The following is a 60,948-nucleotide window of genomic DNA, read 5'->3' on the forward strand; positions in this document are numbered from 1 at the left end:
GATAGCTATCTACCCTTGAGCCTATAGAATAGCGATCTTACTTTTGTATTTAAGATTTCTATCTCAATTCTGTACCATTACCTACACTTGCCGGTGCTATCACATCTTCCCTGCCTTTCTTCCACTAATACTCAACTATCTCTTACTTATCTAGACTGCTGACTAGTTACTCATTCCACCTTTTTTGAAAGAAAGTAGAATGAACCGCCACCCGTCGAGAGATATGAGCACTGCGCTTCACTGGCACACCACGGCAATTCTTTAAAATCCTAGCGTCTTTTTCTGTCTAGTGGTGGCGGTGTACACAATTCGGTGAAAGTGGGGAAGAACTTGTAGTCGAGGATGTTTTGAGACTATGGGAGTTAGTGTCATGCCCTTTATTCGTATGCATCAAAATCTTCTGAGCGCATCAAAAGCTTGACCTGTGCTTGTTGGTTCACTGCTCAAAAGTATGAGTGAGCGGTTAGGCGCAGACTTATTCTAACAACTGTAATAGAACCTATCAAGTTCTATTACCCTGTCTGGCTACGATTCCACAAGCTGTTCAACATTGGATAAACACAATGCATGGGCTGGGTTCACGCCCTCGGGCCTTGAAGGTACCAATAAATAAATAAATAAATAAATAAATAAATAAATAAATAAATAAATAAATAAATAAATAAATAAATGGGCAATTTATGTTTTCCTGGAGCTCTCGTTCGTTCCATCAATTCCATCGATTTATCAACATTTCATATCCACCCACTCTTCAACGTGCGGCGACCACAGCAAAGTGGTCATTTACTTCAACACGGACCTCACATATATGCTCCCTTTGCGGTGCAGCCCCGTGACGAGAACGAATATGAGAAGCGACACCCGAATCGGTGCAGTTCCTGAAGCCGACATAGTTAAGTGGCCAGCTGTATATATAGCCTCGATGTGCACCATGAAGTGGCTCCATCAGCATTCTCTCTCATCCCTGTCTCTCTCTTCAAACCCCCTCATCTGTATAGTGTCTGGCCTGCCACCCACCCGGCCTTTCCTTTTCCCATCTCTTAACCTTTTATTTGCCCTTTTTGTTGAGTACTGTCTAGATATTCTGCAGCAGGCATGCTATACTAGTGCGCCTCGATCCCATGTCATCCCAACTAGCCCAATCTTTAACATTAGTAACTCTGTAAGCGGTTTGATGACGGAAGAGGATAAGACGCAAAATGGCACCCGGACGCGTGTGTGTTTTATTTTGTACCCTAAACCCTGGGCTTCATATATTTTCGCGCCGTTTACTTATGCATCAGACATTATGGGTTAATGTGCTTCAATGTGGGACGGGTGCTTTAATGTACACTGTAAAAAAAAGCTGTTAATTTAAAGAAAATGCACAGAAATTTTCTGTACCGCAAAAGAAACTCTTTGTGAATGCTGTATGACAGAAACTTGCTAAGAGAAAAAAACAGATTGTTTTCGGCTCTTCTTGATCGCTAGCCTATTAATCGAGTCAAAACTAAAATATAACTGTTTTAAATCGTAAATGAATAAAAAAGCATAAAATTATATGTTAAAGTTTTTTTTTTCTTTTCATACGCGCCATTTTTTGCGTTTATTGTGCACCACACGCTGTTTGCTGTACTGATTTGTTGCCCCGTGCCATAATCAAGATGGCTGCTTTTCGAATCAACCCATGTCGGCACTGCTCCGTTTCTGTTTTGGAAAATTGTAAGAGGCGAGTGATTTGTTTTCAAGTACATTACAAACAGTGCACGACGTATTCCTTTACCCAATATTTTTCGCGTGTTCGTGACATAGAGCAAGACTACAACGTAGCTCACAAAGGAAATTCAGGCAGACAGTGAACAAATTTGGCAACTACCTCACCGAGTGTGATGTGTTCATGTTTTCTTGTGCGCGCTGGCACCATGCTCGTTAATTCTGTTAGTAAGCGAATGTTTCCTAGTTTATACTGCCGATGAAACTAGTGTCCTTACTTCGTATAGCTGTCTACTAATTTGCTATCGCAATCGATGCTTCGCCTTTCGGGCGAAAGTGCGACTTTTCTTTTTGGTTCGAAAAATAAAAAAAAACGCGGATGAAGCATATGGCGCAAGTCTGCCTGTTGATATGGATTACACGAACAGGACTTTACTTGAGCGACAGATTGCAATGCTCAGATTGCTAATTAGAACGATTCCCTGAATAACTCCATAAATATTCTATTTGAAGCAAACTACGAAATTGAGGCCGAGAAATAATCAAGTCGTTGCATCAGTTCTCCACTGATCGGCTTCGATTCCGTAATTTAAACATGTGCCCTTAAATGAATAATAAGATTGGAACAGTTACAAAAGAGGAAGTTATGAAAGAATGTGCATATTCGTTTTTGATATCACGTTCTAACCGGCTCCATGGTTGAAAAAATGTTTAAACCATAGTTGCACAAACGGTATGTTAATATTGTCCTGATTAGGTGACACGCATAACATAAAAACCAACAAAATGACCAAGATAGTGGAAGGGTGGTAATTGCACTTGTAGATGAACTGGTGGAGACCAACCTGACGTCTTTTTCTTTCTTTGTCTTCATTGACTGTTGTTTCTTTAAAATGAAGCAATAGTCATTCTGAATGTGTCGCTTTTGTATGCTTAACTGTACTTAAAGAAGAAAACCACGGACGCCTCAATTAACCTGAGGTTTACAGATCCTCTAGCTTAGTGCATATTGGCAATAATAAAATGAAGCTTGTCAGTGCAATGTTCTGTACAGGCTTCAGCATTTTTGAAACAAACAGTGACCACCAACATGGAGTTGTGTGTGCATTGTGTCTGCATTGTGTGTGTCTTGTGTGTACGTGTGTTGAGTGCGTGTGCATGTGTACGTTGCGTAAGTGTTGTGTGCGTGTGCGAGCTCTGTACGTGTTGTGTGCTTGTATGTTGTGTGTCTGTGTGGGGGGGGGAGGGGGAGGGAGCGTAAATTTTGTCCCGTGGTGAGTGCTGTTTGTTTCAAAGTATATACGGTGCCACTGACTGGCTACATACTGATATTCTGCAGTTACCTGAAACGAAATAGTTGTCTGGCTGGAATAAACATTGTTTGGAAGTGGCCTCCCGCACGATGCTCACATACCCACACACTGCAGGGCTACGTTGACCACTGTTACAAAAAGCGAAAGTCTTGTGCTAAAGCGCTTCACTGAGCTCTGCACAATCGTGTTACTGCCAAGTGTATATTAAAGCACCACTGTTGTTTTCATGTCAGCCGCAGCATGACACTCTGAGAGAGGAACCAAGATCCAGCGCCCAAGCAAGCAGTGCGGCCTTGCACGAAAAGTTGTCTCCATAATCAGGTGACTTCACGATTGAGTTTAAAGCAAAAGTCTTCACCATCGCAATGCCGAGGCCTCTTAAGAGTTTTCTTTTTTCAGCACATTTATGGTTTGATATATCAGCTGGCTCTCTTGCAATGTAGTAAGAAGTTCGCTGTTTCTGTTTTGTTTTCGTGTGGGTTATTTAGTCATCAGTTTTTCTTGCTTTAAAATAAAGCACTTTTCTATTTTTGTACGAAACAAAAAGTAGCCTGGCTCTTCTTTGTAGCATCAGTTACCACAGTGTTAGTGCTGCCACCTGCTTTTCGTCACGCATGACTCCATGAAATATCAGGTTCCTTGGTTTACTGTAAAAAAAAAAGACACTAGACGCGATCGCTAAGCGGCTATGGTGTTGCGCTGCTAAGCACGAGGTCGAGGGATCGAATCCCGGCCGCGGCTGCCGCATTTTGATGAGGTCGAAATGCAAAAACGCCCCTGTCCCGTGTATTAGGAGCACGTTAAGGATCCCCTAGTGATCAAAATTAATGCGATGTTCTTCACTACGGCGTGCCTCATAATAAAATCTTGGCTTTGGCACGTGATACACCAACACTCATTCATAGAAAGAAAAACAAGCGTTAGATCGAAATTCGATGAATAAGTTTTCGGGTAAGAACAGTCTTGCTATCTTGCGACTCAGCTACGATGGTTAAACCAATACCTGACTATACACAACAGTTCCTTTTTACATCAAAAAAGCATACGACTGTATTTGCATTTCGAAAATACGCACATCTCTTCAATGTGCACTTCACAATATCTGGACACTGACATGATACCTCATACACACTGCACACCTATCTTGATGCTATTATGTGTCACAAATGTGTGCATGAACACAAGCCGTGACTAACTCAAAACAAATTTACTGACAAGGTCGGGGGAGTTCCGTAACTTGGTCATCAGTGCCTGGTATACACAAATGTGTGCGTATTTATTTACTTCGCTTCCCTTGCTTTGAAAGGTCATGCACTTTTTCGTGTTCTTACTTCTATACGTACGCGTCCGATCCATGGCAAGCGGCAGCTTATCTATAGCCTGCGAAATTGACTGTTAAGCTGTTATAACAATAACACCTGGAGGAAAACCGATGCTGCTTGTTTTGTGAACCTAGTGCACATAAGCAGCTTTATTAATATACCTGTTTTCATATTTATCTGTCCAGTGATGTTTTGATGTAAAATAAAAAAAAATTCATTTTCTTCTACAATGTCCTAAGTTACACAGAGAGAAAGTGGTCACGATAAACGGAGATACACACAAGTGCTACGTGTGACCTTTGTCCTTTTGCGTTGCAGTTGAACATATTAAGCTTTGAGCGCAAAGCCTAATTTTCGTTTTGAAACCAGCTGCATACTTAGGTGATATTTGTTATTTTATAATGATTATGTGACGTGCGGTGGAAAATTCGAACATGAGAGAAGTTTACATGAAAATGGAGGCAAGAAGTGATGAGCAGTGGTCGAACAAGAGATATCGTCTGCAGTCAGCGTTTCTACACAGAAAATTCTCTTCGTGAGTGCGGCAACTGCCCTCACGAAGAGAAATGCCCCTTCAAGGCCTCGGCTTCAGCGACAGTCCTGGTTCGCCCATTATTCATCACGATAGAAAATTGTTTTTACACATCACACTACTGTACAGCGGAAGAGAAAAAAATGTCTCACTTAAACGCCGCTTCGGAATACATCAATGCGCAATATAGGCATGCTACTCATGATGGGCTTGTGGCCCTGGTTTCAATATAATTGTATCCTACAGATAAAACCTTTCGAAGTCTTTCAATACATGACCACAAGAATAAAGCTTGTTATTAATGTTTGCCGCGACATGACCGAGCATCCACGCTTTTCTTGATGATTAAATGGCGTCACCTGTTTTTTCATGATAAACGACACTGCACGTATTACGTACTCATATTCTAGGGTAAAACGGCGTGTATATATATATAGAAAGTCGTCGTAATATTTGCGAATAGGAAGAATACAACGTACACAACACGACAAATCTTTGTACGCTCTTCAAGCAGGCATGGTGCGACTACAGTGGGCTGTATGTGTCCGATTATAGCTTTTTCTGACACGCCATTCGACGGAGACGGCAGAGCGCAGACACAACACAGCGCGGCTACAACAGTGCTTCCGGAAGGAAATGCAGCGGGATTACCCTCGAGCTCGCTTATCTCGCACTGCACGAGTACGATCTCTCCTTTCGAGGCAGACGCTTTGCATCGCCTCGCCAAACGCTCTCTCTCTCCGTGGCCTCTTTACAGACGCCCCGACTGCACGTGCCGTGGCTGCACGCGCCATCCCGTGCGGCACTGCCTCTCTCCTCTGTCATAGTGTTTCGTACTTCAAAATCTGACAGATTCGCCAACTGTTCTGGACACTCGTGCGATTACCCTGTCATCCTGCGCGATGTCCGGCGTATACACCAAGAAGTGTCCCGACGATACGTTCGACGGCTCGGACAACGCACTTCCTGTCGAACTGCAGCGCGTGGCGGAAGCGGAACTGGGCGAGACGCCGGCGAAGAGGCGGGACGCGCTGGCAAAACTCACGCGGCTCCTGCAAGGTGAGGTGACGATGAACAGCAGCACTTTTAGCGCGTTCGTCACTAGCAGAATCGAAAACGTCGCGAGATTCTGCGCGGACGTTGCGCAGGTACGGATGCGGGAGACGATAGCTTCGGCGCTCTTGTCAACGTCGCGGGTGGCTACCGGCGTCTAGGTAGTTGGGCGAGCGTCGTGAAGGCACTCACCGCACAGTACTGTGGACGCACGAAAACTCTCGCCTCTCGGCGCATCACATCATCAAGAAAATGAAGAGATGAGAGCAAGTGAATGCGTTTTAAACTTCACAAACTATGTACTACTGAACGGACTTCGCCAGCTGCGCATCGCCTTTCCGGTTTCAACGCGCACGACGGCCACTGCCAGACCGGACGCACCACTAGCGCCGTGCGTGTGGCCACTCACACGGCCGCAGGATTAGATTACCCCATCTTTCTGCTTTTTTCACCGGATGAACGGGGAGGGATCTCGAAAAAAGAAAGAAACCTAAAGCACGAGTCAAGTCTCGGATGACGTACTGCTTGCATTTAGTGTCGATTTAACGTACTCTTCTCGCGTGCGCGCATCAGTAAAGATAATCGCAGACTGGCCCGTGGTAGCTTCGTTGTCATCGCTATCTCTCTCTCTCTCTCTCTTTCACAGGCGTACTTACCATGGGGGAAAGAAGACTGAGGAGAGGTACTTGCCGACCCCCGCTCCACCCCTTTTTTATGTTTGAAAGAATTATGCCTTAAGGGCAAGTCTTTATCGCAATTAAAAAAAAAGAAAAGAAAGAAAGCGGGCACTGTCGGTTGCACACAGGCAAATCCAACAGTACAACAGCTGAAGCCGTTTGTCCAGAATAGCGGCCACGTAATGCTTTCTTTATCACGTATTGCCCCCTTTTTTTTTTTTTTTTGGGCAGTGAGCACAGTATTTCGGGCTTTGCGACAGCAAACTGTAGCCCTTGACGCGCGGTGGGCCCAAGGAAGTTATAAAAAAATTCCGTTTTTTTTTAAACCTCCTTGGGCTGGCCGCACTAAGCACTTTAACGCCAGTGTACACACCACGAAGCACTCACTTCAACTGTTTATCCTCGGGAAAATTCGTGCCTTTATACACCATGCGCATCCATGTTCCTTCCAAAAAAGGCCATCTCTTGATCAAGTAGCTCAACAGACGCAGTGCTAACACACGTTTCACCGAAGATCACTAGTTGGGGGAAAGCAAGAGTAGTTTTCTCAACACCACATAAACTGAGCAAAGTGTGTCCGTTGACAAACTCTTGCTGTAACACTGCCTGGTTGTTCTAAGTGGCATGAAAACGGTTTTGTTTAGAGGCAGCTGCATATGAACAGTCATTCTCTTGTGGCAGCATATACATAAGTCAAACGGGGCGATGCCTAGCTGACAGCCTTAGAGAACATAGTTTAAACGTAAGGAAGTTAGAGCGATGGTCACCACTATGTTCACTGTCAAGAGTGTGGCTGCGCTCATCTCCGTATTGATTCGGCGGTTTTTATCAGACACAGAAAGATGGGCGTGCGTGAAATTACAGATTGACCACCTATCAGGCGGAGTGGTGACCGGTGTGTCACTGCATCTATCGGCGTACTTGATAAAGAAACGGCCTTTCTGGAAATAGCTGAACTGCCACTGGACAACTCATACAAAAGCAAGCTTCACCTACCGCCGCTTACGTCATCGTGAGTTCCTTAGGGCCGTCTGATCATCTTTGAAACACAAAAGCACCGTCGCTATTTTTACATAAGCGCGGGGTGGTGGCTCCGGTTAAGGCATTACATATTTACCTATACCTAAAGGTTCACCATATGTCTTTGATAATCGTATCTATTAAATATAGTTACAACGGCCATTGATGCATTTTTCAGCGTTTTCTAATGCAATGATAATCCGATATTCTCGCATATGCAGCGTTTTTTTTTCTTCGCACACACATACACAGACACAAGAAAAAAAAAAGAAACCTACGAAATTTACTCGACTCATGTCACTACAGATAAATTATCTGCCCATGCGGGCATTATGTCTAAGTAATCAACTTGCCAAAACTAATTACATCAATTAACCTCCTAATTACTAGCTTTACGGCACATGTCTATATTGTAAAGGTGAGAGGAATAGTCACAAAAGCAGTGCATATGTTGCCCTCTGCTCTCTTGTTTTATGAGGTCAGCATTCCGAAGTTGTTTGTCCAGACGTCGGCCTGTGATCAACGCGAGCTAACGCAGACGTAACAGATAACCTCTGTACACTGTATCGATGACTGTCACGCGCCTCGGAAGCAGCGGTAATGAACTGCTTGTGCACTCTGATGAAGAAAACTACGATAATTTCTCAAGTATGAAAAGTGTTACCTAAGTCAGATACGTTCTGCATTTTTGTCAACGCTTGATGCATGCCGTTTGTGGACGGGGAAGTTTGGGCTTCATTGGTCTCAAGTGGAAGCGGAATCGTAATGGTAATTTCGAGCTCACACTGTACTATTGAGATCGCGGCAGTTTTGTCCCTTACTTGGTCAGATTTATTTACGAACATAGATGCCGTATATAACGGAAATGTTGTTTATATAAGTTTCTGAAGCGTGGCATACGTAACAGTGCTTTCTTTATACGTGAACCACGTACATGCATTGTATATACGTTGTTCTTGTTGCAACTATCGTTATGCCGACGTGTGTGTAGGGTGACCAGGTCTTCTCAAGCTGTTCGATCAGCTTTTCTTTTTCCTGGTCCCCCCGCAACATTTTATTCAAATAAACACATTTCAACTCAATTCAAGACGTATACGTGAAAGGACTTCTGTGCACTCCCTCGCTCCTGTGTAATGAATGACTGTTCCAGCCACTGGACCATGATCACGGTGCGGATTCCCGTATAGGGAGACTATTTTGGGCTTGTGACTTGTGTTTGTGTGTCTAGTGCGTGTTGAGACTTCCTTGTTCTTTCACAGCGAAGCTGCCTATGGCTAGGATCTGGCGGATCGCATCTGTGCGTAGACCAACAATTTTTCATTCGTGGACCGATCCCGAAGTTAGTGTAATACCACGCCGACCCGCGGCGGAGGAGCAGTTTGACATTAAGGGGCACACAAACACACCTTCGCTGGTCATCCTTTTTGTTCCCAGTGTGGAAGGGCACTTTTCTTTTGTCATTGGTTCCTTTTTTTTCATTAGTTCTTTCCGAGTAGTGTACTTGAGACTTTAGAATATCCGGCCCTGAAGAGCCCTGTGTGCTCATTTTTTCAAAACTTAAAGTGAGTCATATGATATACTTGTCGACACCTATACTGTCACTCTGTCACTTGGACTTCATCGCAGTTGAACCGGACCTGAACGCCAACCGAGACGCCGAATTCCTGCTCCGGTTTCTGCGGGTACGGAAGTACAACGTGGAGGCGGCCCTGCAGACCATCAGGAACTACTACAGCAACCGAGCGGCCACCGAGTTTCTCTACCGCGAGTTCCTGCCCTCCACGGCGCCACCGGCGGCTCGCAAGATGGTCATGGTCCTGCCACACAAGGACGTCCACGGGCGGCCAGTGCTGCTCGTGAAACCAGGCGAGGACCTGTGCTTATTGAGCAGTCAATACGTAAATAATAATAATAATAATAATAATAATAATAATAATAATAATAATAATAATAATAATAATAATAATAATAATAATAATAATAATAATAATAATAATAATAATAATTGCCGCGCGACTGGCCGCTCGAGGCACTTTGCGTGTATTCGCGGGCTTCGTTAACGCTCGGGAAAACACTTTTATGCAGCACGTATTCAGCAACAGAAAGCTGTATCGGGAGTTTTTCATGTTGCTCTACGATTTTCTCATTGACACTTATTTTCTAATTATAATATTCGAGAAATCGTATAACTAATTGAGACTGATTATGTAACTATGCGTAACGCAGAAAAAAGTAGTCTGAGTATCTCCAAGCAACGGCAAGCAACGTTACCTTGGTTCTGTCTAGTTATGTGGCATCTTCATATTTTTAAATCTTGGCGTATGATAGTTTGGACACCCTTTATAAGCCATCGGCCATACCATGTTCAATGTGCCAGTTCTCGTCCGTGTAATCGCTATCACGATATGATGCTGACAGACTGAGAATGCAGGCTTACAGGCACACGGAGGGCACTACCGGTGTTTGGCAATTAACGCAAAGCAACACCGTCCCCCTGTATAACAACCTTTTATTAAACCAGCCTCGCTATGATAAGGCTTTATTACAGTACTATACAACAAGCAAGCATTGACAGAGAGAGAGAGAAGCTGCCCGAACATTCGCACTGATCGTTTTTGAAAGTTCAAGGCGCTGAGCCGTGCTCCCTAAGGAACTGAAGAAAATAGTGCCTTTTCCTTTCCACAATCTCTCTCTCTCTCTCTCTCTCTCTCTCTCTCTCTCTCTCTCTCTCTCTCTCTCAGGTTCATGGATGCCCGACGAAGTGTCCTACTCGGATCTACATAGGGCCGGCTTGTTCTGCTTGGAACACCTGGCTCGTGACCCAGCTGCACAGGTCCTGGGAATAGTGCTACTCATAGACTATGGCGGATTCACGGTGAACAAGTTACTATCCACTCGGATCGGTCTCATCAGAAGGGGTCTGGAATACTTGCAGGTTTGAAAGCGATTTTCTCTTCAACGCTTGTCGAGCTACGAGAGTTTTTCATGGTCGTGTGTGCCTCGCGATCGCTTGGCACACAACATGGTAGAAGTAAAAAGCGAGAGCATAGCCTCAGAGAGTCAGCCATGGCAAGCCAACCTTCTCTGACGCCGCCCGTCCTTTACTCCGGGACCCAGCAGTGAGTCCCGGAGTAAATAGGAAATGGGAAATAGACTCTCCGGGGTTTTCGGACCTTATAAGGTATTGCTTGGTTTGTGGTAGCTATTAGTGTCGCCCTCATCGCGACTGACCGTCACCACCCACTCTCCGCTCTACTCGCCCATACGCTCAGCGAGCTCGGCGGATAGAAATTCGGTCTATTTCCCAAGAGCCCTTCTTTTACGTTTCCTATGAGTAGGCTTCAAAACTGCCATGTGACGTTCCCGTACTGGACATGACGCTTGGCAGTCTTTTTTTTCTTACTCCATGATGCACAAGCACAAATCTGGGACGCTATAACCTAAAGCTATTCCGAACTTTTCTATACCAATTTTGCAATCAGCCCTCCACGAATGGTCAAAAATTTTTTGGACCACCCGCACTTCACCCGTCTGTCACGCGACGTAACGAAAACCGCGATAGCTCGCCATATGATATAACGTGTGCACACTCATTATGGATTATTTGACCAGACAAAAAAAGAAAGATTGTTATTTCTGATTCGACGCGTTTTCGCCATTAGCGCTCGGCTATTGGTCAAAAGTTTTCGGGCTGCAGCCACTTCACCTACGTGTCACGCAACGTCACAAAACCGCGAAAACTCACCGCGTCAAAGTGACGTGTACGCGTTAAAGATGCATTAACACGCCGAACAAAACTGAATTTTCTTCTGAATAGCCGCAGGCTGCCCCGTTCCGAAAGGAATAAAGGATGGCTGCCGCCGATTGCTCAGGCGCTGGTTACTCGCACCTGCCGAAGAGCATGGGTTTATTCCCGTATAATAAAACTGTTTGCGTGGCCGTGTAATGTTTTCTAGCAGTTTAGGTGTTTTTACAATCTCGTTCTGCCAACTCTTCTTTGCTGAAGGTCAGTTTTAGCGTCATTCTTAAGCTTCCGTTGCATGCCGCCGCGATTTTCGACCAGCCACCGCAAGCTAAGTAAGGGAAAGCCGACCAATGGCAGACGCCGGCACCACCCTCTTCATCCGGTTATCGATATTCAGTGCAGTGGCTCAGCCCCATCGAATTCCTCTCCACTTGAGCGTGCTGCTCGCCTCTTGTCAGCCAATTAGATAAGACAAGCCGCTCAGTGTAGGCAATGTTATTCGTTTTTCAGGCAAACAAAAGTCACCTCCTATGAACGAGGAGAGCGCTTGATCGGTCTGTTCAGACAACCCTGCGGGTGACCGCCCGATGCTTGCATCGGCGTTTACGCAAATTTGACGTCAGGAGAATGGAAAAATACATATTGGAATAGTTTTACGTTGTAGGGCCCCTTCACGCAGGAAGCACGCATTGTACTAGTGTAGGGACACTATGAAGTCTGGCGTGAAATTTCGAAACAGAGGTTTTCTCAAGATGCGATTTTCTTTCGCCTGATATCGTCCACTTCGTATGAAAGCCATCACTTCTCTTGAACACAGCTAATCTGATCTTTGTTAATCGTGCGGCTGCTGGTCAAATTTAGCAAGGCCCAAGAACAACAGGCCTGAATGACTGGACTCAAAATAATGTCACTTCAGTTTTTTCCACGCACTCCGAACAGACGGGTAGGCTAGAATCACTCCTTTTTCCCCATAGGTGCGGACAGCTTTGTTGTAAGCTTCGTGGCTGTCCCATGCAAGAGGTGCGCCAACGCACCGTAGGCAACGCAAGGCTTATGGGCTCAGAATGTGACATCCTCCACATTGACCGACGCTCGCATAGCGAACTGTGCTTTGCAAACAGGACCAGTGTCATAAAGAGGTACACGATGGTGCCACAATGTTGGACTCCTATTGTCAGATTTATTGACAACGTTCCTGTCAGTATTCTCTGTTCACTAGAAGCCAGCCAATTATTTGCTCTGTCCTCAGTCAGGAACTTGTGGATGAACAAGAGAGACTAGGAAAGAATGCTCGGCAGCCACATTGAGAAGATAGGAGCTCAGTTTTAAGTGTGCGAACACACCAAGGGCCCATCGAACCCAGTAATCCCATCAAGTACTCACATAGACGAATTCTCTGAGTTCTAGTTCTTGAAAGCAGATTTAAGCGTCGCACATTGCGAGCAACTACTCCGTGCTTTCTCCACTTTGTGCGCACGGCTTCTTTTTCTCCTTACTATTATTTAATAACTTAGACGATTAGGGACGAATGAAAATTTTGGCGTAATCAAGGATCAACGGCGAATACTTCAGCAACTTTCAGTTTGTGGATGACATTGTTCTATTCAGCAACACTGCAAACGAGTTACAACAAATGATTGAGTACCTTAACAGAGAGAGTGTAAGGGTGGGGTTGAAGATTAATATGTAGAAGACAAATATAATGACGAATAACCGGGCAAGAGAAGAAGAGTTCAGAATCGCCAGTCAGCCTCTAGAGTCTGTGAAGGAGTACGTTTACCTAGGTCACTTAATCACAGGGAGTCCTGATCATCAGAAGGAAATTCATAAAAGGCTAAAAAATGGGATGGATCGCATACGGCAGACATTGTAAGCCCCTGACTGCAAGCTTACCATTATCATTGAAAAGGGAGATAGGTTTATAATCAGTGCATTTTAACGGTGCTGACATATTGGGAAGATACTTGGACACTGACAAAGGAGCTTGAGAACAAGTTAAGGACCGCACTAGGAATGATGGAATGAAGAATGCTAGGAATAACCTTGAGAGACAGAAAGAGAGCGGTTTGGATCAGAGAGCAAACGGGTATAGCCGATATTATGATTCACATGGAGAGAAAAGAAGTGGTGCTGGGCAGAACATGTAATGCGCAGGTTAGTTAACCGTTAAACCATTAGGGCGAAAGAATGGGTATGAAGAGAAGGGAAGCGCAATAGAGGAAGGCAGAACACTAGCTGGTGCTATGAAATTAGGAAATTCGCGGGTTCTAGTTGCAATCAAATGGCGTAGGACAGGGGTAATTGTAGATCGCGGGGAGAGGCCTTCGTCCTTTGCAGTGGACATAAAATAGGATGATAATGCTACTGATGATGATATTAATGATAATTATGGGAACTTTTATTCCCACCCGTCCCACCGGTGACCTGTCGGTTATAACTGTTGAAGGCAAAATGAAATAGAGAGAAATAGAGTGTGTGCAGAAGGTGCGTTAAGATTGAACAAATAGATGTGCGTGTGCGTGTGTGTGTGTGTGTGTGTTTTAAGAAGAACGCGTTCGCAAACGATACGGCAGCACTAACCCTACGTTTCCTTTTTCATTCAGGATTGCATGCCTATACGGTTGAAGGCAGCCCACCATGTTAGACAGTCGTATGCTTTCGATGTGTTCTTCGCTCTCGTCAGGCCGTTCATCAAAACCAAGCTAGCCGAAAGGGTAAGTGAAGCGACGCGTTGCAAGGAAATAAAAAAAAAAACAATAAAGAACAAGATAGTATCCGGAATTCAGCGATAATCTCATGGTTGATTCAACAGGTGTGGACAAGTGCTAGTGCTGTTACGCCGTTAATTGTGTTGTTGAAATCAAGATTGTGGTTTCTAATCCCTACAATAATACTCTGCTTGCGTGCTTAAGTTAAGGTACATGCTATTGGGCAACGGCTGATTAGAATTGATTTATAGCCTCACGTCGTGGTGTTTCTCACAGCCTGTAGCCCAACTTTACGACAGTAAGCCACCAAAATCATCTTTAACGCTTTCAGCGTCGTTGACTTACCGGTAACGTTCCTAGGTTTCTGTCCCGCCATATTCCTTTTGCCATTCCTTTTGTCAAATAGAGTGTGAGGACCACACCAGGAGAGCATTTGACACTATCTGTGTCATTTTGTTTTCATTTCCACACAACCAAAAATAAACCGTACTATTTATTTTATAATATGTGAGTAAAATACCCGCCGGAAAGGCGCGTCAATGAAAGGGTAAGTGAACCAACGCCACTGCAAGGAAATAAAAAAAAGCAATAAAGAACATCCTGCCAACTTTAGCTTTGCTGAGCCGTCTACGTCGATGAACTCAGCGTTCTGTCATATCGAGTTCAACTACGATTGTTTTTCGCCAAACAGATTGGTAACGCTGAACTATAATGTGATTCGTCAACCGCTGAACCAGTTTGGCTAAATCAGTTGCACTAAAGAAAAATAAGAAGAAAAAGAGAAACCTTATGGTGACTGATGGAAGCAAATTCACATTTACGCGACTAAATATTTTACGAAAATTTTAAAAACACGAGATTTAAGAAAAATTTACGTGCTAAGTTTATAATATATTACAATTAAAGAAGGATTTCATGTCCCTGAATTACGCTTCGTAGAGCCTGTAAGGTGGAGCCAAGTCATACGTATGGCTTTAAAACATACGGCTATACGAGGTGATCATTTTTAAGCCTTACGTATATTTAAAGACCGCCTGTTCGATATAGCATAATTCGTGTTAGGGAACATATGCATCCCGTCCCCCCACCCCCGTCGTCATCATCTTTCATCATTTTTCTTTGTCCTCTTTTCTTACTAGCACGAGAAACCAAAACGCAAATTAAACTAATTAAAGATCAATAATTAAAATTAAATAATTACTTTACGGCACTTGCAATTTACAAGTTGCAGCTGGTGAGTTTGCAAGACGTATCCCTCGAAATGAATTTCCAGGATCACACAACTTTCGAGATATCATTTTCCAAAGTGCGGGACGGAACACATGGGCGTTCCAGTCACTTTTGTGCATCGCATAAAACAGCGTGTTGTTAAAAAAGTAAGTGGAACAACGTCTAGTGGAATCTCGTGGAATGGAAGTAAGTGGAACAACGGCGCGAACGCACGTCTGTCTCAATCTGCACGTCCCGTTCCTCGCGCTGTTACTCGATTTTTTATAATTTTCTTTTTCTTTCTTTAGACGTGTCCCCACCGACCCAGGTTAGCACTTCATAATGACAGTGCATTTTTTTACGGCGACTTTGATGTGTTTCGACTTCTCGTGCAAGTAAGGACCGCTTCTCTGGATATTATAGTTCAAGGACTAGAATTATGTTATCTGTAACCGGCGATTTTCAAAAGTTACGGAAAAAATTGTGCATAAGGCTTCTCCGAGGTCACGTAGCAACATCACCCAAAGTGTCATTTAAGGTGCCAGCTTCGCTCACAATATGCGCTCCAACAGGCGCTACTGATAGAAGTACCTTATCACTTTTTGTTGCCTAGTTAAAACACTACAAAAATTCCTTAATATCGATGGAATTAAAAAAGAAAGTACGCACGTTTTCATTAACATTTGGCTCACATTTGGCTCCTATTAAAGGCGATAGAGTATACATGAGCCTACTTAGAGTCCGCCACCTTAATAATCTAATTACGTCTTGCTGTCTACTTAACCTAGTTCCCTTCTACCTGCGCTTCTCTCGAGAAGCACCAGTACTGGCCTTGAACGCTTTGACACTGTTCTCTCGTTGTATTTACTTCAGTTCTGGTGTCGTGTGGATTCAAGCTTTTTTAACGTTAGCTTGCCCTGAGGCATCGAAAATGGTGCCACACGTAATCTGCATAAAGTTCGAAAAAAAATACAGAGATGAAGTGTGGCTCGTATGTATGATTCAGCAAGTCTGGCGGCCGATTGTGGTGATGCTTACGCACGTGCAAGCGTAGACAGACGTTTCGTAGCCCGATGCATGTCCGCAGATTACAATTATAAGCTAACACATATTTAGGTGGTTGTGTACACGTTGCACTTAAAAAATAACATATCTTTCAGCTCGTTAACAGCCTTGTACAAACAGAATAATTTGTCCAGCCATCTTTCATCTGTACTCTGTTTTTCTTTTCGCGCAGTTACGCCTACATGGACAAAATTTCAAAAGGCTACATGAGGAAATTTCACCCAAGGCATTGCCCGAGGAATACGGAGGCCAAGGACCACCACTGGATCCCGCGGAATGTTGGAAGGCAGTGGACGCCGACGAGCATTACATCGCCGCTTGCAGCCGTTTTGGATATGCCACCATCGACCAGTACGATGACCTTCCCACCGAACCCGATCCACTACTGGAACTCACTTCTTTGTGAAGAAATAAAAAGCGCTGAAACATGGTGCACACGACCTAGTCGATCATGTTCTGATATGTCCGTTGTTCGCCGAGTTGAATGGTTTTGACCGTTAACTCCAATGCTGCGAATGGGTTAGTAGGTTTGATTTCTGGCTGCGGTTTCATAAGGGAGTATTGAAATGAACAGAATGCAGATGAATGGTCAGACAAATTTCTCCATGTGTCTGCTCCCGCATTGGCATTATTTCTTGGGTGGAGGGATTCAATCTTCGGAGAATAAGGGCTGTGGCAAACCCTACACATTCCGTCACCTCGGTCTGGGGCCCTCCAACAATTGAAGACCCCGTCAATTGTCCGGGAAAATGCTGCTACAGTTTTTAGAGTGAATATCAACCACGTGTTGTGGCTCTGGCATAGGAACAGGGCTACTCAAGAGAAGCTACCTCAAGCTGCCGAGGGCTTTGGCTCGTGGACGATAAGGTCCCCAAGCCACTACTAAAACTTCTACATGAGCAGTGCCCTCCACGATTTTCTTTTAGCTAAACATCTGTACCACCACACAACAGGCTACATAAAAAAGAATATAGAAAAAAATGAACAGTTGAGCTAGGAAATCCGTGAAGTCGGTCCTAATCAAAGTGCTAGTCTGCAACTTGGCATTGGGGAAGGGGAACGGGAGAAAAATAGAGTGGTCGGATGTTGGCACACTTTAAAGAAACTCTCAGTGAACTATGCGCTAGCACGGTCCGACTTTTATTTACATTTTTTTAAATATTCGGTCTTGTTTGTATGTTTGTTCGAGCTGGCGTAACTCTAGCTAAGCGATGTTGTGCCTGGCGATACCTAAGAACAAAGGATGCTTCACCGGCAGACAGGCGACTGTCCCGGGTGCTGATCATGCCTAATCGTTCACTCAAGGCAGCTCAATCAGCGTCACCTGAGTCTTACGGAGAGGCAGTCATGTTCCAGATCTTTGGCTTTTCGAGCGCCCAGAAATGACAGCTCGTTTCAAGACAACAACCTCACCCCCTCGTGACCATCTCGAAGAGGCAACTGATCAATGACAGAGACTCGGATACTCCCGGAGAAAGGATGTCAACGGCGGGTTCACGATTTGCCAAGTAAGAGACAGGTATGCCACGTTAGAGACAAGTGGAGGTTCGGCATTTGTGATTGGCTAGTCAATTCCCCCGACGAGGGAAAAAGGCAAATAAACGGCATAAAAAGCGCATCAGGACTGCTGTGAGGAAGGGGAGGCTCGGACATGCAACGACTCTAGCATGCAGTGTGCTCCAAGAGTTGGAGCCGATTTTGTAAAACTTGATCATGTGCTTTTGCTTCTAAACCTTTTTTTATGCGAAGCATATTACTAGAGCTCAACCCAGCTCCTCAGGCGCGGCGGTGTCGCCTTCAAGGCTGTCCACGTGACACCGTGACGTCACGACAGAGGAGAAACGGGGCTCCAACTCGCGCCGTCGGTCGCGGCGTCGCGGCGGTATATAAGCAGCTGCGCTTGTTTCTAGGTGGCTTTGGCTCAACTCTTGCAAGATGGGCTGGGTGGGAATCGAACCAGGGTCTCCGGAGTGTGAGACGGAGACGCTACCACTGAGCCACGAGTACGATGCTTGAAAGCGGTACAAAAGCGCCTCTAGTGAATGCGGTGTTGCCTTAGAAACGAGCTGTTTCTAAGGCTCAGGCGTGCGTCGCTTGCTCAGGCGCACATTTCGTTGCCGCGCCGAACGCTGCGTTGCTCGACGCTCACCGCGTCCAATGCGGGGCGCGTAGTCGCTGCGCCGTAGCCCATTGTCTTACACCTCTTGGCGGGTCGACGGGAACGCTGTCGCGTTCCACTCTTGAAGGCGAAGCAGAGTAACGCATGAGTTGTTTCTTCGTCTAGTCGAACCAAATATAGCCAAGCAACAGCAGTTCACCAGGCTAAACAGTGGTTCAACAACTAAAATAAAGGCTAGTATGCTTCGCATCCTGGGCTTAACCTTAGCTAAGCCACAGCCATTTTTTGTTCTCTTAATCATTGCTCGGAGCCCTTCTTCCGGTCCCTGGTACGGCACTATCCATGGAACCTTCGTCGGGCGCACGGACCCCTGTTCAGAACAGCGAAGAGGAGTACCCGGCATCACCCATGATGCCAACCTCTCCGACAAACACATTTGACTTTAGTAATAAATAAAAGATCTTGCCGAAATTAATCAAAATTCAAAGTAAAGCTCCCCCCTATGCCTATAATCGTGCTACAAATCCCCCAAAACTGCAACACATCAGATTCATTTCGCTAAACACGGCCCTCGTTTATTCTCTCACCTACGGTAACATCCCACTGAAATCCTTTTTTTTTTTACCTCTGTTGCAGTGTGACTTCTGTCTTGCTATATTGCGTAGTCTTACTGCTTTAGTTCCTTTCTTACATTGCTTATTTCCCGTATATTTTACTCTGTTATTGTGACATCAACATATGCTGGCATAATGTGGCCTCTTGCACTGCTGAGTGCACCGTAACGGTAACCTCGTGAGGCATTACCGTATATTGAGTTCCCACGCTGCCCTAGACATAGAATGTCACTTCACCCCGCACGAGCCTCTGTATCAGTAGACGTTTGGCGTGTTGCGACACCACGTACCCGAGCACATGAAGGTGCTCGAACCATGCGTGGCTTAGCCGTGCCCGGGGGATCCTGGGGGTTGAGCCGATGCTCAGTGTTTGGACCTTTAAGGCTCGTACGTTATGCGTTATGTGCGTGGCACATAACGCATACTTCTTCATAGATTTAAGCATAGTGTCGATTACACTATACTGTACCTGGAGTGGTCCGTTCTCAAGAACCCCTTTCGGAGCGACCACTTCCCAATTACGTTAAACTTAGTAAAACAAGATGGATGCTTGCGACATGTTCCCCGTTGAAAGGTTGAATCACCTAGCTAGGAACTTTTCTGAGAGCTAACATACTTAATCCAGGATGATATTGCCACCTTTTATATAGACGATGCTTTTGCGTACATAACAGGCTTTATAATTGAGGCGGCTAAACATGTATCCGCCAAACTAACAGACTGGCGAATAAGCGTCGTATGGTGGAATCAAAAATGTAAAAAAGGATAGAAAAACCAAAACAAAGCCTGAAGACGACTTCGCGACTTTCCAACCACCGAAAACTTGACTAGTTTTAAGCAAATGAAGGCTCAGGGTAGAAGAACACGTCGACGTGCTAAAAGGGAGAGTTGGGAGAAGTACATCTCCGGCATAAATTCCTACATGGACGAAAGGAAAGTCTGGAATAAGGTAAATAAATTAATAGACCGGTAGACACATCCTCGACCCTTAGTAAGTATACCCAAGGTGAATGCCTGGAAGATCAGGTGGATTGTCTAGGCGAAGACTTTAAATATGCCTTGAGTGAACCGCGCTATACAGAAACTTTCCTGAGGTTCAAAAAACGCGAAGAGTGGCAACTTAACCGCAAAGGTTCATTGAGTGAGGCTTACAATCGCCCATTTAGATTAGTTAACTGAAAGCATTTCTCACTTGCTGCAACAACTCGGCGCCAGGTGGCGATCGCATTATGTCCCATGAAATGATTAGATACCTACATCCTGCAGCACTGAAAACACTCCTTCTTCTTTTCAATACCATGTGGGCAGCTGTTTAAATTCCGTCCTCGTGGAAAGAAGCCATAGTCACCCCGATGCTTAAGGCAAACACCCATCCTTAGCCAGCAGCTACAGGCCAATAGCACTACCAAGCTGTTTGCGCAAACTGTATGAAAAAATGATAAACCGGCACTTAATCTCTTTCCTATAATATCGCAAAATACAAGACGCCTTTCAATGCGAGTTCTGAGAAGGTAGGTCAACAATAGGCCACCTGCGAAATGCGAAAACACCCGTGTACTTAGATTTAGGTACAGGTTAAAGAACACCAGGTGGTCGAAATTTCCACAGTGCTCCACTACGGCGTGCCTCACAATCATAAAGTGGTTTTGGCACGTAAAACCCAGTAATTTAACAATAGACCACCTCGTTAGCATCGAGGCAAACATCAGAGATGTGTTTATGCATAAGCAGTTTTTACTTTCAGTATTTGTAGATTTAGAAAAAGCATACGACACGACATGGCACTTCAGGATCTCGTGAGATGGCGGTCCGTGGAAATACGTTAAACACAGTCGAAAGCTACTTGTCCAACCACACGTTTCGTGTAAGAGTAGGCAATGCTTTATCTAGAAAAGTCATCCAGGAGACTGGTGTGCAGCAAGGGGGTGTGCTTAGTTGCACTCCCTTTATTGTAAAAATGAACTGCCTGTATACAGTCATTCCACGCACGATGTTTTATTCTGTGTATGTCGATGATGCGCACATAGGTTTCAAATCATGCAACGTTGTTATCTGCGAACGACAGGTGCAGCTTGCATTGAACAAATTGTCTAAATTGGCGGATGTAAATGGGTTTAAAATAAACGTCCAGAAAAGTACGTGTATACTCTTTTCAAGCAGAAGAGGCATGGCACCAGTGCCAAATCTCACGATCAACCGAGAGGAACTATCTGTGAGCAGTGAACACAAATTCCTGGGAATAATTCTAGACTCTAAGATAACCTTTTAAGATCTTTTAGGTTTTAGGTTTTTAGGTTTTTTTTAGATATTTAGGTCGGGGGATGAAATCATCCGACCTAAATATCTGAAGGCAAATGTCTGAAGCCGATGAACGTTTTAAAAATTCCGTCGTGCACCACATGGAATAGTGATCGCAAATTTCTCCTGAACTTGTACAGGGGCCTTGTCTACACTCGCCTTGATTATGGTGCTATAATCTATCACTCGCAGCGCCAAGCGGGACAACATACTAGGCCCTTTGCACCACCTAGGTATCCGCCTAGCGACCGGTGCTTTTAGGACAAGCCCTGTAGAAACTCTTTATACAGAACCAAATGAGTGGTCACTCCGTCTACAGAGGTCATATTCCAGCTTCACAAATTAAGTAAAAGTAAATTTGAATCCTGAACATCCTTGTTACACAACTGTAAGATATGTTTCGTGTGCGATACTTTTTATTAGTCGGCCCACAGCCAGGGAGCCCTTCTCACTGCGTGTAAGGAATCTCAGTGAAGAAATGTGTGTTCCACTTGGAGAACACTATCTAATGCTTCAAGCGAAGCTTTCACCGTCGTGGCAGCGGCAGCTTGTGGAATGTGACATGTTTATTGAAGTCGATAAGCGTGCCCCTGAGATGCACCTTCGAATGCACTTCCTTGAACTTTTTCGATGTACTGCTGCCCGGAGTTTTACACCGATGCATGTAAGTCTCAAGCCGGCGTTTGCTATGCAGCAGTCGGCCCGTTCTTTCCCAAATTTGGCATTCTGCATGCGCAAATAAGCATCTTTACGGCTGAGGACTATGAACTATTATCGGCTGTGAAACACATCAAAGAAATAAAACTAGAAAAGTCAACTAAATATACAGACTCTCTAAGCGTTGCCAAGGCTTTGGTATCTCTAAAAAAGCAAGTAAAAATTTTGTCATTATTGATCTTTAAACAATCTTGTGAGCTGTTTATACATGCAATCAACGTGTCGTAATATGCTAGGTGCCTGGGCACAGAGGCATCGAGGGTAATGTGCTCGGTGAAGAAATCGCCACATCCACAACAACAAAATATTTAAACTCTTCCATAGCTATCCCCGCCATAGATTTGAAACCTTTCATTCGGAAAAAATTAAGACGCTATTGGCGACACTTGTGGGTCGCCCAAACCCCGAAACAACCTTATTTACTTAAGCCGCAGTTAAGAACTTCCCCGTGAAGCCTGCGCTTGGCCTTCGAGAAACATGGCGCACCGGTGCGTGCGAACACTGTTAAACATGTCGTGCGGCAGCCTGGCTATAGAGGCTAGAAAGGTTCTATAGCCGGGCTCCTCTATCGTGCTTCTTTCTAGACACGCTGCGCCATCTGTTGGCACTGCTGAGAAGTGTGCGCATGGCGTGCCGTTGCCTGCGAAAGCTGAGAATGGTTCCGTCGCTTGCCGCACGCTCAGTGACGCACACTCAGTGATTCAAATCGGTGAGAGCAGCCTACTGAACGCCGCTTGGGGAACCAAAGTCTTGGATCCCCGTTTCGAAAACTCTCTATTGAAGAGCGGCCCATACCCAGGGCATTCATGGCGCAGCTTGCTAAAGCGTTGCGTGAAAGGCGTCCTTTGAAAAGCGACATATATTCAGTGCATTTGTGGCACAGCCTGCTGATGGGTCTGGCTGCTGTCCTCGAGGAACCCTTGTGACGTTGGTTCGCTTCTGTTCCGTACCAGATATCCTTAAGGGATCCCTTTCTTCATTGTGGCGCGGCACATTTCCAGTGGCACGTATACCTAGTTAGCAAAGTTGGCGTCAAAGACGTTGATTGCAAAGCGGCACACACCTATACTGGCACGTAACCAGTGACCTAAGTTGGCATAAAAGAGGTTCATTTAACGTCCCGCATGGATCGAGTGGCACACACGCATAGCTCGAACTTGGCGTCAAAGAGTTTGTTTGAACAGCGGTACCTACCCAGTCCCGCATCTTACAGAGGCTTATGTCGGAGTGAAAGAAGTTCGTTGACGACTGGCACGCATGTACAGTCGACCGATCCTTTAACAGTACCGCGCGAGCATCGACAGGCCAACCGGCCAGCGCCTTCTAACGGCGGTGAAGCGACGAGATCTGCAAGAGTAGCGCATGCGCACCAAGGTGAATCGAAGTGCAAGTTCCGCCTGCCAGGCTCTTCGTACCAGCGCGGCACAGCACCTGGAACGATTAATTCGGCGCAACCTTCCCGGCTTATTGGCGATAGCAGGAGCGTGTGCCCCTGGCTTGCGTCCTTTTTTGCAGCGAAGCTGTATATGGCTACGATCTGGCGGATTGTGTCCACGCGTAGACCAAAAATTCTTGATACGTGGGCCGATTCCGAAGATAGTACAATACCGGGCCGACCCACGGTGCAGGTGAAGCTGGCGTTAAGCCCTCCCCATAGGTGGGCCAATCGCGAAGATAGTGCAATGCCGGGCCGACCAGCGGCGGAGGTGAAGCAGGCGTTAAGCACTCCCCATACGTAGGACGCAAGAGACACATTGTTGCAAACCAACACTTCCCCGCAGCCAAGGAGGCTTCATCTCATGTTGCCTACTCAATACGACGAACAATGCAAATACTGCGAACAGCTGGGAACCCTTCGACACAATGTCACAGATTGCAAACAAAATCAAGTCTTGCGTCCGCTACCTCCTACCCCCTACCCAATACCCCCTTGCCCCAAGAGCAGTGGGAGACGCTGCTGTCCAGCTCCCGCTTCTCGGACCAGATCATGTTGGTTGAGAGGGCGGTCGCAGCCAAGGCGGCGCATGGGTTCTCGTGAAGATGCAACCACTCCTGCAAATCAAGCCATCTTTAGGCTCATTAAAGATGTTTTCTCTGTATCTCTGGGCCGAGATACCGGGCCGACCCGGGGCGGAGGAGACGCAGGTGTTAAGCCCTCCCCATACGTGGGTCGATACCGAAGATAGTGCAATACCGGGCCGACCTGCGGCGGAGGTGCAGTTCGCCATTAAGGAGCCCACATACACAGCTTCGCTGGTCATCCTTCTTCACAAAATGAAAGAGCACTGAGCTTTTTTTAACGTGTGCTGCTCTAGTGCGCATGCACAGGAAAATAACGAACAAAACGCGTAAAGCTCCAATGCAACTGTATCCTACCTTTTTTGCTCGCTTTTTTCTTTATCTTAAGGTGCATGTGGACTGCAGCGGCATATGTTTTAAAAAGACGCGTCCAGTTTCTCGCGCTGTCGCTGTTTCCGATAAGCAGAGAAGCATGCACTGAGTTAATCGCGACAGGCGCGATGCCATGCCTGTGGGAAGAGCCTTGCAGACAAAACTTGAGGTTCGAGTGACCTTTGTGCGCATGCGCTACTCTTGCACATCTCGTCGCATCGCATGCTGACCGGCCGCCCAGTCGACGTTCAGGCGGTACTGTTAAAGAATCGGTCGACTGTGCACATTGCCACATACTTAGTCACCCAAGTTCGTCCGATAGTCCTTGTCGAACCCTATTACCTGAGCACAGAATTCCACCACTGACGACGCAGTGATCCAGGTAGGCGGGAAAACGGTTAGCTACAAACATATATACATAGATACGTAGATACATAGATAGAAACATACATACGCGGATAGATAGCCTCCGGGCTACTGAAAACTCCAAATAATCTGTATCACACATACATAGCATATAGCATATAACAAGTGATCGCCCATACTCACTGAAATCTCAAACCCACGCACAGATGAAATATCTGATATAACAGTAACAGCATTGTTTAGCTAGGCCTTTTATATCTTTTCAACTAGGAAATATCTGCCCCTTTATATAGCACACTTCAACATGCTTACCATTCTGGTCTGATTCTTGTATTTATATTATAAATCGTTTAATATATCCATAGACTTGGCGCTCTTTGGCCAAAGATACCATTGCGCCATTAAAACCCAGCAATCATTAGCCTCCAGAAGGTGGGTGAAGTACCCTTAGAATGCTAATGCATTTAAAAACAGTATTCAAGTAATGGTCCGTGCTGAATAATTGCCCACCTAACGATAGGTCAAACGTGGCAGCCTAATTAAAGGGCCAAGACGAATAAGTTGCTAAACGATTATTGAAATATATGACTAATAGCAGCACCGGTAACATTAGAGTACTAAAATTTTGCAAAGCACCTCTTTATACTGCAGGAACCTGTAACATCATGCCTATTCACGCACATATGAGGCAACACAATCTCTATCTTAGACGCACGCACCTCCACACATCACTGTGCAATCGCCTCAAAATAAGGTTAAAATGTTGTCTGCACAAGCTACCTGAGGGGATGACGAAAACCGACAGGGCGTAAAAGCCAAACATCAGTAATTGTAGTCAATTAACACTTAAAGAAGTTCAGATATTGTTGACTCAAAACTAAGTAAAAAGTGTTTCACTTACCGGAAAAAAGTGCTGTCTCAACGTGCGACGTACAAAGACGTATCGAGAACAACGAAGGCGGAAAACGCAGATCCCACCAGTAAGCCACGATGGAAAACACATGATACAGCCGATGTTACGAAGCACTGACGCAAAACACAGGGAAAACTGCGTTAGCACAGTTAAATGACGCCATTTAATATCCAACAAAAGCACCGAACAGCTCGTAACGGCACACAGCTAGCATAATGCAGTTAACCGAACCCACGACCGCGACATTGCGTGGGCCAGCGGGCGATTTTTTTTTTTACAACTTCCTGCTTCCCAGTGTTCCCAGCATGGAACGAGATGCGTGACGAATTTGGAGCCTGTCTACTTGGTTACCGCCAAAGTGATCGCAAGCGTGGTGGCTGACACCGTGACAGCCATGGTGACACCGCTGCGATGATCACTACGATCGCTCTGACACCGGCGTTTAGCTCCTGCAGTCAGCCCCTGCTGCGCGAACATGGAAGAGTGATTTTGAGGCGTCGTGTGCGAGCCCTGGGTTGAAAACGATAACACTTCCTTGATTGTTGAAGTTCCGGCGTGGAATTATTCGACATTCAAACCAGCTTATTATGTTGTTTCTTATGAGGTCGTTTGTCCGTGGCACCGTTTGTTCGTCAACGCCGACGGTCACCCTACTTCTAACATGCCATTCGACATTTTTTTAGACAAAAACATCTAAAAAGTCTTCCGTTAGACGTTCTGCATGCGTTTACCAAATATACTCTCCTGATGCCAGTAGTGGGTTGTTACCGAAGATAGAATATATACTACTATATTTCAGGCGCTTAGGTTATGTTTAACCCGCCGTGGTTGCTCAGTGGCTATGGTGTTGGGCTGCTGAGCACGAGGTCGCGGGATCGAATCCCGGCCACGGCGGCCGCATTTCGATGGGGGCGAAATGCGAAAACACCCGTGTGCTTAGATTTAGGTGCACGTTAAAGAACCCCAGGTGGTCAAAATTTCCGGAGTCCTCCACTACGGCGTGCCTCATAATCAGAAAGTGGTTTTGGCACGTAAAACCCCAAATATTAAAAAAAAAGATAGGTTATGTTTAGAAGCACTTCTACTTTAAGTCTTATCGTAGATCAACACGTCTATAACCATTTGTAGCAGTTTCAGGACAATTTCAAGAGGTTCTATATCTCGTAGGATATGATCCCGTTTCTACGAAAGATCATGGAGACGATGAAGAAGAGCGCGCCGTCCTCCTTAGTAAGTTAAACACGGTTATAACAAACTGGACAGTCTTTCGTGACTCCAACGCAGCCCTTCAGTGCATACAAAGCCCCATGCTCCACGGACCGAATGAACAACTGGCCTCAGAAGTTCGACAGATATATCATCGCAGTCATGACAAGGGACACAACATAATATTTCAATGGTTTTCAGGACACTGCAGCATCTGTGGGAATGACCACGCCGACGAAGCCGCCCGATCTGCATATGAAAGTGGCCAACGTGTCTTGATTGCGATTTCGCGAACAGACGCTGCGGCTGGGCTGCGATTGATGACCCGTGAACTTACTTTGCCCCTATGGAACTTGAACGTTTCCACCGCGTGGTGGTTGCATTCATTGTCTCCGGATATACGGATGCATCGACCGCCTAGGTTAACACGCCGTGAACAGAACATGCTGTACCGTCTGTGCCTAGGCGTTGCATTTACGAACGCTTATGCCTTCCTTATTGGAATGGCCAAGAGCCCCACGTGCAACACATGCAACAGCGATGAGACGCTCACACACGTCATCACAGTGCGCGGAGACAAGTGATGTGCAGAGAGCTTGACCAGTTGGACAATCGTCCACTATCAGAAGTAAAATCTTTAGGTCAGTGATCCCAAAGAACATCCACGCTGAAGGCCGTGCAAGCGTTACTAAGGTTCCTGCGGTCTACGGGCCTTCACGATAGACTTTAAGAACGCCGCCCCCTACCGCTCTATATAGTGTATATGGTTTGTTTTGTGCTTACCTCTCTTACATCTTCTGTCTATTTCTGTCTTCCCCTTCCACTCTCTTCTCTTTTTATTCCCTACTCCTTCCCCCCGTGCTGGGTAGCCAACTGAAACTACCTCTAGTTAACCTCCTTGCCTTTCTATGCATTATTTTCTTTCTATCTCTCTCGTTATAACGAACTCTACAGTTCCTGGAAAAGTGGACATTGTATCAGTAGTTCACATCTTGAACTCGTCCTCGAAACTGTGCAAAAAATAATGACACTGAAGCTGGCGTCGTTAGTTACAATTTCACACTAAACTATGGTCCGAAAATCTCACTTCTAGATTTCTTCCCCAACCCTTTCCCGCATCTATTTGCAAGTTTCTGCTAAAAAATGTTATCTAACGAACGAAATGCGGCATCGTAGCTCTTTCTAAATGGCGCTCGGCCATTTCTAGAACTTGCCATATTGAAAGTACTAGCGAACCCATTATTTACATGCGTAAGCATTTTTATGCTTACACAACGAGAAAAACCGTCCGTCCGTCCCGTAAAACGACCGATTTCAAGATGGCGCCCGCAGCGAGCGAATTCACCATCGTGCTGCCTTTCGCTTCAACGCCAACGAAGCAGCGAGAACCCAGCGCTCACAGAGCTCTGAGCACACGCCGCACACGGCGCCTTTCGCAAATCGCTTTCTAGGTGCGGGCCCGCGCGTCTTTCTTCAGCGCAAATTAAGCAGCGAGAACACAGCGCGCGAAGCTATCACCAGTCGGCATTCGATGTCGGCGTAGCAAATCGCTTTAAAGCTCCGTCCGCACGGCCATGCCATACGCAATTTTGATCATCAGGGGATCTTTAACGCGTTCCCAATGCACGGAACAAGGACGTTTTTTGCATTTCGCCCACATCGAAATCAAATATGGCAGCCGCGGCCGGTTGCTTGAAAGTAGAGTATATACCAGAGTGACTGTGTTCGCGGTTTCTGAAATCCCCTCTGGCACTGCGACTGAAGCCGGGGGGGGGGGGGGGGGGGAGGGTTAGAATGCACTACCGTATACACGTGCGCCCAGCTTTGTCGCGCTTCCGCGGTTCGGAAATTTGCATGCACACTCCTGTTACCACGACCGGGTTTGAAGTGTTCGCTGTAAATGTACGGCGCTTTTGAAAATCTTAGTTATATGTGGACGCAGTTTCGATAGGCGGAGTCGGAAAATCGTAAATGCAGGGAAATGTGTTCATTGTAACCGATAATTCCTTATATCTGAGGTCGTTATAAGTGGGGTTCGACTGTATTTACGCAAAACCACATTACGAGGCGCAACAGAGGCGGGATCCTCCAGCCAAAGGTCCCCACATTTCTATTTGAGGAGTTTTTGGGTCGGACAAGTACGATAAGTGCGCCATCATGGAGTTGCATACGTATATATGTAGGCTAGCTATATACAGGATGTTTCAGCCAACTTTAGCCAGAGTTTAAAAATATGCCGATGCACTCAGACGACACGACCAAATTCATGTTGCTTACTTTTGTATGTAGTATGTCGCGCTATTTTTTGTATATTGCTTAATTAGATAAGTAGTCAAGATTAATTAACCAACTGCTGAAGCAACTAAGCTAGGAAAAACATCCATTTAGAAAGTTGCAGAGCAGTTTGGAAAATGTCCGAATAAACAGTTTCTGTCTTTCTATCTATTAAGTATTAGTGCTTTTCAGCTTACTGCGGATGCCCGCGAAATACCAAAAAAAAAGAACACCACATGACATGCCCGCTTGCGCGTCGTGCTTTCACTACTTCCAAGCGTTCCGCGCACAAACGAACATAGCGTTTAGCCAGGTGTGCTGCCGCTGCGTCTGCTTATCGCTATCATGAACCACGGCGAGGGAAGCACGTCACTGGCGTAAATCGCACAGCCAACGCCTTTGTCGCTTCTAGATGCTATGTTTGTTTGGACTCGGGAAGTTTGGGAGCGCTGCAATCACGGCGCGCAAGCGGGTGTGTCACGTGGTATTTTTTTTTTTTATTTCGCGGGTATGCGCAGTAAGCTGAAAAACGCTAATAGTTAACACACGTAGGTTAGAAACTGTCTAATCGGACGTTTTGCAAAGCGCTCTACAACTTTCTAATTTGGAATCTTTTTTCCTAACTTCACTGCTTCAGAAGTTGTTAAATTATTCTTGACTAATGAACTAATTACGCAAAATAAAAAAAAACTGCGTTACGCACTGCATACAAAAGTGAGCAACATGCATTTGGTCGTGTCGTGTTAGAGTGCATCGGCATATTTTTAAACTCTGGCTAAAGTTAGCCGAAAACACTGTATATGGCCGGTAGACGGCGATACCCTGCGTGACAGAGCACGAGAGGCTGGTCGGCAATAATGATGGGCGGGGCCTGGCGGCGCGGTCGTTATAGACCCGGGAACACGCGTGGTGACGCACGCTTCACAACTGCGACACCGACGCGGTTCCACTACAGCGTTGCACGCTATTTCCCTACAGGCAGCCAAAACGTAACCGGCGGTAAACGATGTCACGCAAACGCTGCATGTCTGATGCGAACTATACGCGGCTTGACCTCGATCTCTCGACAGAGCCGCTTTGTGAAGTGGAAACGGGAGCGCTGTCGCCTCGAGGCCGGCCTCGGTTCTGCTCAACGCACGGTTTCATGCGGAGAAAATTGGCCAACCGTACAGGCTTGATGACTATGTACCGCACTGCCCTGCCCTTGCCCGAGCCCAGCCGAAATACTGCAAGGGGCAATTAGTCAATTCACTGTATATCGCATGTAAAATTGTTTGAACGCTACAATCATTCCTTGGAACGAATTTTCGCCGTCAGTCGGAACTTTCCGGAGAAAGGGGGCCTTCATCAGACACACCTGCTTAGATCCACAACACGACCAGCCGCGAGAGGTCCCTCGCAGTCATCTGAGCGCTTAAGATAGGCGTCCTTTATAAAATTAGATTAAATTGGTACTTAGTGTGCCACCAACAGGATTATGTTATATGTAGGACATGCGTTAATTTTGACCGTCTGGGGTTCTTTAACCTGCAGCTAAATCTGTGTACACGCGCGTTTTTGCATTTCTTCTTCAGCGAAATGCGGCCGCCGCGGCCGGGATAGAACCTGCGACCTCGAGCTCAGCCGCGCATTACGGCATGCCTAATAAGATGTACCACGGGGGGTTGCACCTAAAGAAGCGATGGCGGTGGCGGCAGAAACGGCAGTATAGCAGCGGCAGCTGCATAGCTATTTATCATTGTAAACAATGGGTGCCAATTGACAATGCTATTTTTTTCTGATATAAAATGTTCAAATGACGATGTTGTGCTACGTGTTAGCTATTCATTGTTGCCAAAAAAAAATTTTAACGGAGCAGGAGCCTCTGTCAGGCCTCGGTGCCTCTTGCTCTCGTCACCGTTTCTGTAAAGATACAGAAGAAATAAATATGTCTTTCTTTCAAAGATGACTACAACAAAAATAATATTCGCGATATAAATAGTTAAGGGAGATGACCACAAAGCCTTGGGCTAACCTGTACGGTTGAGCCGCGCACCGTTTTCAGTTGCAGAATTGTACGAGGTGGGAATCGGAAGTGGTTCGCAGCAGCGGCCCGAAACGCGTACCTGCCGAGGAGCCGTGAGATACATGCAACATTTGGATCGCCACTGAAAGAATGCGAGGATATAAATTAAGCCAAAAGCTTTTTTTCTATGCACAGCTATTTAGAATCGCGAGTATGACCGACAGCATGCCCGGTAAACTTCGATGAAACGCATTTTTTCATCACTTCCCTTCTAACGGCCTTAAATACTTCATTTCGTTCCTACAAATCCCTTTGAGTTTTACTGTAACCCCGCTATACAACACTACAGACAATCCTACGAGCTCTGATTCGTGAGGCTGACGCCAGACCCAGTTAACTTTTCCGGTCCAATCACTCTACAGGAATCGCAGCGCTTTACGACGTATATCCGACACGGAGATAATAAATATCGGCACTAATGTCAGAAATCTGAGCGTCAGCAAATCTAACTATCTAACTTCTCTATTTGGACACTGCAGATAAACGTGGTTCTCCCCGATATCTCGCAAACTTCCATGCGTCGCATCACGTTCAGGTTAAGTCTCCGTGGGATACGTGCCTATGGAGGACGTTGCCTAAAGCATATCACTTGCCTTAGCAGGCACGAAAATGGTCTTAAAATACTTCTATGCCATACTTCACGCCATTACGATACTGCAAAAAAGAAATTCGCAGAAACGATACGCTGCCTCGAACGCCTTGATTTGTCGGCACTTCACAAGAAATGCCTTCATTCAATACGTTTCGAAAACTTGCCTCTAGAATATTTTTCTTTATTTTTCCCTTTCATTTCTCAGTCGAATGCACAAAAACTAAATTTCTCACTTCAGTGACAAAATGTGGGCCGGGAAAGGTTAACACTAGCCGCAAGCTTATAATAGGGAAGCGACGCAGTGTGAATCTTCGTGTCTCATTTCACAGCAAAAATGAAAAAAGAGAAGAAACAGAAAAAAAAGTCAAGCGCATAGTGGCGAACAATTACGCGTTCCTTAGAGGCAAGAGCGAGCGGCTGAGAGAAGAGCTGGCTGTCACGGCAGCGTCACGTATACCGTCGGGCCACTTGGATCTGATATTCGCCAGCTGCAGCCTGCAGATGTAGTTCTACGACGCCGGCCGACGCATAGTAACTTTTGCCATAATTCGCGCTTCAGCCAAGGGTGCCAAGTTCGTTGCTCTGCGTCGAGTGCGCCGTCGCAGCTCGTTTGAATCCTGAGCACGCCATAACTTTCAGCGACGCGCGTTCACGTTCACGTGAGAACTCGCCACTTTCCTCTCTGAAAGGGTCCATCGGTCAAAAGCGATCATGAGTCTACTGCCAGCGGCGCGTCTGAAGTCAATGTCTTGCGCATGTTTCACCGCCTGCCACGTCGGGTTTCTGCACCAAGTAGTGCGTCGACCATGTGGCAGACAAGTCGGAAGCAGCACTTCTTTCCAAGTTGCAGCTGACGGCGGAATAGCAACTCGCAGATGCGCCGGCCCGAAGGAAAGATGCATTGGAAAGACTCTCGCAACCCTTGGAAGGCGAGTAAAGCTTTCTTTGCAGGTATACGTTGTGGACCGATAGCGAAGCGAGTGGAAAAACTGACAGAACTGTAAAACGTTAACAGCTGCGTGCAAGAGGAGAACAATGAATTGAAATACTTTTGACCCTGAAACGTTGTTCATTTTCCCAATGTTTTTCTTTTATTATTATTGTTGTTGTTGTTACTACCACGCGAAAACGAGTAGGCATCACCGGCCAGGTGCCTCCTTTGGACATTTAGGGCTACAGGAGCTGCCTGGATAACTGTGAGGAGGATTATCGGCTGGATAACTGCTACGGCTACATTAGAATCACCAAAGCAAACTTTGCAAATGAAACAGAGATGGAGGAAGCGGCCACGTTATTGTGGACAATAAAATACAAGGAAAAGCTTCGGCAAGCAGTACTATGGTGATCGCAAGCACTTTACCACGTTATTCCAAGATAAATGGTACAGCTCTTAAGGGCACCCCTTTGAAACATCGTAGTGGCATGTGCCACATCGAAAACTTTTCTTTTGTATCGTAATTCCACGTCCAGATTTTTCCTTTCATATACAAGCATCGTGCTAACAACCCATTTAATCTCAAATGATTTTATTGTCCTATAAAATATGTGGCTTCGAACAGCAGGGAACTTCTGTTTCAATAATTCAGAAAGCTTTTGTGTTTTCATTTTGGTCTTTGGTGTTCGATGTGATTTCATAGCTAGCGTCCTCTCTGTTGCGACTGTTCAGTACATTGCTTATCTACGATCGCATAGTGTGCTACTCGAGGCACCCTAAATGACTCATGACTCCAGCACCTTCTATCAGTGAAACCACGTGACGCTGATTGATCGAAAGGCAGACGAGAATAAAAAGACTCGGCATGAACACAATAAATAACTTGAGGTCGTGCGCTGTGTAAAACGTCATGCGGACGTTTATTGCAGCAACATGTCTGAGATATACGGTATACACTGTACAACACGCGTGGATATTAATAGCGGAGGAAGCCCCTATTCGCCTAGTCCATACAAAAGCCGTCGACCTTCACTACAGCGGACAATGATTATACGGTAGTGTTTCTCTCTCTCTTTCTCTCTCCCTCCGGCGGCGCATCATGACAACCCCACATCGAGGCCAAGGTTGTCACGTGTCGCACGAATCACTTGCTTTCGAGAGATGATGCGAGAAGCGTTGAAGCATTCTGTTTCGCATGCACAACAATAGCTGTAACGTGAAATGATGCGTTTCCTCGTGCCGCACGCAATATGATTTGATTACTGCTCGAAGCGCCTTCGCCAACAAGCGTCGCAGGTCTCTGCAGCTTGAAGGGCTGCGGTGCTTGTGTGGCCGTGTCCGGAGTGTGGGTTGTTTCGCGGTCGAGTCTCTTAGTACGTATACACATTATAACGCACTATATATAGTACGCAGGGAGCTAACGTGATATTTTCCTTCCTTCTTTCCTTTTTTCTTCCTTACTGTTTCCTTTCCTGTTTCTTTTCTCCTTCTTTCATTTTTTTGCTTTCTCGGCCTGTGTATATGTATATATATATATGCGTGTGTGTCTGTGTGTGTGTGTGTCCCTTGAAGGAATGACAACAATGGAACAACCACGACGGTATGACGAGAGAGAGAGAGAATAAACATTTATTTCGTAAAGCGAGTAGAAAATTTCCTCGATGAGTGGGGCCCTCAGACCAGGGCTCCATTGCCATGCGCGACTTCGCGAGCCCGCTGGATCAGCCGTTGCTGTTCCTGCTGGCTTGTGCTGAGCAGCGCCGACTCCCAAGAGGAATGGGTAGGGTTGGGTATAGGAGGGACACCTGAAGGGTTAGGGCATTCCCATATGGAGTGATACACCGTCGGTCGACTGCACAAGTTCCGCGAAGAGTAATAATACGTTAATAGACGAGCGACAATTTTACAATACTAGTTAGCGGGCGCCAGTACATCCGGAACAGTCAACTTAATTCACGGTGGAGACCGCAGCCCGCGCACGGCTAGGAATGACTCGCGATTAATTGTTCCAACTGAGGCGGCCTTCGCATAGCTGCGGTTGAGTTGCGTTGCGGTGCTGGAGGCGTTGTTGCTTTTCTGTATAGGACCGCTCGCAACATGCCGTTTTCCAGCGGGAGCAGGCATTATCTAGGAATTCCGAGTTTTGATCGGGAAGCGCTGCTGTCAAGATGACGGCGGAACAATTTCATTCCTGGCGCACATACCTGTCTCAATTAAGCCTAATTATAAGCAATTTCATATACGTCATTCTGCAGAGCAAATTTGTTTTTAGAACAAAAAAATATTGCAGGCCGGCCTTTTGATGGGGTCTGTGTTGATGACGAACGCTTATACCTGTTTATTGAAGTTTGGTCTCCCTCTGGTGTTTCCTCGCAATTTTATATATATTTGTAGGTTGTAACTGGGCGCCTACATAAGCGCAGCCAGCCAACTGTCACTGCTTTATTATCTTTTTTTTTTACTTTCCATAGACTGTAGGGATGCCCTGATTGCTCTGCAATAAGGGAGCTTTAAAACTAGGAAACATAAAGTTAGGGGACAATATCATCTGTTCGAACCGCAGAGTACAAAGGAACACAAGCGGAGTTCTGTTTTCGGGGACGCTGCATAAGACACTTGGTGTGCGCTACACTAAAGCTCCCTAATCGCCAGCGTTCCGTACACGGCGCATCGTTCACTCCACTTGATGGAAGACAGGCCTCATGGCGCAAGCGTAAGATGCCAGGACCAATCCTGCCCCGTCAACAAATGATGGGCATAGTGAAGTGGAGAAGGGAATTATGAAAATAAATACCTTTGACCAACTCGTTGGGTAGGCATGGTTGGGGTTACTTCGCCATGAGACAGCCGTGGAGGACTTGCCTCACACAGCTCTCGCTTTATCGGGTCATCTTCTACAAGGCATCGGCGCCAAACATGAAGTCTGGCGGTGCACTCTGCCCTGTGGTATGCATAGGACGAGTACAGCGATCCACACTTTTGCATAAGATTTCTACCAAAACTGTGGGACAACGGACGTTTGCCACGCACCGTCATGCTCCGTGATCTTCCGGTGACAGTAAAGACTCTTGGTATACGCCATCCTAAAGCTCGCCAATCTTCAGCGTGCATTTGACGCACGTCGGTAGCGTACACCATGCGAGATAACGCGGTCACGTGACGTATACGAACAGTGGAGAACGTGGCCCAAGCATAACGGCGGAATCAGCGCGCAACGTCGGATAGTCATCAATGTACCTACACAGGCGCGCGCATATGGTGCTGCTTCTTGAGCGAGTTGGAATTTCATACTGCGGTGGAGCGCGCTTTTAAGATGAGGACAGGGTAAGGCGCACAGATAGACACATTTGTTTATCTATCTGCCTCACTCTGTCCTTGTCTTAAGAGCGCGCCCCTCTGCATTGCGCATGCAGTGACACGCAGAGTGCGGTGCTGCTCGCCCTATGCTGCAATAATGTTGCTTATGTTCTTTTCAGTGCTTGTTTCGTCCCCTCGCCGCTGCAACGCCAGTAACACTATGACGCCTGCGACCTATGACTCTATGACGCCTGCGACATTATCAGCCTTTTCAAGAGTCAGCTTACGATGCGTTGGGTTCCAGAGCAACAACAGAACGATGGGACTTGTATTCGCGAAACTTCTCTTACGTAATTCAAAACAAGAGAGAGAGAGAGAGAGAGAGAGAGAGAGAGAGAGAGAGAGAGAGAGAGAGAGAGAGAGAGAGAGAGAGAGAGAGAGGGTCACAGAAAGACATAGCTTGAAGCTATTAACAGTGCTAGAACAAGGAACGTCGCTGAAGCGGACGTTTCGACAAGGGAGTTTGCCTTCGACAGGCCAGCAACTGGTTTATAGTTGCTGCCCTGACGAAGACAAGTCACCGTAAAAAAAAAAAAAACGTTGTCTTCAGCGTTGTTCAATGTTCTACCTCTCCTAATCACTTAAAAGCGGCTTGTCATCAAACAGCATTCCGGTACCAACCCCCCATATATTGATCCCAACGACGAAGATTGCTGGGTCGGTGGCCAACTGTAGAAGACATGTTACGCACGATGAGTTTTTGTGAATGCTGCCTCTCGTCTTCAATGAAATGAGCGTGAAACCACTTTCTTGAATGTAAGTACTTCATCATTATGCTGAAATAAGTGCTACGCCGTGCCTATACATCTCGTTTTTGCCTTTAGAAGTGACAGTTTAACGCAGATAACGCAAGCTTTGCATGTTCTCGGATCCCTGCACAAGAAGCATTCGCTCATTTGATGGCGTCATTGAGTTCGTCGAGTGTATTCTAACAAAATGTAACAAAATACGCGGCATTAGAACATAGTAGTTGTAGCGGGCATTCCTCGCTGATGACAATGACGTGTGAAACATTGGTCAGGGCTCCTAAACGAGAGCATGCTTTAATTCAAATCAACCACCATCGGAAGCTGCTCGACGTCTGATTACAGTGTGGGTTCTGCGATACAAGTGCGTGAAGAAATGGCGCGACGCAGATTCCTGCTTAGCGTAACTAGCATGAGATCATCGAGGGAAAACACGGGGAAGGCGGGTGAAGAAATTCAAGGCGATGAGAAAAACGAGAACAAGATAAAAGCGGGAGCCAACGTTTCGACAGGCGGACTTCTCTTTTTCAAGACAACTTGACAATGTTTCAACAAGCGTCGAAACGTTGTCAAGTTGTCTTGAAAAACAGAAGTCCACCTGTCGAAACGTTTGTCGAAACATTGTCAAGTGGTCTTGAAAAAGAGAAGTCCACCTGTCGAAACGTTGACTCCCCCTTTTACCCTGTTCTCGTTTCGCTCGTCGTCATGAGATTATCAAGCCACTTTTACAGCGAAGCTGTATAAGGCTAGCCGATTCGTCCGTCCGTCCGTCTGTCGGTCACATGCACGCCGAAAACTACTCCGGTGAAACCCCATGCACATGCGCAAAAAAAAAGAGAGAAAGAGGGGCGTGCAATTAGCCAACGCCGCCTAGATAGCACAAGGCCTGTTTTCTCCTGTCCATGACGTCACACTACCTTTCCCTAAATTTCCATTGACAATGCTGGTGTGATGAAAGTGGTGATGTTAAAATCACTGTTGCCTACTCGGGAGAATCCCCATTATATTCTATGGCAGTCGGGCCAGGCAACATGACGTAATGAATCGGAGTGAAAAGGCGTTTCGCTATTTAGGTGGTGTTTGATTAGCCAGCAGCGCCAATATTGACTTCGTTGCTCTCTGTCGCAGCCGAGCGCTCGCGCAGCAGTTTCTCTCCGGCTCCGAAACGGGTTAGCGACTCGATATAAGTACTCCTGAGGAGTAGGCAGCTTTCGATCAGATACGCCGCGAGCAGAACCGGAAACGACCTCGTCTACGCCGTGCCGATGCTACAGCCCAGACACAAGAACATGTTCGTGCAGCCGAGTGCAAGCAGCAACTGCGTATGGAGGATCCGGCAGCTTGCCAAGCCGTCGTTTAACGAACCCTCAGGATTAACCCTATTATAAACACCGGTGCCGCCCGTTTCAGCTTCGCTGGTTAACCATCTGTACGGAGTGCTTGGGCGGTGATCTTTTTTTATCCTGACGCTTACCAGCTATGAGAGCGATATGGAAGGTATAACATTTTCGTGGTTTTTATTCTTTTTTTCTTTTTTTATCTGTTATGCTAGTGGTCGTTGCTGCAGGTGACGAAACATGCGATTTATTAAAGCTTTTAGAATATAAAACTAAGTTTCATTTGCACATCACGCGGAAAGGTTCCACAATGTTCTATTCAGCCGATATCGGAACATACGAAGTACCACCATCTTAAACCGCGATATTTCAAGAAAAGGGGATCATTGACAATAGTCGTATTTACACCAGCAAATTTTTCGAAGCATCCGCAATCGCAGTTTTGCATGAACGAACATTACTGATAACCGAATATGGTAATCGAACAAAATCAGATACCAAATTTTGAGAAGTACATGTACTCGAGTGATTAAAGCTGACAAGAGTTCTCTATTGGAGAGCTATTATTGGTGGATGCTACCACGTTACAGACACGAATAGCAATCAGAGGCGCTGATTCGATCTCACTGAATAGTTCATATATAGGGTGTCCCGGCTAACTTTAGCCAAGCTGTCCAACGAAGAAAAATATTTATAAAACACGGTGCAAGATACCATTTCAAGACCTACTCTGCTCGGTCATGAGACCTCTGACAACCGAACATCGCAGATATTATAATTGTATCTTCCACGAAGTTTTTTTCTTTTTTTTACGGCGAAGCTGTTTACCGCTGCCACCCCCCACCCCTTCTTCCAACGGCACAATCGTGTCCGCGGACAGAAAAGTGCGAGCAAAAACTTTCATCCTCAGCAAAGGCCCATACCCTCCCTAAGCAAGCAAAATATGCATCATACAGAATAACATGCCATCTCATTCATGCCTTCGTCCTCAGCCGCTTTCTCTTCACGCTCCCCTACCTTAAACTCCAGGGCAGAGAAATCTCCACCCTGGATGCCATGATCCGAACAGCATTTAAGGCAGCACTACACCTACCCCTAAATACCTCCACCGAAAAACTCCTCCAGCTAGGCCTACGTAACAGGATAGGTGGGCTTATTGAGGCCCACCGACAGACACAATACATACGTCTTGCGAGAACCACCACCGGCAGACACATCCTACACACCCTCGGTATCAGGATACAGCCACGGATCCCACACAGCTCCAGGTCCCCCACCACATTCACCGCGAATTTCTTATTAAACCTCTCCCTAAAAACATGCATCCCACCTACCACGAAACCCGCCGCAGAGCTCGCGCACGGGCGCTCCACAAACAATATGGCACGGAACCGGATTCTGTGTGGGTGGATGCCGCATGCACAAGTGAGGACGCGGTTGTTGCCATCACGAACCCCTCCCTACAACCGATTACCACCCTTCACATATCCCCAACTGCCACTTCGGAGGAGGCTGAAGAGGCCGCCATTGCCCTAGCTATTACGCGCACGGAGGCCCGCTACGTATTATCGGACTCTAAAACTGCGATACTAAATTTTGCTCGCGGGAGAGTTCACGTCCCTGCATTTCGCATACTGAACTCCCTCGCTGCACACCCGCCCCGCCACATGGAGCTCATATGGGTGCCTGCCCACTCTGGGAATCCTGGAAACGAGGCTGCCAACGCTTTAGCCCGAGGTCCTCTCAACCTGGCACCGGCGGCCTCCGATCCAGGGTTCTCACGGGAGCGCATGCATTCATTCAGTGAACTGACGCAAGCCTGCAAAGCCGAGCGTCGGCTCTACCCCCCACCCCATCCCTCCCTCGACAATTATCATCAGACACTTTGGGGGCGGTTCCAAACACACACCTTACCCTCCCCTTATATACGCTCGCGCTATCACCACGTCCACACCGACCCCTCCTCTACCCTCTGCCACCACCCCACAGCCACTCCCGATCACATCCTTTTCCTCTGTCCGGCGGATCCTCCCCCGCGGGGCCTGCAGTACCTTACTACTTGGGAGGCTTGGGAGACCCTACTGTGCTCCGAGAACCCGGCCAAGCAAGCCATCGCCACAGGCCGGGCTGCCAGCGTCATGAGCCTCCGGGACATGAACGTTTGAGTGCAGTGGGGCCGTGCGGGAGCCCAAGGACCTGCGTGTCCACAACTCCCCTGCGTGCAATAAAGTTATCACCACCACCACCGAAAACTGCGATCATCAATGGCTCATAGTCGCGGAAGCAATGGCTCAAGCAAGCAAGCAAAAAAAATCCGACGTTTTGGCACAGGAGATTCAGGACACAGAGGAGAAATTATCCGTTACAGTACGTGTACAACGGATACGTCGCAATGCACATCCCACACAAGCTTTAGTGGATGCAGCGAGCCATAACAAACCTTCGCGTCCACTTCAACTGGCCCCCACCTCTCCGGAGACAAGGCTCCTCACAGAAAAAGAACACCATCGGCGCGCCACGCGAGCACTCCTCCCACCGTGTGGCACAGATCTCCCTGGCGGCCTAGCGCGCTGGCAAGAGGTCTTGTTACGAAGGTTACGCCTCCGCGTCGCCCTCACCCCTGCGGTAACCTGGTCGTGGTCGGCACAGTACCGTGCCTCCATCAGCGATTCCTGCCCCTTTTGTCCCGCTCCTGTCAGCGAAGTGGACACTGGGCACCTCCTCTGGACTTGCCCTTCTCTACATGCCCTCCACCAGAAACACCTGCTTCGATGTGGACCACCCCCAGGTCGGCCGCCAGATGTAGAAAGTTGGATCTTGGGGCCCCACCACCGGACATTGCAGGACTTCCTCCGCGAATCCGGAGTGTATCTACATGTTTAAATATTTCTTTATGCCAGAAGGCACGCTGTCGCAATAAAAAAAATACAATGGCTCATGGATGGAATAACTCATTGCCCCGTAATGACACCTCCCCTAACACGTCCAGTTCGGACATCGAGTGCGAGCGCACTTCTCGGCACTGGCAAGTGACCACACCACAGCGGGCGTCGTTGTCGGTGATCTTAAAGTGGACATTGCCAAGCCGCAAAACAGGTGGTTTGTCCAGTTCGTTAAATTAAATTAAAGGGTTTAACGTGCCGAAACCACTTTCTGATTATGAGGCACGCCGTAGTGGAGGACTCCGGAAATTTCGACCACCTGGGGTTCTACAACGTGCACCTAAATCTAAGCACACGGGTGTTCTCGCGTTTCGCCCCCATCGAAATGCGGCCGCCGCGGCCGCGATTCCGTCCTGCGCTCTCGTGCTCAGCAGCCTAACGCCATAGCCACTGAGCAATCACGGCGGGTGTCAAGTTCGTGGCCGACTAGTTTGCCTTGATGTGCTTCGCTGATACCACTCAGCCAACAACAACACATGGAACGTGTATTGATCTTACGTTGGCAAAGAAAGTTTCTGCGGTTAAAACTGAAAATTTAGCCATATATCATCGTGACTACGAAGAAGTGGTGACGAATGTTACGAAATAAAATGTTTGCCAAAGTTTACTGTTTGTCTCGTCGCCATATCGTAGGTGGTGGTCCTCCCACAGCTTCGCTGTCCAACCACCTTCACAGGGTATAATAGGTCCTGATTTCTTAAAATTAATTTTTCGTTGAATAGCTCAGCTAACGTTCGCTGGGACACGGTATATTTTGCCGGAGACGCGATGCGTACCGCACAAGATCTGAGTTCGACCTGCGATATATAAGCTCGTCTAAGAACACCGATCAGATGCTGTTTTATGTCTCGTACATTAGATCTGCCCTTGCCGACTATCTAACACATTTCGTTACCATTTATCTTAAATAACACAATTTACTCCATCGAAAAAAGAAGATTGGCTTTTCCCTTCGCTAGCGCAGGCCTTCGCGGGGCTGCTGACCTTTATCTCGCTGCGGTAGCGACCGCGCAATCGAAATACTTGCGTCGGAAAAAGACGGCAGACTGCACGTGGTCGGCCTTGAGACCGGCGAAGGCCGGGTGAAACGCAAGCGCATTAATGCAGCTCATTGTGGTTTTACCTTTGGATACCGAAGCACGGGCTGCTGTGTTGCTTGATGGGAAACCCAGGTAAAAACGATAGTGTACGAAAAGAAACAAGCTCTACTGTGGCGTGCAGGCACGTGCAAATAAAAACGGTAAAAAATAAGACGGTTTTGCGTGCCAGCTAACACGATAGCATTATTAGGCTAGCCGTACTTGAGGAGTCCGGATTAGTTTTCTTTACCACCTCAGGTTATTTTACGCTCACCCAACGCACGGTGCGGGCGTTTCCGTAATTCGCTCCTCACGAAATGCGTCTACCGCGGCGAGGATTTGATCCCGCAGCCTCGTGCTTAGCTGCGCAACGTCACTGAACCACTAAGCCACTACGACAGCCGACGCCGACACTCCTGCCTGCTAGTTAGTACTGAAAGAACCCAACGCAACGCTTCCGTAGAAGTTTTCTCTTTTGTGTTTATTCGCTGCTCGGACACTAAAAAAAAGAAACAGCGCAATAGTAGTCGTTTGTTGTTTATAAAAAAAGATGAATGAATGAATAAAAACGAAGGGAAGGAAATTACTGCTGACTACATTGCAACTCTAGCGCTGTCTACCGACACCTCTATGGTGGTCATCTCTGAGGACGAGGGGTTGGCAGGAGTGGGTGTAGAAGAACATGGAGACAGGACATAGTAAGGAAGATAACTATTTACATATATACAACAGAGGGACTAGGTAAGATTTATCCAAAGTTTACTTGTGCAGCGACTTCCTCGAGAGAGTTTGTCACCCGGCCCCACACACCGGTACGGTTAGGACACAACGCGAAGCAACTTCCAAGGCAAAACTGGCCACGTGACTGAGAATTTCCTTCACTGACCAGCTTATCTTGCAGACAGATGGCTGTATTCAAATGGCTAGTTAGTCACCTATGGCCGAATGGATGTTCTTCTTTCATCCTCGGACCTTCTTTCCATAGTTATCCATGCTGATAGCAGTCTGTCTTGGTGTCCTAGTGGGAGTAGTATGCGTATTATGCCGGGCTTAGAAAAAGAACAAAGACAGTCATGCTGTCTGACCTAGCAGCCTGCCGCAATGCTATCGACAATGTTCTAGGTCCGACGCCAATAAACAGACGCCTCACGTTGTAATACACATGCGCTCTATCTGATGTACACAGACAGCCCACAATTGTTCGGAGTTACTGGCGAAACCGTGTTCCATATAGTCTCGACAGAAAACAATGAAATGATCATGTTGAACGCAATAAGACACACATACTTATTCCCCATTGAAATAAAGATAAGCTGATAATAATGAACTTTAGACTGTGTTGACAGAAATTGAATTATTGCTAAACTCACGCCCAACGACAACCTTATCGAGTCAATTGTAAGAACGACGCTAACACTAACTCAAGTCTTGAAAGGTCGATGGCTACTCTCTCTCCCTGGAGACAAGGCTGTTGAAACAAAGTACAATTCTAAGAAAGAAGCGACACAAGGACGATGGAGACGAAAACAAATTTGTCTTGACGCCTTCTGGAAGCGAATTCACAAAGAATATGTTTCGTAGCTACCATCAGCTCACTATGTCAGTTGCACTTCTTAAAGTAAGGCGAAAGTCGGAGATGCTGTGCTTATTATGAACGCAAAACTGCAAGAATTTTGTGGAACCTGGCTGCAATAGAAGAAACATTTCCGGGTCGAGACAACCACTTTGTCTGTCTCTCTTTAAAAATCCGTAATCAAAGAAAAAAAGCAACTCATAGCACTGTTACATGCGTGTAACCCGAATGTTTCTTTAAGCGTTAGATGTGGTGCAGGCTAGGCATTATCGCTCGTCGATTGGCTTGGGGGTCTGAAGGTCCTTCTGCCTCCATAACATTTCGTTGCATGCGATGTTTTATAGCGTTGGCGTTTAAGCTACTTCGCTCCTCCTCGATGAGCAAAACGAGAACAAGACGAAAGAAGGAGCCAACGTTTCGACAAGTGAACTTGTCTTCTTCAAGGCAACATATGCTTTCCTCGCCACAGTATATATAGGTGGGATTTCCATCTCCCACCCTCCCCGTGTTTTCGCTCCTCCTCGAAACTCGAGAGCTCAGTCACTGGCGCAGCCGAAGACGATATGACGTCGACGACCGCATCACGGCGACGGCATGACGTCAATGGGATGACGGCGAAATGATATGGCGAAGGTAAAACGTCGACCGCATCACATAGTCGGCACGAGGACAGTCGGATGACAACGAGTAGATGCCGACGGTGGCGTGACGACGGCTGTATGACGACGCATATGTGGCGAAGATGGTGTGATGGCAGCAGCACGATGAGATTCGGATGACGAAGTGGGGCAATGACGATGACGAAACGACCCCAATGGCGTCACGACGACGACACAATGACGACAATTGTGTGACAACGGCGGCATAATCACGGTTAAATGACGACAGCGCGATTAGGATGGAATGACGAAAAAGGAATGACCTCGATATGACGACGACGGCATGCCGAGAAGTGGATGACGTTTCTGAAGTTAAGAATAGTGTACGACGACAGTGCGACGATGACTGCATAAGCACAATAGATGACAACGACTGTATGACGACGAGTGCGTGACGACGACTGCATTATAAGAACCTGGTGACGAAGCTGGAATGAGGACAATGGAACGACCACAATGGCAGCACTGCGACGCTATGACAACGAATCCATCACGAGGAGTGTATGACGACGACGCCATGACGACAACAGCGTGACAACGCCGTGATAATCACTCTTCAAAGACGACAGCATCATTACAATGGAATTTTGAAGAAGGAGTGACGTCGATGCAACGAGGAAGGTGGAATGACGACGACGGCATTACGAGAATGAAACGACGACAAGTGTATGATGGCGATGGCAGGCGCACTGAGCTAATTTCCGTCACCCATTAAAATTAAATTGAATTATATGAATTTTACGTGCCAAAACCACGATGTGATTAAGAAGCGCGCCATAATGGGGAACTCCTGAAACTTGGACCACCTGTGGTTCTTTAAGGTGCACCTAAATCTAAGTACACGGGTGTTTTCGCATTTCGCCCTCATCGAAATGCGACCGCCGGGGCCGGGTTTCAATCCCGCAACGTCGTGCGTAGCAGCCCAACACTATTCCCACTAAGCAACCACGGCGGGTGGCACCCGTTATGCAAGGAGGGCAACAACATCTCTACAATTCAGGTAACCGAGCTTTGCGTCACCGTGACCAAAATGTACTCTCTCATTGGTGGAAGCACACGCGATGACGCGTGCATGTCAACCAATAGAAATACCTTCTGGCACACTGCCATGGTACCAACTGCGCCTACGAACGGCGCCAACGGCGCGAAACGGAGCGACGAACTAAACAAAGCTAGCGTTTTAATAAGCTATGCTCGGACGTCGTTCAACGCTTAGAAATTCAAACTTGAGACATTGTTAACTAGCGCTAAAAAAGACGCGGGACGAGAACAAGAAGCACACGGGACGCAGCACTAGTTAGGTCCTGTGTAGCATTGTGTCCTGTGTGCTTCTTGTTCTCATCCCGCGTCTTTTTAGCACTATAGTTAACGATGTTTAAAGTCTGGAGTACGCTAACTAGTCCAACTTTCTTTTTTAATAGTGATTATAAATCATTGTTGCCATAAACGAAAATACAATAATTGCAGTTCCTCGTCTTCGTTATCCCCTTCATAGTCCTCGTCATAAATGGATGTTGTGGAAATAGCGATAAATGTCCAACTTACGTTTTTACTGCTACTTGGACGCATAAGACTCGCCTAGGCTTGTACTGTGGTATCTCGACAGCAGATTTCACCCTTTACAAGAGTTTTCGAGATAAACGAAGCCATGTAAGGAGTTTGGATAGCGATTTGGGTTATTTTTGTGTCACGCAAATAAACGGTGATGTTAGTACGCTCTGCGGCGCCTAGAGATTCATACCATATAATTTATATCATCACTGACGTAATTTTGAGAAAAGAAACGGCGTGCATGTTCTTTTTTACTGCAACTGTAATCGACAATGCAGTGTTAGCTTCAATAAAAGCTGGAACTTGACAACAAGCTAACGTTTCAGGTAACAGGCTAGCATAAGTGCACATGATAATTCCTAATGGACGTAACAGGTGGTAGCAGCACACATCAGCACCTCTAACATAACAGTATATCTGCGTGGCCTGACCTTGACGTCTTTGCGACTGGATAACACTACAATTAAGCGCATTTCACGTAAAAATAGGATCGTGCTAACCGTCGCCCATGGCCTCTGCTGAAATGTACGAGCTTTCGGGCTCCTCTCGTGACGGCACGGCTGAAAGTGCAAATACGCTTGGTAATCTGGGAAGTATTGAACATACAAGCAGGTCCATGGGAAGGATCGTGATTGCGCTCACGAAAACTATACAGCCGCTTGCTTAGGCGCTTTTCCCTGCGAAGTGCCCATGTGCCTTGTTACTGGCCTAGAGCGTCCCGCACTTCGAAGAGGCTTCACGAGGCAAACGTGGCACTAAGAGACAATGCGTAACACAAGTAGCTGCTGCCAGACATAATTATGTATTGTGGAAGAACGCATGTCGGCTTGCTTGGCTGCTGCATATTGTAAAGGTATTGATTAGCATATAAGACAGTGATCGGTAAGGGCAACCTCAGCTTCTTCCACTGAGGCCAAGCCGCATGCAGCGTTCACATCTAGGGTCAAATAAAAGTGGCTTACTGATACGTCAATGCAAGGCCACATAACATGCACTGCATACTCGAATTACGTGAAGCGCAATCAATACGATCCAGATAACCCACGCAGTGCAGCCAGCTGACCTAGAGCAACGCGTAGCGCGCAGCAAACCACGACACAGCGCGCAGGGAATTCCGCCTCCCCTCATTGCCCATTCATTTAAAGTATGCATCAGGCACTGCGACAACAGCTTTCAAGGCTGCCGCCTTCACTGCGACTCGCTCTCACTACTATCTCCCTGTAACCTGTTCCCTGAAGCCCGCTGTATGCGAAAACATTTTCGTCATCGGGGGAAAGGAAGGGGTGGAGGGATCTTTTTATGGCCACGTGTGACCGTTTCATCCGCGCACTCTGAGGCCACTCTCACTCTCGCAAGGTTTCCCTGCTTTCGAGAGTGACACACAGGCGCACTGACTCTTCTGCTGCGGCCGCCACCGTCCACGCCTTGCAATGTCCGGTGTGTACACTAAGAAGTCCGTCGATGACGTGCACGACACTTCGGTGGGCGCTCTACCTTTCAAGTTGCAGCGGATAGCGGAAGAAGAGCTGGGCGAGACACAAGCTGAGAGACAGGATGCGCTCGAGAAGCTCACGCAGCTCTTGGAAGGTAAGATTACATTGTGCGGCATGTTTTACAGTGAAGCCGTTAGCCTCTAGTTGGTCGGAAGTTTTAAGTCAGTACTCACCGAAAAGGAAACGGCAGCTAAAAAAGGGTTCTTTCTTTTAGTTTCTGTGTAACATAATTATGTTTTCTCGTATATTCAAATTACAGTCCGATTCTATCGTGTCCGCAGGTAGTGTGTAAGTCGCATACAATTTTTCTGACGCATCTCACGTTGAGAATTTCAGAAACGCGCTTGCGCCAGGTGAAAGGCTTACCAGAATGAGGATGTATGCTCCACTCCAGCACACCTGCGTGCGCACGTGACGAACGTGTGCGTGGTATGAGTCTCTCCTTGATCCGTGGGCGCCCTGCCCGTTGTATCTGCCGCACAGCGTGTGCTCGTAATCGACATCAGGGCAAACACTGTTCAAAAAATCACAGTAACGTTTGGCTTCGTCAACGAGGGTTGCGGGAAAGCGCATGGACGCCGCGAATGTGCGCCTTAGCGTCGAAGCACAAACGTAACGGTCGCGAACGTGGACGCTACATTTATTTCGACGGTTTGCTTGCGCAACGTTGGCGACAGACCCTCTTCAAGAGTAACAACAGAGTTCCCAGAAGACTTCCAGTTAAGCCCTCTGGAAAAGCGCAAGTTAGAATTGTCTCTAAATTTATAGAACTGTCCAGCTGGCACCAGTTCTGCTGTAGAATTGAAGTGTTCGACAAGTGAATTGTACTGTGAAGTAGCACAAAAGGAATCCATACATGAGCTCGATGCATGTCAAACGTTCTTCTTATCTGAACACATCAAGAATATGTGCCTACAGCATACTGTGCAACAAAATAATCCTATTTTCTTGGCTAACTTGACTGTCAAAAATGCAGCAGAAGAAGTTGTGTGGGGTACAGAACACGCTGCTGTCATGGAGTGGAGAAAAGGGTCTACAATGGAGGCGGAATTTTCTTGTGGATTCACTACCTAGCCGTCGCATCTGTCTGCAACGCCATGTACAGATTAGTAAAATAAGCAAAAGGATTGCGGGGTTATAGCCCTTTTACAATATGATCTGTTGGAATGACCATAGTGTGTTGTTCTCTGGAAACATTAGTAAGGGCACCGCACAAAGTGCAACGTATTAACTGTCAAATGTGACAATTTGTTAGCCGCAGTGAGGAATTCGCTCTTTTACTATGTTGGCGCGGACTCTGTCAACCTAAGCAACATGAGTTGCTTAGAATATGTAGTTTTTCTTTATTCCGCTTTTGTAGCGTTTGTAGGGACAAACGTTTGGAAACCAATATGCTATCGAGTAGGTAGGAGCAAGCCTACATAAAACGACATTAGAGCTTCTTCTACATGACCTGAAAATAATCGCGAAAGATATGAATTAGCGTACATTTTTAAAAATTCCGCATACATCCACGTGGTGCAAAAAGGTCAAAACAGAGTCCTCGTTCACTGCCAGCTGCGGTGAACACCTACGCGAGCGAAATCAAGGCTCATTGACAGCGGGATATTAAAGGCTGAGTACTGACGAGGATGTTTGTTAACAGGAAAACCGCTCGGTATCATCAACGTCGATAATGTATGCATCGAAGGGAACAAACGGCTAGAAGCAGAGGCATATTTCATGTACAAACTGTAAAAAAAAAATACTTTAATGGCTACGCATCTGCTGCTTCGCATCTTGAGCGTGTGTTGCCACACAGTCCGTCTTTCTGAAACTCAATGTTACAGAACTGCCTACGTCTGTGCAAAGGTCGGTGGTCGCAACGTCGGCGTGCTGCAGGAAGCACGTACGCTGAATACGCTGTATTTTCTGTCGATTAGTGGCAAAGCGGGCAAAAATAAAAACGATCTAAGGCACGAAATATTTACATCAACGGGAAACGCTCGATCAGGTGCGGTGTGCTTTCTTTTAATTACTATATTGGCTTGTCGGCGTGACCAGGCGACTTACAACCACTTACAGATGCTCGTGCAAGCATCAGCTTCCATTCAAATCATGGCAACCTTTTATTGGATCAAGCGGTGCAACCTTTCTTCACTACATGTAGCCGCGGGCCGACGATATATGTTCTTAGCAAGCAAAACTTCGGCAAGTTGGTTCATGATCGGATGGTTGGGAAAGCAGCGCTATGTGCACATGTGCTATGTGTCATGTGTCAGTCACATGTGTTATATGTCAGGCAGATGTCAGATGTCAGATGTGTCAGATGTCGGACACATGTGTCATGTGTACTATGTGTATTTGTACCTGTGTTTTTAGCGCTGCGTAAAAGTACCGCTATAACTTTTCCAGAAGCCACTGGGCGAGACGCACGGCTTTAGAGATGCCACAACGCTGTGAACTTGTATACGCACCTTCTCATTATTATTATTATTAATTATTAATTATTATTATTATTATTATTATTATTATTATTATTAGTATTATTATTATTATTATTATTATTATTATTATTATTATTATTATTATTATTATTATTATTATTATTATTATTATTATTATTATTATTAACAAGCCCTTTTCCTATCCGTCCCTTTTCCTCGGTGTTGAGTAACAGGCCAGAACAAGGTATAGCTCAGGCCGCCCTCTCTGCCTTTCTGTAAATAAATTAATATCTATCTATCTATCTATCTATCTATCTATCTATCTATCTATCTATCTATCTATCTATCTATCTATCTCTCTATCTATCTATCTATCTATCTATCTATCTATCTATCTATCTATCTATATACCTATCTATCTATCTATCTATCTATCTATCTATCTATCTATCTATCTATCTATCTATCTCTCTATCTATCTATCTATCTATCTATCTCTTTCCAACCATTCTTAGCAAGGCCGTAAGTTATTACATTTCGCAAGGGTGCTGGTTGCCATCGATGATCATGACAGTCCAAATCCAAACCAACCTGAGCCAACAAACCGTACCGAAAATATTTAAATACTCAATAAGTGTTACTTCGTTGACTTCTGTGGAATAGTTTCGCTGAACTAGTGAAGTCTTGGTTGTGCAGCCATCTATTGTCGTATCCGGGAATTTTAGACGTCGCCGCTGCGGCAATCTGTTGAACTTCACTGCGTAACTCAGTGGGCAATATTTAAAAAAGTTATAGTACAAAATATTAACCGAGTTAAAACAAATTGTAATAGAAACGTCGAAAGGGTACTTCCTTCTAATAATATAGGCATTTATAGCACCTCTTCAGCACTTAATCCTGCGTTATATCAGTGTTTAGGTCAGAACCAAAATACTGTTATAGCGCAGTGCCAAGTGCCGAGTAAGTTTGATAAGTGCGTACGTTATTAAAAGGAAGTACCCCATCGACCTTGAAAAAGAAAACTTCTTGAAACTAGATTGATCTTTTGAAATACAAATCTTTGAAAGTACTGCCCTTTGAGGTACACTGGTGTGATGCGCCGAAGCTTAACGAATTGCCATAGGGGCAATATCCAAGATTCCTGGTTATGCGTTTGAGTCTCATTGCCACAAATCGCTAAGAATATTAATTATTTTATTAGCATAAACTACGCGTTAATTCACTCGTTAGCCTATAAGAATAAGTTTTCGTAAACGCCTTTTAATACATATACGAATATATTTGTGCTAGTTACAAGAACACACATTAACACTCTTCCCTTCACCGCTGTTTGTCACCACTCACAGTAAGCATCGAATCGACACAGTAACGGTGAGATTTGAAGTTGTAGAAATAAAACAAACAAATAAAAGGATGAATTTGGAGAAGCAGCGGGTGCTAGTTAAAACATTGGCAATTTTTTTTCTCTATACGGAGCGTCAGGACTGTGGTTTCTGAGATGGGGTCAAGTTCCTCATGTATGAAGCCTTTATCGTGTTAGCCATTACATGGACACTAAAGGCGAATTTTTATGTCGGCTTCATGTTCCGGATATGCATAAGTACACATATAAAATTGTCCAATGGCCGTATTTGAGAAAAAGACCTTTAGCAAAACAGATATCATAACCATTAGATCATGGAAGGCTTTTTTTTTCCTTGATGCATGGTACTTGATTGAAGCTAGTTAACATCATATGCAAGCATTACACAGACGCAGAGCAACAAATTACACTTAAGAAAAAACCAAAAAACAAGATTTTTATGAGCAGTAACCGATTAAGAAAACGAGTGCAGTTGCCCCTAACAGAGGGACAACGACAAATAACTAATCAATCGCGGTCACCAGTCCGGTTGAAATTTTTTTTGTCATAGATATCTTTTATATGAAAAATCGTTCTACTACTCTGTACTGGCAAAGGAACATCGGGCATTGCGGTCTAACATCCGTGTCTTCCATAAACTGTGTAGTCGAATTAGTAAAAATATATCAAAGGGCAAGCTCTCGATCGCGTTAACCACGCTTCTCTTTCCCGATTTTTAGAACATGTAAATGTTGGATCGATCCTTCAAAAAGTAGTTCGCATGTGCTATAATAACTCGTCTATTGCATCATTGTTACTAGTACTCTTTGAAAACCTGTGCCTATACTTTTTCCTGCAAAAGTAGGATTTCATTTGCACTTTTGTTCGCACTTTATTTATGACCATTGGGTATTAGCATTCTTCAGTGTAGTGATATTCAGGGCTTTGACATCTTGGGCAACGAACCCGAGACATTGGCCTACGCAGATTATCTTACCATTCTCTGTACCGACAAATCCAGCATCCACAGAGTCATATCATTGAACTATTCTAAATGTCTTCTAGTGCCCAGCTAAATCGACCTAAAAGCTCGGACGTTTGATTTTATTTGTGGATTCTTACGCGAAGTCACTATGCTAGTATTGAATGGACATGCGTGCCACCAAAATGCCAAGGTGTTCCTTTAGACGCATATAGGCTTAGCGTAGATTCCAGTCATTGATTTTCCTTTTACGGCACGAACCACGTAGCCTAACAACGAGCTATCTGAAGTTATCTTAGGTTCCGTAACTTGTAAACAAGGGGAGGCTTCCTGCCACGATTGACCTCTTTGATTAGTAAGTTATAAATTCCAGTGGCAGAATACACAGAGCCTTCTCGTTCGTAAGGGCCGTTTTCTTTAGGCCAGCCGCGTTTACTAATGATGTCTAACATCCCAATTGGCTCGCAACTGTTCTGATGAACAGTTTTAGCGTAAGAAGGTTCTTGTGAATTCGGGCCCAGAGGACGTATAAGTAAAGCTTTTCGTTCGTAAATGCTGTTTACTATTGGCCAGGTGCCTTCGCCGGTAATAGGTCCGACAATGTCATTGACTGTCATCTGCCTTTAAGACAAATTCTATAGCGTTAGAACTTTTTGTGGGGTTCTTTTAACTTCTTTTAGCTTCTTTTAACGCTAAAGTGTTAAGGGCTCCGTGTCGCAGAAAATCCGGCCTCGGCGTACCGCACCCCGCGTCCGGCACCCAGCGTCGGACGTCCCTTCGGTATAAAGAATTTCGAAGCAAATTCCGAATCACGCATACCTAACCACTCTTCTACCACCAAAGTTGCTCATACCTTGTCTTTCATTCTTTACAAAGTTATTCCTCGGAATTTTGAGAACGGCATCCCACAAACAAACGTAATGGAAAAAAGCACCGACAGCGCATGTGCTTTATGTTAGCTCTTCTCAGACTGAAATATTAGAAGTGCGAAACAATAACAAGAGATCGACCCACGCAAGAGGCCGCGTTTCTACCAGAAGGCTTGCCTTCGTGCATAGCGTTCGCCGCCAGCGTTTCCCGGTAAACTTTACGGTTACATAAGCTACAGTTGCCGGGAACGATGAAAAGCAGTCAGGGGTCCTTGAACGCTATCGCGTTCCACTCTTAAAGGCGAAGCTTAAGCGTCCTCCAAATTTTTATCTACGTGGCATCCGCGATTGACCACCACTGCAGTAATCGCCCATCACGCCGGCCCATCCGGCAAATCAGAAAGCTCTACGTAATAGGAGTTCCGCAAATGCAACCCCAGGTTTATTGGGTCTTTTGTTTCTCTAAAGCACCGCTGGAAACCTCTACTTTTTGTTTTCAATAGTGAAACTGGGTCGTGAATAGTCTCGACCGACGTTCCTTCAAGGTCCGAACAAGTCTTAACACAGGCAGAAATCTACAGCTCATTTTAAACTCACACCCCGTGTTTTCGCTTTCTGTGCCACAGCGGAAGCGGAGCTCAACGCAAACAAAGATCCCAAGTTCCTGCTGCGTTTTCTGCGGGTACGCAAATACAACGTGGACGGCGCACTTCAAACTATCCGCAACTACTACCGGAACAGAGCTTCCTGCGTGTCCATCTTCCGGGACTTCTTGCCGCGGAAGGCACCGCCGGCGGGCCGCAAGCTGGTTATGGTGATGCCCGAGAAAGACATTCGAGGGCGTCCCATAATCCTTTGTAAACCAGGCAAGTTATATGTCGTAATGCAACCAACTTGTGTTCTATAGCATCAGTTTTTTCTTCAAACAAGCCTCGGGAAAATCATTGCGGGCAGACTACTGCTCTTGCTGCACTGTCACCTTTGCCGTAGATTGCGACGCCTTCAGTAGACAGACAACACTGGAAAGCACCTCACCACTGCGAAAACCGGAAATTGCGCAAGAAAATAAGGAAATATTACGTGCTCAAATCTTCGAATAAAGCTCCTGTCAGAGCAGCTTTTCCTACTTTCTAAAGTCAGCGTGGTAATGTGCGCTTTCTTCGGATATATGAAATTTGTGAAATAGCTGCTCAAATATGTAAATTAAGGTAAATTCTTTAAAGTGCGTAAGCGGCCTTCTGCGTTCTTTGTCGCCTCTACAGATTTAGTACATGATCTGCAAACAATATGGAATAAGAAATCGCCGAGATGAATTCGTTGACTGCGATATAACTGTGTTACCTTTGTAGGTAGCCGCAAGTGGCGAAAGAGCGGGCTGGCTTTAAATCAAATATTAGTTAAATTATGAAGTTTTACGTGCCAAAACTACTTTCTGATTATGAGGCACGCCATAGGGGAGGACTCGAAATTTCGGCCATCTGGGGTTCTTTAACGTGCACCTCAATCTAAGTACACGGGTGTTTTCGCATTTCGCCCTCATCGAAATGCGGCCGCCGGGGCCGGGATTCGATCCCGCGACGTTGTGCTCAGCAGCCTAACACTATAGCCACTGAGCAACCACGGCGGGTTAAATCGCGTATTGACCCTGAATATGTCGCTATGTGCTCCACGCTTTAATTATGGAGTAAGCGCAGGATAGCCAAACTGGTCCGACGTTGGTTAAACTACTTGCATGGCTTTCTTGCATGCCATATATATCTCACTCTCTCCACGAAACTTCGTTTCTGGCTACAAGATGTTATGATTCTTTCGTACCACGTGAACGTTTGTGATGTATATGAGAGAGAGAAAAAGAGAGAGAGAGAGAGAGAGAGAGAGAGAGAGAGAGAGAGAGAGAGAGAGAGAGAGAGAAAAGGCACTAGACCGACTTGTGCTCCTATCATCGACCGCCTTTCACATCGCATCGTTGTTCAGAAGTGTCGTCGCACCAAGCCTAATAAATAAAATTTCGGCTGCTTAAATTACTGAACTTCGAATAAACAGATACTTAAAAAAATTAAAGGCCCTTCGCTTAGAACAACGGCTGAAAAGCGTCGCAGGAGCGTCTTTCTTGCACATGCTGCAGCTTACGTAAGTGCTCTTGCTCATGAACGCATGCTGACGAACTTGCGCTAGCAAGACGGAGGTACTGCACGAATTGGTGAAACCTCCGTGCTTGCTAGAGCCCGGTATTGGGGCGTCATCTTGTATGCGCTCAGCGTATGACAGCTCTTAGCTTTGAGATCATGAAACGGTCATGTGCAAGTTTTTTTTCACTTGCATCTTCTTTTTTTTAGTTTTGAGATGTTTTGTGTGTGGGAAGAAAAGCAATTTTTTGTGATATGTCTTGGTATAGTTTTCGTGGTATAAGCGAACGGTTCCAGGCAAGATGGCACAAACATCTCAAGGAAAATTTTGCTTGGTCACCTATCTCAGAGGTTCGTATTACACGCCAGCAAAAACACGAAGTATAACTTGCAAGCTAATAGCTTCCATAAGGACGTCTGGCTGTGTGATGAAAGAATGATATGATATACATACCTCTTATTACTCCAGGTATATGGATGCCGAACGAGCTGCCTTACGCAGACCTTCAGTGCACGTGGCTCATCTGCATGGAACACATTGCGGCCGACCCAGCAGCGCAGGTCCTAGGAGTTGTGCTCTTGGTGGACTACGCCGAATTTACGGCCGACAAGATCCTCTCGCTGAGCTTCGGCCTCATCAGGAGAGCCCTGGATTATATCCAGGTGCGGACACCCAGTCAATGCGGGATTCATTTCCCTCTCTAGAAAGAGTCTCTACAGCAAAGTTCAGGTACTTAAATGCGTGACGAGAAGATCTCCCAGGTAGCAACAAGCTAATCTCCGTAAACACTGCTCGCACCTGATGGATATTAGATAGCCGCGAAGTAAAATAATCTCTGAGGTAGACTGCTACAAGCAATCCCGTCAGCTGTGGTTGAATTAAGACGAAAACTACCTGAATCCAGCTTGTAAAGCTCATTTGTTTCAGCATATATAGTGCAATGACGTCGCACTAAACTTTGAATCTAAATCTAAGTACACGGGTGTTTTCGCATTTCGCCCCCATTGAAATGCGGCCGCCGTGGCCGGGATTCGATCCCGCGACCCTGTGCTCAGCAGCCTAATTGTTATAACTAACAATTTAAACTTTGAAGTTTAAATTGTTAGTTATCAAAGTAATATCGCGGTAAAGTGATGCAAGACGAGGAGGCAGGAAGTAGAAGGACCGAAGACACAGCGAAGTGTTTATTTAGGCGGACTTGTACCCTCGAAACTTATATACACTTCGATGCGGCGACAACAGCGAGAGCGCTTGTCGGTCGGCCGTGATATCGAAACACCCGGCTATCATGCTGCCCCCAGTCTGTACGGGCGTCATTGCGCATTCTACGTTACCTTGCTATCTTCACTGAAATTCGAGGACGTGCTACAACAATCGGTACACTATGACAGGGCGAGCCCGTCTTTCTGCGTGTGGTTACAACATTGGAGGCTCCCGAACACCGCGTTTAATCTGGCAAAACGCGTATGGAAATATTTGGGAAATCCTGTACCTAATCAGTGGCGCATCCGTACGACGAAACTCTAAATTTACGCATGCCCGAATAAAAGTACCTGTATTTATGTTTTTTACCCGTGCCTCGAATACTGGTTAAAATTGAGTGTTGAGAAAGCCGTTCGGAATATATTGATATCTCGTTTGTTTGTTCCACTCCACCACCACCACCCCCCCCCCCAAAAAAAAAAAAGAACACTAATTTTAATAGTGTGTAGGATTGCGCACACTACTTCAACCACAGCGATGCGACTTCAACGGTCTTCAACGTCTGTCTAAAAAGCGAGAGTTAAGAGAGAGTAAACGATGACTGTACAAGTATATATTCTGTGATTTTGCCTGCCCGAACCACGATCTGATTATGAGGCACGCCGTTGTGGGGGATTGCAGACTAATTTTGGCCACCCGGGGGGCATTTTTGGGCGCCTAAATGTAAGCACACGAGCCTATTTGTATTTGGCTCCCATCGAAATGTGGTCGCCGCGGCCGTTTTCAAACCCGCGATAGCGAGCTGTCCCTCGATGTTTCGACACACAGGTGTGCACGACCTGCAACGAAACTCGCCACGTAGCAGCTCCTGATTTCGGGGGAAATGAAGCGTTGACGGCATGCTGCTCATGCGCCTCAAGAAAAGTGCAGACTGAGATTTGTTCTCCGCGTATGTCAACTGTCAGCGGTCGCCCGCATGGTGTAATAGATTTTTCTCTTTTTTTTACGTTCCAGGATTGCATGCCGATGAGAATGAAGGCAGTGCACATAGTGAGACAGTCGTACGCGTTCGACATGTTTTTTGCGCTCACCAAGCCTTTCGTCAAGGCGAAGCTGGCCGAAAGGGTAAGCGAACTCACGTACTTTCTTTCTACTTTACTTATTGCACTATACGCGTGGCTTAATGGTTGGCATTTGGCTTAATTGCACAATCGGTTGCACAAAGCGCCTTGAATGAAACGGTGTTGCGGCTTCCGTGGCTCGTATACTAAGGCATTCAAGTTGCTGAGCCACCCTTTATAACTACTGAAGCACTAAAGCGCCAAACCGAGGACACAAGAAGAGACACGGACGAGCGCTTAATAACAACTGATGCTTTATTGACGGAAACACACGCAAATCTGGCGGCGCAACTCACACGTTGTCGAAAATCACATGGTAACCAGCCAAAGGCGATAAAACGATTGTAAAGGTGACGTTGGTGACAGTGACACGTGGTGTATAGGGCCAAATGACTATAAATGATAATGGTTACGCGATACACAAAACACCGCCGTAAGGGGGTGCCCCATTAAAAACTGAATGATTAAGAATTTTTACCAAGCGCAGGCGCCGCAGCAACATGCTCGGTTCTAACTAAGGGCTGCTAAAAAGAACATTTCACTATTATACAGAATTTTTCATGGTTCGCTGACGCATTCAAGGCCCTTCCTTTTAATATGGAAGGCTTCCTTCAGCTCACGGGCAACGCTGTCTCGACTTCTGTCCAGAGCAATGGTATCTCTTAGGCGAGGCTTGCACCCGCACTTTTTGCAATGGTTGGCCATATTGGAACCAGTTCCTCTCATGCAAAAAGGTTTACATTGGAAAGACGGGACGCTGTTTAAATGAAAGCGTAAAAGTACACGAACGCTCACAAGAAAAAGGAGCTGGTTCCAATATGGCCATCCATTGCAAAGAGTGCGGGTGCAAGCCCCGCCTATGCATGAGATACCATTGTTCTGTTCAGAACTTGAGACAGCGTTGCCCGTGAGCTGAAGGAAGCCTTCCGAATTAAAATGAAGGGCCTTGAATGCGTCAGCGAACCATCAAAAATTCTGTATAAAAGTGAAATGTCCTTTTTAGAAGCCCTTAGTTAGAACCGAGCATGTTGCTGTGCTGACTGCGCTTGGTGAAAATTCTTAATCTTTTAGTTTTTAATGGGGTACTCCCTTACGGCGGTGTTTTGTGTATCTCGTAACCATATCATTTATAGTCATTGGGCTCTATACACCACGTTTCATTGTCACGAACGTCACCTTTACAATCGTTTTATCGCCTTTTGCCTGGTTACCATGCGATTTTCGACAACGTGCGAGTTGCACTGTCAGATTTGTGTACATATATTGTGTTTCCGTCAATAAAGCATCAGTTGTTAGTAAGCGCTCGTCCGTGTCTCTTCTTGTGTCGTCTGTTTGGTGCTTTAGTACTTCAGTAACATGCGCCAACTAGCCCAACAAAAAGTTCTGCTGGAATACCTTTATAACTAGTTCCTCCTATATTTGCCAACACGGAAGAAAAAGAAGCACCGCCGCTCAGCACTGATATTAAATAAATAACTGATTGAGGATGAAGATGTAACGCTCAAACGGCAGTGCACTGCTGTCTTGTGTCTTGTGTCCCAGACAGTGGCGCATACCCACTATGGGGGATTGGCCGAGAAGCAGGCGGTTTTTCGTATGCTTAGAAGTAAAGCCAAACTAGATTTAAATTGTGGAGCGTGAGACTAGAACTGTAATTTAGACGTGTGGTGAAAATATTGTTTAGAATTTTGATGAAATAAGTTAACGTAATCAAATGAAATAATAGAAACTATTGATAATTTTAGAATGTCAGCAAGGTATGCTACTGATAAGAGCTAATGTTACGACTCGCTTATCTTCTTTCTTTTTCTCTCTCTTTCTTTTCAAATACGCCCACGACGCTGCGGGTTTTGTGCATCGCGTTTTGAAGCTTCTTTACTTGGTTACCGCTTTCGATAACTATGTTGAAAATGACAACTGCGACAAAATGTTGCACCACGTAGAAATCATTTGTAGCGCTGGGGTAGGCAAGGACAAGGCTCAGTGTAGAATGCTGTGCGTACAAAGCGAACGGAAACGTTCCGAACAACTCCCGAAAATTCAGCTTTTCCATGCTGAAGCTAACAAAAGGGCCGTCAATACAGCTCGGCCGAAGCGACTCAGGACCCAGACACGGCCAGACCTGAACCAACATGCCCGCTCGCTGCTTCATACGCACTGTGTTTGCTGCATGCAGCTGTACTTCCAAGTTTCCGCGAGTCTTAAAGGCAAAAAGCATCGTCAGGACTCTCAGCAGCATGCCGGTTGTGACTGTGGGAGTGGCGTCATAACCGACTGCTCTTGTAGGTGCGAGACATACCTCTAGGGGTGCCTATCGTTTGCGAAAAAGAAGTATCAACGTTGTTAATTGAAAATCTGTGTGATTGCTAGACTAACCCATTTTCCACAATTACTTTAATGAAATCTATCGCTGGTCAACAAATTGAGCACAAGCATAATATTGTTCCAGTTTTCCTTCAATCTTAAACTATAATCTAGAAATGTTGTGCGGCGTGCTTACCTTCATCTTTGGCATTTGAAAATTATTTCGCGGCTTCATTGAAATGGTTTCCCCTAAATAAGCACTGTAGAAGTGTCAGCGTTCGATGTAGAGGACGTTTTAAGTGTAAGATTCACAATTCATAGTTATTGAAAGTCGTGTGCCATTTGTGAACAGTTGAATCTACATTGCACCAAACTTTTCGCTTTTTTTTTCCTGCCTCGCACTTTTTTATCCCAAAGTTTCGCTTCCACGGAGACAACTTTGAGAAGCTCCACGAGGAGATCTCTCCGAAGATTCTGCCAGAGGAGTACGGAGGTCAAGGACCGCCTGTCGACCACGACGCATTTTGGAGGCGAGTGGACGCCGAGTCCGAGGACTTCGCTGCCGCCAACCGCTTTGGTTACCCCATGAAAGACCAGGACGACTTGCCGCCTGTCAGTGAGGAACTGAAGCAGGAGCTCACGTCGCTGTGATTGCATCATCAACACTCACAACCACTCAGTGTGCGGGTGCTGTAAGACACAATAGTTATGTGAATCACAGCAAGCACCGCGTTTTACGGCGAAATAAAATCAGTCCGACACTAATCCGCAGCGCTAGAGGGAAAGAGTAAGGCATTACGGGCATGTGTTCTTTTCATTGAAGCAAAACTCGAGCCGGCAAGAATGAATAGGCTATTCCTTAAAAACAGGCAATGAACCTAATGGTTTGTACCAAACATCAAGTGTTTTTGCAGCCTCTATCGGATTTTTGCTAACTCTATTCAGAATAAAAAGCTCTTCTTTCTGCATCTAAGCGATTGCACCACTTAATCTGCGAGCTTCGTACTGCAAG

General features: G+C 46.1%; 1 protein-coding gene across 1 annotated transcript; it reads left to right on the forward strand.

Moving 5' to 3' along the window:
* The first annotated feature begins 5,648 nt into the window (after positions 1-5,648).
* LOC142583564 (uncharacterized) lies at positions 5,649-60,724 on the forward strand. Its single transcript, XM_075694052.1, has 10 exons — positions 5,649-5,918; positions 9,236-9,475; positions 10,351-10,544; positions 13,958-14,068; positions 16,509-16,738; positions 49,392-49,450; positions 53,808-53,995; positions 55,743-55,970; positions 57,526-57,636; positions 60,354-60,724. The coding sequence occupies exons 1-10, from the start codon at positions 5,762-5,764 to the stop codon at positions 60,585-60,587; spliced, it is 1,752 nt and encodes a 583-aa protein (XP_075550167.1). The 5' UTR covers positions 5,649-5,761; the 3' UTR covers positions 60,588-60,724.
* The last annotated feature ends 224 nt before the right edge of the window (positions 60,725-60,948 follow it).

This window comes from Dermacentor variabilis, chromosome 5 (genome assembly GCF_050947875.1).
Source record: "Dermacentor variabilis isolate Ectoservices chromosome 5, ASM5094787v1, whole genome shotgun sequence".
NCBI classification, from domain to species: domain Eukaryota; kingdom Metazoa; phylum Arthropoda; class Arachnida; order Ixodida; family Ixodidae; genus Dermacentor; species Dermacentor variabilis.

Coding starts and splice junctions, on each gene's coding strand:
- LOC142583564 (XM_075694052.1), top strand. CDS start 5,762: ATGTCCGGCGTATACACCAAGAAGTGTCCCGACGATACGTTCGACGGC. Junction 53,996..55,742: donor CGGGCCGCAAGCTGGTTATG/GTGATGCCCGAG, acceptor GTGTGATGAAAG/AATGATATGATATACATACC. Junction 55,971..57,525: donor GAGCCCTGGATTATATCCAG/GTGCGGACACCC, acceptor TTTACGTTCCAG/GATTGCATGCCGATGAGAAT.